The sequence below is a fragment of the Hyperolius riggenbachi genome, chromosome 2 (genome assembly GCF_040937935.1).
Source record: "Hyperolius riggenbachi isolate aHypRig1 chromosome 2, aHypRig1.pri, whole genome shotgun sequence".
Taxonomy (NCBI): Eukaryota; Metazoa; Chordata; class Amphibia; order Anura; family Hyperoliidae; genus Hyperolius; species Hyperolius riggenbachi.
In genome coordinates this window covers 29,017,557-29,089,645 of record NC_090647.1, presented here as the reverse complement: position 1 = coordinate 29,089,645, position 72,089 = coordinate 29,017,557, and the positions used below count along the sequence as shown (strand labels likewise).

The 72,089-nt window shown below is 44.8% G+C and overlaps 3 protein-coding genes across 3 annotated transcripts; all 3 read right to left on the bottom strand.

The window, feature by feature from the left end:
- Window positions 1-14,984: 14,984 nt before the first annotated feature.
- On the bottom strand, window positions 14,985-41,925 carry LOC137544730 (olfactory receptor 4B13-like). The gene is made up of 4 exons (XM_068265822.1): window positions 41,888-41,925; window positions 18,146-18,185; window positions 17,470-17,475; window positions 14,985-15,941 (listed from the first exon to the last, which is right to left on the bottom strand). The coding sequence occupies exons 1-4, from the start codon at window positions 41,923-41,925 to the stop codon at window positions 14,985-14,987; spliced, it is 1,041 nt and encodes a 346-aa protein (XP_068121923.1).
- A 9-nt stretch (window positions 41,926-41,934) lies between these two features.
- Window positions 41,935-57,642, bottom strand: LOC137544729 (olfactory receptor 4B13-like). Its single transcript, XM_068265821.1, has 5 exons — window positions 57,547-57,642; window positions 56,590-56,743; window positions 53,284-53,452; window positions 44,836-45,763; window positions 41,935-41,982 (listed from the first exon to the last, which is right to left on the bottom strand). The coding sequence occupies exons 1-5, from the start codon at window positions 57,640-57,642 to the stop codon at window positions 41,935-41,937; spliced, it is 1,395 nt and encodes a 464-aa protein (XP_068121922.1).
- An 11,393-nt stretch (window positions 57,643-69,035) lies between these two features.
- Window positions 69,036-70,028, bottom strand: LOC137544728 (olfactory receptor 4B13-like). Its single transcript, XM_068265819.1, has one exon. The coding sequence runs from the start codon at window positions 70,026-70,028 to the stop codon at window positions 69,036-69,038; it is 993 nt and encodes a 330-aa protein (XP_068121920.1).
- Between the last annotated feature and the right edge of the window lie 2,061 nt (window positions 70,029-72,089).

Sequence of the window (72,089 nt, the reverse complement as noted above, 5' to 3'; positions counted from 1 at the left end):
ACTCCAACGTCGTCTTCCAGATCTTGTCGGCCGACCTCCTGCAATTGCAATCCCTCCTGCCCAACTTGCTCTGGGATTTGGGTTACCGAGTCCTCCTCGGACTCGCCTTGTATTTCAGTGCGCGGTGCATTTCCCACAGTTAATGGTTGTGAATCCGGGCACAACATTTCTGGCTGTTCCTCCATTGACCTTTCATAGGTGGAAGTTTGTTGGGCTGGGAATAGCTCCTGCGAATACCCCATTGTGTCCTGAGGTAATTCATAGGACTGGTTATCTGGCAGTTGTGTGCGTGGTGTCGCTGCCGGTTGTGTCAGCTTTGTGCCCACTGGCTCCTTGTAACTGGCTGAGGACTCGGACCTCGTGCGTGATGTGCTGGTGCTGCTTAACCCACTGCTGGACGCTTGAGAGGTCATCCAAGTAATTATCTGGTCCTGTTCTTTTGGATTTGTGAGGGTTGTTGTCCTGGACAACATGGGCGGTATTGAGTGGGTTTTCTTGGGTGCTCCCCTGTGGCCTGTACGTGAACCGTCAGGGGAAACACCTCTTCCCTTGCCCCTTCCTCTTTCACCGGATTTCTTCCTCATTTCACTTATCCTTACAGTACACGCTGACTGGCAGCAGTACAGTGGCAGTACAGAAATGCTATACAGTACCACTATTCCCAGCAGCGACACAGAGCACAATGCTATACAGTGGCGGGTGAGCGGTGTACTACTGTTCCCAGGCCCAGCAGACACAGAGTGGAAGTAAACACAATGCTATATAGTCTGGCTGAGCGGTGTACACAGAGTGGCAGTACACACAATGCTATATAGTCTGGCTAAGCCGTGTACACAGAGTGTCAGAAAGCACAATGCTATATATAGCGTGGCTGAGCGAGGTGCACAGTGGCAGTACACACAATGCTATATAGTCAGGCTAAGCCGTGTACACAGAGTGTCAGAAAACACAATGCTATATATAGCGTGGCTGAGCGAGGTGCACAGTGGCAGTACACACAATGCTTTATAGTCAGGCTGAGCCGTGTACACAGAGTGTCAGTAAACAATGGTATATAGTCTGGCTGAGCGGTGTACACAGAGTGTCAGTAAACAACGGTATATAGTCTGGCTGAGCGGTGTACACAGAGTGGCAGTAAACACAATGCTATATATAGCGTGGCTGAGCGAGGTGCACAGTGGCAGTACACACAATGCTATATTAGTCAGGCTAAGCCGTGTACACAGAGTGTCAGAAAACACAATGCTATATATAGCGTGGCTGAGCGAGGTGCACAGTGGCAGTACACACAATGCTATATACAGCGTGGCTGAGCGAGGTGCACAGTGGCAGTACACACAATGCTATATATAGCGTGGCTGAGCGAGGTGCACAGTGGCAGTACACACAATGCTATATTAGTCAGGCTAAGCCGTGTACACAGAGTGTCAGAAAACACAATGCTATATATATAGCGTGGCTGAGCGAGGTGCACAGTGGCAGTACACACAATGCTATATATAGCGTGGCTGAGCGAGGTGCACAGTGGCAGTACACACAATGCTATATATAGCGTGGCTGAGCGAGGTGCACAGTGGCAGTACACACAATGCTATATATAGCGTGGCTGAGCGAGGTGCACAGTGGCAGTACACACAATGCTATATTAGTCAGGCTAAGCCGTGTACACAGAGTGTCAGAAAACACAATGCTATATATATAGCGTGGCTGAGCGAGGTGCACAGTGGCAGTACACACAATGCTATATATAGCGTGGCTGAGCGAGGTGCACAGTGGCAGTACACACAATGCTATATATAGCGTGGCTGAGCGAGGTGCACAGTGGCAGTACACACAATGCTATATATAGCGTGGCTGAGCGAGGTGCACAGTGGCAGTACACACAATGCTATATTAGTCAGGCTAAGCCATGTACACAGAGTGTCAGAAAACACAATGCTATTTATATAGCGTGGCTGAGCGAGGTACACAGTGGCAGTAAACAATGCTATATATAGTGTGGCTGAGCGAGCGGTGTACTACTGTTCCCAGCAGCGACACACAATGACTGGGGGGGACCCTGGCTAGCGTGGCTGGAGAGCGAACTACCCTGCCTGCCTACCCAAAGCTAAACCCACAGACAAATGGCGGAGATATGACGTGGTTCGGGTATTTATTTACCCGAACCACGTGACCGTTCGGCCAATCAGAGCGCGTTCGGGCCCGAACCACGTGACCCGTTCGGCCAATCACAGCGCTAGCCGAACGTTCGGGGAACGTTCGGCCATGCGCTCTTAGTTCGGCCATGTGGCCGAACGGTTTGGCCGAGCACCGTCAGGTGTTCGGCCGAACTCGAACATCACCCGAACAGGGTGATGTTCTGCAGAACCCGAACAGTGGCGAACACTGTTCGCCCAACACTACTTGCACAGTTTAAAACTTCCCCAACACCACCACCTGAGGATGACACATTGGATCCATCACCGGATACCCCAGCGCCAGATATCGACCTCAAACCTCTATTCAACAAATTGGAACAAGCACTCAAGGATGAGTTTTTCAATATTGCGGACATTGCAATGCAACAAACCTATATCAATGAAAAAATATCCCCAGATGGTATCCGTATAAAAACATTAACGGCTTTTCCTAATGATACCATCTTCTCTGAGGACTGGTATATTTATTTAGAATCATGCACGGGTGGAATGATGGAGAGAATAATCAAAAAACGAACCTCCCTAATAGAGGAACTTCAACCAACTATTCAAAATTGTAAAGAACAACTGTTACTACACCTCAAGAATAGACAATACCACCCCCTTATGTCCAATTTAATCGCACGCATAAAAAAATTTGAAGCCGACACCGTAGAAACTAAATTAAAGAAGCTCAATCGGGATCGTCTGGCTTACGCTGAACATAAAGAGAGGGAGCGTAAGGCCAGACCATCCCCTTCAAATAATCCCAGGGCCCCGCTACACACCCCTGCACAGCCACCACCTTCACTCATGAGTCTCACTATACCACCACCACCAACACGTTACCCACCTTATCCTCCACCCCTATTGGTTCCCCCTCCTGGGTACATTCCACCCACCCCATCCAATCAAAGCCATGCTACATACATATATTCTCTATTGCAAAGAGCTATAAGTAATATGGGCTTTTCTGTGTTATATGGGCAGGTCCCACTGGCAATTTAGATATTTATTTATATATAGGATTATACACCAATCATGAGGTGACTAGAAGCAGGTATTTACTATTGCAATTATTTAAACTCATATATAGTAGGATTTGATGAGCTATGCATTTTACATGTATTTTCTATGGGTGCATATATAAAAGTTTTTATGTGCTTTTCTATGTATTTTTATATATGTAGGTATTTATTTATTTTTTCATTCAATTATGGATATATTCAGTCAGGATGTATTCATTCATGTTTTAGGTTGCAAAAACTATGTGTATTATTGGATTATTGAGAGATAATATATTACTTATCATATTGTTCTGTTAAGCGTTTTCTGGCTGATTCCCATCGTATTTTGTTTGCCCTCTTCCTTTTTCTCCCCTAGTTTTCTCCATTTTTGATTGCCTGAAGAAGCGGGAGCAGGGGCGGCGCCAGGGGGGTGCTTGGGGGTGCTCGAGCACCCCCTAGAATTGTCCAAGCACCCCCAAAGCACCCCCTGGAGTGAACTGACCTCAGGCGTCTAAAAGACGCCAAGTCAGTTCACACAGCGGCAGCACGGAGCAGCAGGCAGGGCTACGGTAAGATGGCCGCCCGGAGCCCTGTTCTGCAGACTTCGAGTCTGCAGTGCATGGCTTCGGGCGGCCATTTTCCCGTAGCCCTGCTCTCTGCATGCAGGCAGGAAGTCTCGTCGTGACGTCGGGAAGGAAGAGGATCGTGGGCGCGCGGGCGTTGCGCGCCACAATGAGGTCGGGACTCGGGACAGGAGGTCGGGAAAGAAGGTCTTTTGGCTGTAGGTGAGTAAATGGGTTTTTCTTTTCTTTTTCAGGTGATGCTGATTGTGCATATTGGGGTCATATCTGCTACGAATTGTGCATATTGGGGTCATATCTGCTACGGATTGTGCATATTGGGGTCATATCTGCTACGGATTGTGCATATTGAGGTCATATCTGCTACGGATTGTGCATATTGGGGTCATTTCTGCTACCGATTGTGCATATTGGGGTCATTTCTGCTACCGATTGTGCATATTGGGGTCATTTCTGCTACCGATTGTGCATATTGGGGTCATATCTGCTACCGATTGTGCATATTGGGGTCATATCTGCTACCGATTGTGCACATTGGGGTCATATCTGCTACCGATTGTGCATATTGGGGTCATATCTGCTACCGATTGTGCATATTGGGGTCATTTCTGCTACGGATTGTGCATATTGGGGTCATTTCTGCTACGGATTGTGCATATTGGGGTCATATCTGCTACCGATTGTGCATATTGGGGTCATATCTGCTACCGATTGTGCATATTGGGGTCATATCTGCTACCGATTGTGCATATTGGGGCCATATCTGCTACCGATTGTGCATATTGGGGCCATATCTGCTACCGATTGTGCATATTGGGACCATATCTGCTACCGATTGTGCATATTGGGACCATATCTGCCACCGATTGTGCATATTGGGACCATATCTGCCACCGATTGTGCATATTGGGACCATATCTGCCACCGATTGTGCATATTGGGACCATATCTGCCACCGATTGTGCATATTGGGACCATATCTGCCACCGATTGTGCATATTGGGACCATATCTGCCACCGATTGTGCATATTGGGACCATATCTGCTACCGATTGTGCATATTGGGACCATATCTGCTACCGATTGTGCATATTGGGACCATATCTGATGTGCATATTGGGACCATATCTGATAACGATTGTGCATATTGGGACCATATCTGATAACGATTGTGCATATTGGGGCCATATCTGATAACGATTGTGCATATTGGGGCCATATCTGATAACGATTGTGCATATTGGGGTCATATCTGATAACGATTGTGCATATTGGGGTCATATCTGCTACCGATTGTGCATATTGGGGTCATATCTGCTACCGATTGTGCATATTGGGGTCATATCTGCTACCGATTGTGCATATTGGGGTCATATCTGCTACCGATTGTGCATATTGGGGCCATATCTGCTACCGATTGTGCATATTGGGGCCATATCTGATAACGATTGTGCATATTGGGGCCATATCTGATAACGATTGTGCATATTGGGGCCATATCTGATAACGATTGTGCATATTGGGGCCATATCTGATAACGATTGTGCATATTGGGGCCATATCTGATAACGATTGTGCATATTGGGGTCATATCTGCTACCGATTGTGCATATTGGAGCCATATCTGATAACGATTGTGCATATTGGGGTCATTGGACGTGTTTTTTGTTAAAATCTGCTCACATTACGTGTATTTTCTTGAGAAAACCTGCACAATTATGTGAATTTTCTGGGAAAAGGGTCACCAAAACTTGGGCCCTCTGTCTTTGCGTTGCACTTTTAAAGGGAACCCGAGGTGAGAATAATATTGAGGCTGCCATATTTATCTCCTTTTAAGCAATACCAGTTGCCTGGCTGCCGTGCTGGTCCTCTGCCTCTTATTCTTTCAACCATAGACCCTGAACAAGCATGCAGCAGGTCAGGGGTTTCTGACAATATTGTCAGAACTGACAAGATTAGCTGCATGGCTTGTTTCTGGTGTAATTCAGTTCACTACTACAGCCAAATAGATCAGCAGGGCTGCCAGGCAACTAGTATTGTTTAAAAGGAAATAAATATGGCAGCCACCATATCACTCTCACCCTGGGTTCACTTTAAATTACAGTTAGCCCCGCCCTCATCCGGTCATGACCACGCCCATTTTTCGCCGCGGCACGCTTCGCGCGCCGCAGGTTGTAGCCACACCCATTTTTTGCCGCGACGCGCTTCGCGCGCCGCAGGTCGTCAGCTCCCCCGGAAATTGGTCCAGCACCTGCATAGCACCCCCTAAAAAAATTTCCTGGAGCCGCCACTGAGCGGGAGCTTTGCCCGCGAAACGCGTTGCATGTACTCGGAGAATCGCCAATAAATATCATTATTGTTTATTGACGGCTCATTGGCTGGTTTGTACCTGAGGGAGGTGAGTCCACCTACACCCCTCCTTTTAAACGGTTTTTAAATATTTTATTCTTGCTGGCGCCTCTGTTGTTTCTTGCTGTTTTTTCATTGATTAAGTCCACCCTGGGTGGAGGGGTGTATCCCCAACCTTTTTCCTACCTACAGAGAGCGACAATTTTATACCTGAGTGGGGTCAGGTCAGAATTCTCCCCACCTGTTGTTCCAGTGGTTACCTTGGTGGTAACCCAATTTTGTGAGTATATCCATTGCAAATTTACATTTATCCAGTCATAATCCGACATACTACACCATATTGGGCTCTCGGTCTTGTTTTGTTGTCTTTTAAGTTGCTGATTTCCTCATCGTTCATCGATTGAGAGTGAGACCGATTGCAGACCCATAAACATGGATTTCATCGAATTAAGAGCCACACATAGAGAACGCCTACTTGCACAGTTTAAAACTTCCCCAACACCACCACCTGAGGATGACACATTGGATCCATCACCGGATATCCCAGCGCCAGATATCGACCTCAAACCTCTATTCAACAAATTGGAACAAGCACTCAAGGATGAGTTTTTCAATATTGCGGACATTGCAATGCAACAAACCTATATCAATGAAAAAATATCCCCAGATGGTATCCGTATAAAAACATTAACGGCTTTTCCTAATGATACCATCTTCTCTGAGGACTGGTATATTTATTTAGAATCATGCACGGGTGGAATGATGGAGAGAATAATCAAAAAACGAACCTCCCTAATAGAGGAACTTCAACCAACTATTCAAAATTGTAAAGAACAACTGTTACTACACCTCAAGAATAGACAATACCACCCCCTTATGTCCAATTTAATCGCACACATAAAAAAATTTGAAGCCGACACCGTAGAAACTAAATTAAAGAAGCTCAATCGGGATCGTCTGGCTTACGCTGAACATAAAGAGAGGGAGCGTAAGGCCAGACCATTCCCTTCAAATAATCCCAGGGCCCCGCTACACACCCCTGCACAGCCACCACCTTCACTCATGAGTCTCACTATACCACCACCACCGACACGTTACCCACCTTATCCTCCACCCCTATTGGTTCCCCCTCCTGGGTACATTCCACCCACCCCATCCAATGTTTCCACTGGTAATGGAATCACGGCCTTACCCTGTCCTAAATTTAGTTTTGCTCATTCAGCAACCCTGACTAAAACGCTCTTGGAAAATATCACACATAAGACACCCTCCCGTGGTAAGGTTTCCAAGAAATCAACTGGATTAACCAAGCCTCACACCATTACAAGCAATAGTTCTGACACACACGGTGAGGTTAATTTACAGTCAACCCCATCATCAATTAAGACTAATCCCTTTTTGCCCAACCACAAACCTAGCTGCAATTTCCTGAGCGGTTCTCCCCCAGATACATTAACAATTGAGAACAACCACTCAAACATACCTGAAACACAAGCCTTGGACCCTATCCAGACTAATTTGGATAACCAGTTGGGTACTGTTGACCTTTTAGGTCTATCTCAAATCAGTATTCATGATACACAACCAGTATCGCCTACTCCCCCCACCTCCAGGAAACCTAGTATTTGCACCAAAACTACGTTCCTCAACAGCTACTTCCGACCCATCATCAAACCACAACAAACTACGAACACAACAGATAATACCTCCTCAGACAATTTGACTTCCTCTTTTTTAGATTTACCCCTGTCCATCACACAGAGCACTCTGCTTTTGCCGTTACCCAGCCCTACGGCGGCGCATGTTGTGCTCCAACCCAAACAGACAATAAAGAGACCATTGCCCGAGTCCGAAAAAGGGGACATAGAGGGAAAAGAAAAAAGAAATCGCAAGAATTCCCCCCTTCACTAACTACTGATTCGACATTATCAACCCACTGCATTTTTAACTTGTCTCACTATACTCTGGCTCAGTCCGAGACCCAATTACTAGAGAAGGGTCTCTCCTTTTGTCCGAACAGCTCCTCCCAGATGCCCAAACTCTTTGCAGAACTGAACTCCTTTATTCGAAAATTAACACTTAAGAGAAATTTTACGATTAAGAAACTCCAACCGTCTGTGGTCAACACCATTGACACACTCATAGTTACCAATAACGATGCATTACCAACTTGTACAGCTAACATAGAAGAAATTAGGACAGAGAAATATATCACAACTTAATTGAAGGGTAGATCTAGGTTCTATCCTACTGCCTCTAAAGGAAATTTTATAGATACCTTTTACACCTTGGTTATGAATGATCTACAAAAATTGAATTTAGATCCCCACTCCTTCCCACCTAATTTAACTAGATTGGAACAATCAGCTCTACACTCACTTAGAAATAATCAGGATATTATAATTAAACCTGCAGATAAGGGGGGCGGAATAGTAATCCTTAACAAAACAGACTACATCGAGGAATCCAACCGACTACTCGATAATTCCTTACATTATAACAAATTGGACACTGATCCCACCCCAATCTTCAATTCCACTCTCAAACAATTCATCAATTCAGCTTTCATAAATGGTATCATAACAAAAAATGAACGTAATTTTATCATCAATAATCACCCGACAACGCCGTTTTTTTATTATCTCCCTAAAATTCATAAGAATCTCACCAAACCACCAGGCAGACCCATTATATCAGGTATAGACTCCATTACCAGTAATTTATCTAAGTTTATTGACCAACACCTGCAGTCCCTGGTACAAGCATTACCGTCATATTTAAAAGATTCCCAACATTTAATTGACCTCCTTAGGTCTACCCCGTGGCAGACAAACTATATATGGCTAACCTGTGACGTCTCTTCACTTTACACCAACATCCCACATTCTTTTGGTCTCCAGTCACTTGAATATTTCTTGTCTACTAACCCAGATATGCCTATTTCACAACAACAATTCATCAAACATTGTGCAGAGTTCATACTACACCACAACGTTTTTTCATTTGCAGATAAATATTACCATCAAATCACCGGCACTGCCATAGGAAGTTCGTTCGCACCTTCTTACGCTAATCTGACCATGGGATTCCTGGAGAAACTAAAATTCAATGGATCGCACCCTTTTAGTCACAATATCATCTTATATAAAAGATATATAGATGATCTTATTTTTATCTGGAAGGGAGATCAGAAAGAGATCCCTACATTTCTCAATTTTCTGAATGACAACCCAGCCGGACTCAACTTCACCTCTCAACATCATATTCAAACAATTGAATTCCTGGATCTAGTTCTTTACATCACTGATAATACCATAAAAAACAAAACACACTTCAAACAAGTTGATTCAAACAATTACATACACTTTGATAGCTTCCACCATCGTCCTTGGACTACCAACACACCGTATTGCCAATATAGAAGAATCTTCCGTAACTGTACTGATTTTTCTGACTTTCAGACCCAATCCAACACTCTTACAAAAAAAATGTATTGAACGTGGATATCCAAAAAAGCTGATAAAAGATGCCAAACGTAAAGCCACAATATCTACCGGTACTTCCTCTCACACGACAAAGGCAACAGATCTCACTGTTTTCCCTAGATTCATAACCAATTACAGCAATCAAAACAAGCAGATACGCTCGATTCTGCAAAATAGGTGGGAAATTTTGGCACAGGACCCCTTTCTCAGACCATCACTACCCAAAAACCCATTGCTCACCTTTAGACGTGCTCCCAATCTGCGTAGCATATTGGCACCCAGTAAATTCAGACCTTTTGATCACCACAGCACCCAAACCACTCTACCTCTACATCAAGGCTCCGCCCCCTGTAAACATGTACGTTGCACAGCCTGTCAGTACATCAAGACCACGGGTAAATTTCAATCTAATACTACCAATCTTGAATATATCATCAAACAGAACATTACATGTACATCTAGGAATGTGATATATCTCATGTCCTGTCCTTGTAAGCTCCAATATGTGGGCCGTACCACCCAGCTGGTCCGTGAAAGATTAGGTCAACATAAGAGAAATATATTAAAACAATACCCTATGCACAGTGTTTCGAGACATTTTAGCACTCATCACGGCGGTGACCCACAATCCCTCACAGTAACCTTAATAGAATCCACACAGGCACCTAATATTGTTGAGGTGCTAAGACAGAAAGAAATGTTTTGGATACAGATTTTAAGGACCCTGGCCCCAGAGGGCCTCAATGAAGTGTTGGAAAAATTATTTTAGCCCCCAAAAATTGGGACCATTGATTCGCTCTCTTTTATTCTCTCGTATATTAATTTTATGTCTATATGTTTTTATTCCTTTCTATTTCTAGGGAATACCAAGAACGAATTGTTTTTTAATGTGCCTATTGTTTCAAATCATCTTGCATTTTCATTAATGTGTTGCATGTTAGTGCAATTTTCGACCATAGATATATATTGATGGAATATGGTTGCCCCTATACATCTATGTTAGCCCATATTGTCCAGTAGAACACAAAATATAACAGGCCCACCTAGCATATGTACTCATAGTCCTAACAGACATGTCAAGATTTCTTGTTTTTTTCCAATAAGACGTTATAATCAGGGCTTTGTGATAAATGAACCCTCTGCCATCCAAATAATCATCACTGGGTGGCAGCACTACACTATCATTAAGATTAAGAATGTCTTTTGCAGCCAATCTGGACTCAGCTATGTCAGAATATGTGTATATTCATTTACATCAAACATCTAATTACATTTGTCAACATTTTTCACACATTTTGATCGGTCAAACCATTTGTTATACTGCAGCCACCTACGACATGGCGGCGGCAGCTTTAGTGCAACACCGCGCAAGCGTCTGCCCTTAAGTTATTTTGTCTCGGGGCTGACGCGACGTCATTTCCGCGTCCGCCCACACAGTAGCGGTTTATGACAGACGCATACTTCCGTCTGCATAGTGCTGCCCATTACGGAGCATAACCGGAAGTCGTCACAACATGACGCTCCCGGTTGACATGCCCGCCCATTACCTTCGCTTTTTTGGCGCCAGTGTTACAATTTCTTCGAGCGAGCGCCCACCACAGACTCCTACAGAGGCGCTCTTATCAGAACTCGTCCTTTCAATGGTAAGCATTGACAGTTTTCTTCCTCTTCATACCTTGTACAAAGCCATGCTACATACATATATTCTCTATTGTAAAGAGCTATAAGTAATATGGGCTTTTCTGTGTTATATGGGCAGGTCCCACTGGCAATTTAGATATTTATTTATATATAGGATTATACACCAATCATGAGGTGACTAGAAGCAGGTATTTACTATTGCAATTATTTAAACTCATATATAGTAGGATTTGATGAGCTATGCATTTTACATGTATTTTCTATGGGTGCATATATAAAAGTTTTTATGTGCTTTTCTATGTATTTTTATATATGTAGGTATTTATTTATTTTTTCATTCAATTATGGATATATTCAGTCAGGATGTATTCATTCATGTTTTAGGTTGCAAAAACTATGTGTATTATTGGATTATTGAGAGATAATATATTACTTATTATCATATTGTTCTGTTAAGCATTTTCTGGCTGATTCCCATCGTATTTTGTTTGCCCTCTTCCTTTTTCTCCCCTAGTTTTCTCCATTTTTGATTGCCTGAAGAAGCGGGAGCTTTGCCCGCGAAACGCGTTGCATGTACTCGGAGAATCCCCAATAAATATCATTATTGTTTATTGACGGCTCATTGGCTGGTTTGTACCTGAGGGAGGTGAGTCCACCTACACCCCTCCTTTTAAACGGTTTTTAAATATTTTATTCTTGCTGGCGCCTCTGTTGTTTCTTGCTGTTTTTTCATTGATTAAGTCCACCCTGGGTGGAGGGGTGTATCCCCAACCTTTTTCCTACCTACAGAGAGCGACAATTTTATACCTGAGTGGGGTCAGGTCAGAATTCTCCCCACCTGTTGTTCCAGTGGTTACCTTGGTGGTAACCCAATTTTGTGAGTATATCCATTGCAAATTTACATTTATCCCGTCATAATCCGACATACTACACCATATTGGGCTCTCGGTCTTGTTTTGTTGTCTTTTAAGTTATCTACCTATGCCTACCTAACTACTGGGGCACCTACTTACCTTTACGGGGACACCTACCTATGCCTACCTACCTACCTATACTAGGGTACCTACCTATGCCTACCTACCTATACTGGGTCTCCTACCTATGCCTAGCTAACTACTGGGGCACCTATCTATGCCTACCTACCTATACTGGGACACCTACCTATGCCTAGCTAACTACTGGGGACCTACCTATGCCTACCTACCTATACTGGGACTCCTACCTATGTCTAGCTAACTACTGGGACACCTACCTATGCCTACCTACCTACCTACCTACCTACCTATACTAGGGCACCTACCTATGCCTACCTACATATACTGGGACTCCTACCTATGCCTAGCTAACTACTGGGGCACCTACCTATGCCTACCTACCTATACTGGGACTCCTACCTATGCCTAGCTAACTACTGGGGCACCTACCAATGCCTAGCTAACTACTGGGACACCAACCTATGCCTACCTAACTACTGGGGCACCTACTTACCTTTACTAGGACACCTACCTATGCCTACCTACCTATACTAGGTCACCTACCTATGCCTACCTACCTATACTGGGTCTCCTACCTATGCCTAGCTAACTACTGGGGCACCTACTTATGCCTCTCTACCTATACTGGGACACCTACCTATGCCTATCTACCTATACTGGGGCACCCACCTTTGCCTACCTACATACAAGAAGATAATAAGGTCATTGCTTCATTGTGGACAGACCAAATTCGATCAGCTGGACACTCAGTCACAGTTGTTCCGTCATTCAGCTACCTCAGCCCGACCATATGGGCTTGAAAACCGCCACGGCCTGCACTCTCGCCGTGGTGTGCCAGTCCAGCACTACGCAAACAGATGTTTGTGGTGCATTACACAGTGAGTTTAGTGTGTCAGTGTGAAGCAGAACTCTAATTACAGCGTAAGGTCTCTCCGCCTCTCATGGCGGCGTTACGCCGAGACCCACGCTGAGGCAAAAGCCTCTGAGTCTCAGCGGGGCTCTGAGGTCAGTGGAGCGCATGGCGCTCCACTGACCTCAGAGCACTCATTGGCTAAGTGTCGAACGCGTCCTCAGTACGCGCTCCACCGCTGTGAGCACAGGTGTGATTGTGTGTCAGCCGACCTGCTGGCATGCCGCTTTGTGATTGGGCACTTTGGATTCCTTTTTGTCCTGATAGGTTAGTCCTCATATAAAAGTTACAGTCACAGCTGATTGATCCTTGTTGCCGACTTGCCTGTATCTTATTCCGCTTTAAGTTACATTAGTTATGTTAATTAAAATAGATAGGTAATATAATCTCTCACCCACCCTGTTTTAAAAGAACAGGCAAATGTTTGTGATTTTATGGGAGCAGCCATCTTTGTCATGGGAGCAGCCATATTTTTGGTTGAAAGGAGGTGACAGGGAGCATGAGACACAGTTCCAACTGTCCTGTGTGGTGAGCTTCCCTCCCAGCTGCATGCGCTAGGCTTCAAATCTCAACTTCAAAATTGAAAAAAAAAAAAATTGCACCGAAACAGCAGAATGAGAACAACAACATCAGAAATCCCATCATGCTTTGCACAGCATCATGGGAAAAATGCCTGGGCAGTTTTCTTCTGTGCAGCTAAAAATGAGGCTTGGGTAAGAAAGACAAAATTCTGATGCTGTGAAACTGTTAAAGAAACACCAATCCTTTTCAGTGCTGCTGAGTAGATTTTTAGTCTGGAGGCTCACTTTACAGATTCCAAGGATGGAGATGTCCTAAATGAGTGTGACACTGGCAAGGAGTTTCAAAGTGTAGGGGCAGCATGACAGAAGGCCCTGTCTCAAAAAGTTTTGAGATGGACTCTGGGGGTAACCCAGTTAGGGCCTTGTCACACCATATAGAGTTTTTGAAGGCATTTTTATTTTTTAAAAAAATGCCTCCATTGACGTACATTAAAATCGTGATAAAATCTCTGCAACATTATCTTGATTTTTTCAAAAAAATTGCGATCTCAGCAAGTTTGCCACAATTGTACTGAGGCTTGAGGAAGGGCGGCTTGAGGAAGGGCAGGCTTGAGGAAGGGCAGGAGCCCGAAACAGCTGACTGTTGCTGCTTATAGCATTATGTTTTAATTTTTGATAACAAAGATTTGAAAACGGTTTGAAGATTGTGCGGACCTCAGTTGTTTGCCTGGCTGTATATACACTGGCGGTACCCGGGGGAAGGGATCTGGCCATTGGAGTGCGGTTCCACTACAAATATGTAAGTCAATGGAGACGTTTTTTTTTTTTTTTTTTAATGAAAGTGCCCTAAATAATGCTTTTTGATGGGACAGGGCCCTTATTCTATCCTGCTGATCTACAATTGTGGGAAGTGTGATGCAGTTGTAAGAAATCCTTCAGGTATCCAGGGCTCAGATTGTGAAAGGATTTGAATGTCAATAAGTCAATCTTAAATAGTCCATAATGAAAACCAAGAAGCTCTCCCTAGTGATGGTACCTGATCCAGAACTGCGCAAACGCAAGTTCAATGTGAGCACTGCTCAAAACTTGCGTCTGCATACTTTAGAATAGCTCTGTGCTGCTTGGAGGAATGTGGAGCAGGCTGGGTAAGGAGGGGCCCTAAGGACAATGAGCAGCGTCAGCACACTACCACAATCTAGCCCACCATGGGCTAAATTTCCTAGATTTACCCTGGTTCAGGGGTATTTTAAAAATCATTTGTTTAGACGTTTGTTTCCATTTGTATTAAGTATGAATGAGGTTTGTTTTAAAATGTTACTTATGCTCTTCTAAAATGTAAATTCTGCAAATGTTGGATGACCTTCACTCTCAGAGCCTGAGTCCGAAGTCCGTAGATCAGAGGATTACATATTGGTGGTGGGCACACCACAGCTGTCGCTGACAGCAGAACGTGTGAAGTCAGGGATATATTATCAGTCCCCAGTCTGTACCGACGCACAATAAATAAGACTCCAATCAGAAAGATGGAGAAGTTGAGTAGATGGGTCACAAGGGTGTGGACAGCCTTCTGACGAGACTCTTCTGAAAGTCTCAGGCAGACAAAGATTATCCTCAGATAGGAAAACATGGTGACCCCAATGCTACAGACCAAGTAGGTGATGAATGAGGAGATGGTATACAGTCTGCTAGTGGTAGAATCTACGCAGGAAAGGATAACCATGGACATGTTCTCACAAAAGATATTGTTAATTGTGTCTCCGCACAGAGGAAGCGCCTCTGTTAAAATAATAAGAAAAACAGTAAGTACAAAGAGGATCACCCAACATCCACCAATTAGCTTCACGGCCTTCTCATTGTTCATCAAGGCAAAGTAGTGCAAAGGGTGACATATGGCCAAGTATCGGTCATAGGCCATGACGGTAAAAATACTCACTTCAACGCAAGTAAAAAAGGTAACACAAAAAATTTGGATAAGACAGTCAATACAAGAGATTGTCTTGGAGGACGTGATCAAGTCAACTGTCAGTTTTGGCAAGAAAGAGGAGCTACCCAAAATCTCATTGAGGACCAGGATGGCTATGAGAATATACATGGGTTCATGGAGACTTCTCTCCTTCAATACCACAAATAGAATGATGCAGTTCATTGATAAGATAAACAAGTAGATCATTAAGGAGAAGCAAAAATAGAGGTACTTTTGTGTTTCCATCTCCACCAGTCCCAGAAGCAGGAAGATGGAGTTATTGTTGGACATATTCTTTAATCTTTCTTCTTCCTGCTTAAATCAGAGATTTAGTGATGGCCACACAAACATATCGGTATCAATATTCAACTCTTAAAGTGCTAATGAGGAAAGTAAAATATCAGTAATAGATACCGATATTTTACTATAGCTAAACACAACCCGATTCTCATTGAACCCCCCCCCCCCCCCCGACACCTAAATTTACCCATCCCCCTACGGCTAACCTAAACCACCCCCACCACCTCCAATGCATAGAAAAAAGAATGCTCATTTTTGGGCACCACCGTAGGCACCATATTGGGCACCATATTATGCAGATATTTATGATGGCAATGCATCATTTTAAACCAGTCCGTTCCCACCCAGTCCCCACTTTTGCCACTTTTGACTAATATGGTGTATTGCATAAAGTATCACATAATTTTGCAATTATATACATTTTTATTGATGTTTTCACGTATGCACGATTCACCCTTTTCTATGTGCATGCTATGCCACTTAGAGTGGCGTCTACTGCTCCAGTTAATGCTTTAATGTAAATGCACTATATATATTTTTCCTTCACCAGTCATATTTTATTTGGCCACTAGATGGCACCTATTCCCCTATTGGCATCCAATGCATGCAATAGCATTTTGCAGCCATTTAAAGCGGAATATAACCCTGCATTTCAACTTTGCTCTAATACATTATTTCAGAATATTATATGCAACCAGCATTTTTTTTTTTACTAGACCAGCATTGGAAGGGTTAACACAGAGCTTTAAAGTTCTGTGGAGAGAACTGCTCCCCGCAGCCGAAGTTTAGATACATATATTTAAGTAAACAGAATATAACAAGTGAGGAATGTTACACACTCTTTGGCTGTCCTCCAGCTCCTGCACAGTCAGAGAGAGTGAGTCACATTCCACACTTGTTACATTCTGTTTAATTAAATGTATCTATCTAAACTTCAGCTGCGGGGAGCAGTTCTCTCCACGGAACTTTAAAGCTCTGTGTGTAACCCTTCCAATGCTGGTCTAGTAAAAAAAAAATGCTGGTTGCATATAATATGCTGTAAATAATGTTTTAGAGCAAAGATGAAATGCAGGGTTATATTCCGCTTTAATAAGTTTGGTCTGCAAAGGATGCCATAAGAGGGAGATGAGACCACTGCCAGGAAGTTTCGGTGGAACAAGTTTGCATTCCACTGTGCTATTTGTTGCCCTTAAAGGAAGTGGGCAGATTTTGCAGGCGTGGACACGCCGAATGCCGTCCTTAGAGCCCATTTAAGCTTGGATAGTGGGAGTTTGCCCTCCAGCCCCGTAGAAGCGCAACACAGCATGAAACGGCCGTCAGGCGAGCAGTGCCCAGCACCCACTGTCACCACCACACCTCCGAGCACCGGTAGGTCCATGTATGCTGCACTACTGTTTTGTATTTATGCATTTGGACTGTGCCTTACTTTTTGAAGAATAAATGTACGTTGCAGTGCTAGTCATTCTTTCTTCTTCTTCCATGTGTGTCTTATAGTCCGGAAGGTCTTATAGTCCATAAAAATATGGTAAATGTCACTTACCTGCACCTGAATGGAATAAGAACCGAAAATTAGTTGGTTATTTACTATCAGCTTAACAGATATATTGGAGCTTACCTGTATTACAACTGTAAAGTTGGGTAGTCACCTAGGTACAGAAGAGAAACATTTTGTTATTAATTAAAGGGAATCTGAAGTGAAAATAAACTCATGATATAATGATTTGTATGTGTAGTACAGATAATAAATAAAACATTAGCAGCAGAGATATGAGTATAATATTGTTTCCAGTACAGAAAGCGTTCAGAAACTCCAGTTGTTTTCTATGCAAAAGAGCCACTGATCTCTCCACAACTTTCAAAGTCGCGGAGAGCTTTGTCTTCTGAAGCTTATTATCTCAAGTGTCTGTCACTGTATTTTGTTTTTTTCTGCAGAGGAAAGTTCAAAGGGTCACTAGCCTGCTCTGTGAAATCATTTAGAATGCTGAGTGTAATCTGTGAACTGCAAATATTAGAGAATGATGCAATGTTATAAAAAACACTATATAACTGAAAATAAAAATATGAAACTATTTTCTTTGCTACTAATGCTCTAGTAATTATCCGTACTACACAACCAATTCATTATATCATATAGTTTTTTTTCGCTTCAGTGTCTCTTTAATGTGATGCTTGACTGAAGACTGAGAAGTTATCTACTAAAATAACCAATTTCTTACCTTCAAAGGTTCTGAGGAACTCTTTGACAAGGAACCACATCTGAAGGAAACAATTAAATAAGAGGGTGCTGTTAATATTTCAATGGGACTAAAGAGAAGGACATAAACTGTACAGGGAAGGGAACCTAGACACATAATAGATGCACCCTCTGTTCTTGCTACAACTTGGAATGTTCCTGGCCTAGGTTATCCCTGAGGCCCTAAGCATGTGTGCACATATCTAGGCCTACAGAATTTTTTCATAATACAGGTAGTCCCCGGTTTACGAACGAGATAGGGACTGTAGGCTCATTCTTAACCTGAATCCGTCCTTAAGTCGGGACGCTGTGCTATCTCTGTCCCCTGTGCTTTCAGTGTCCCCCCTCTGTATCATCTCTGCCCCCTCTGTCTCTCGTGGCCCCCTGTGTCTCTCGTGGCCCCCCTGTGTCTCTCATGCCCCCCTGTGTCTCTTGTGCCCCCCTGTGTCTCTCGTAGCCCCCTGTGTCTCTCGTGGCCCCCTGTGACTCTCGTGGCCCCCTGTGTCTCTCGCGCCCCCCTGTGTCTCTCGCGCCCCCCTGTGTCTCTCGTGCCCCCTGTGTCTCTCGTGCCCCCCTGTGTCTCTCTCGCGCCCCCTGTGTCTCTCGTGCCCCCCTGTGTCTCTCTCGCGCCCCCCTGTGTCTCTCATGCCCCCCTGTGTCTCTCGTGCCCCCCTGTGTCACTCGTGCCCCCCTGTGTCTCTCGTGGCCCCTAATGCAGAGTATGCACAGCGGAAGACGCAACAAGTCTTACCTCTTCCATTGTGGCTCCGGGCCAATCAGCGGCAACCTCTCACCCCTCAATATTCCTCCCGGCGGCTTCACTAGCGTTGCGTAATGACGCAATCAGAAGGAAACCCCATGGCTCCTTCTGATTTCGTCATTACGCGACGCTAGGGAAGCCGCCGGGAGGAATATTGAGAGGTGAGAGGATGCCGCTGATTGGCCCGGAGCAGCCATGGTAGCAGGTGAGAATTGTTGCGCCTTCCGCTGTGCATACTCTGCATTAGTAAAGTGGGCACAAGAGGTAGTCCCCGGGCTGCGTGACGTCATCGAGGCGGGTCGGGGTCGTTCGTAAGTCGGGCGTTCGTAACCCGGGGACTACCTGTAGTCAAAATCCGCCGTTCCTCATCCTATATGGAAGTGGTAAAATTGGCCAATCATCTGTCAATCAAAATTGAATGTGTGTATGCACTCTTAAGCCTGATACACATGTCCAATTATGACTGGCCAATCACTGGCCAATTTGACCACTTCCATGTAGTATGAGAGCTTGCCAACACAATCTGTTGCTGCTGGCCTTTATGCTACATGGACGTGGTAAAACTGTTCAGTGACTGGACAATCACAACTGAATGTATGTATGCACCCTTAAAGGGAACCTGTACTGAGTAAAATTATTTAAAATAAACACATGAGGTAACTTCAAATGAACATTACATAGTTACCTTGCCATCAGTGCCTCTCAGAAGCTCACCATTTTCTTCTTACAGTGATCCCTTCCAGTTCTGACAATATTTTGTCAGATCTGAAATATATCAGTTGCTGTCAGTAAAATATCAGTTGCTGTCAGTTACAGCTGAGAGGAGAACTGATGTGTCCATGTTTCCCTAGGACCCAAGTGGGCAATGTTACAGTTTAACTGTGTGCTGACCAGGAAGCTGTTATGGGGTAATGGCAATTTTCAAAATGGAGGACGGAGAATTCCATTGATCACAGAGGACAAATGGGACGCAGGAGAGGAGAAAGAGATTGAGGAGTAGACTACACAGGAGGCAAGTAGGACTTGTGTATGTTTATTTTGACTTTTAACTTTCAGTTCAGGTTTTCTTTAAAGAGACACTGAAGCGAAAAAACATATATGATATAATGAATTGGTTGTGTACTATGAATAATTACTAGAAGATTAGCAGCAAAGAAAATATCCTCATATTTTTATTTTCAGGTATATAGTGTTTTTTCTAACATTGCATCATTCTCTAATATGTGCAGATTACACAACACTCAGCATTCAAAATGAGTCTTTCAGAGCAGTCTGTGAACTAATGACCTCTCCTCTAGCAGAGAAAAAGAAAACTGTTCACTTACAGTTGAGATAATAAAAGTCAGAAGACAGCCCTCTCCTCGACTTTGAAAGTCGTAGAGATTAATGGCTTTTTTGCATAGAGATAACAACTGGAGTTTCTTAACTCTTCCTGTACTGGAAACAATTAGACTGATTTATCTGATCTTAATGTTTTATTTCTTAGCTGTGCTACACATACAAATCATAATATCATCATTTTTTTTCGCTTCAGTGTCTCTTTAAGCCTGGTACACACTTTCAATTATGATTGGCCAATCAATGATCAATGATCAATCAATTGGCCAATCAATGTAGTATGAGGTTTTATCTACACAATCTGCTCATAGTATTCAATATCTGTTGACCTTCATCCTATATGGAGGTGGTAAAATTGGTCAGTTATTGGCTAATCATAATTGAAAGTGTATGCTAGGTTTTCAAATATGTATACCAGGCTTAAAGAGAAGTAAAAAAAATGATGATATAATGAATTGGTTGTGTAGTACGGATAATTACTAGAACATTAGTAGCAAAGAAAATATTCTCATATTTTTATTTTCAGTTAGATCATTCTCTAATATCTGCAGTTTACACACTACTCAGCATTCTGAATGATTTTACAGAGCAGCCTACTGAGCTTATAAACCCTTCTCTGCAGAGAAATAGAAAATACAATAACTGACAGTTGAGATAACAAGCTTCAGAAGACAGAGCTCTCTGTGACTTTGAAAGTCATGGAGCTCAATGGCTCTTTTGCATAGATAACTACAGTTTCTTAACTCTTCCTGTACTGGAAACAATATTAGACTTGTGTCTCTGTTCCAAATGTTTTATTTCTTAGCTGTACTACACATACAAATCATTATATCATATATTTTTTTTTCACTTTAATGTCTGTTTAAATAACCTATTGTTTAAACAGTTATCTTAAGAGTAATATACACATCCTTTTGAAGATTTGGAATGCATGGTTAGAATCTCAATTTGGTTGCCACCTACACAATTAGAATTTCCATGTATTGCTAGGTACATCTCAATACATTCCTCCCCTTAAAACAGATGTCTACTCCAAAGTACCCAACTGGTGTTTTTTGTTTTCTTTTTGTGCCTAGCTGTAGGCTTGGCCCCAGTACTCTCCTTTTTATCTCTGTTTACTTGTTACATTCATTTTCCTTTGATTGGGATAACTTGCATTCATGTACTTAATGGCAGATGAGATTTAATATAGATAAATGTAAGGTCATATTCTCCTTGGATGTGCTAATCATAGAACACCATCTATATATATAATTCAGTAAGTGCCTCAACCTTCAAGCAAGAAGAAGAAGTAGTGCCCTGCCCCCAGGGCCGGTGCAAGCAAGAAGAAGGGGCTGGTCCAAGCAAGAAGAAGAAGTAGTGCCCTGCCCCCAGGGCCGGACCAAGCAAGAAGAAGGGGCTGGTCCAAGCAAGAAGAAGAAGTAGCACCCTGCCCCCAGGGCCGGTCCTACACTTGCTGCCGAGCTGTAGGGGGTAGCGGGTAGAAAGGGGGTATTGGGCAGAGCAGCGGGGAGGGGGGAGGACCCCCCCTCCCTCACCTGGGTCCCCCATCTACGCAGCCCCTCTAGCTTAAGTTCTATAATATATACACTCTAATGAGTTCTGGTTCACCATGAGCTTGCTGGTTAGTCTGTACCTCTCGGTGTTACAAGCCCTACTCGATAGAGCCAAATTAATCCATGCCATGCACTGATGAGGATCAACTAATCCGAAACAGTCTGTATGCATGTTGGATTATTATGGCTCTGTACAAATTAACAAGCTGACACATCATTGTATTCCAGCGGTTCTGGAGGTGTGTTTAGCTTCTAAAGGCAACAATGGGTAATTTGCATATATTCAGCAGTGATGTACTGGGAGACATCTCAAGCTCACTCCAACCTGAATTATCGCAAATTCTTTCTGTTTTAAGAAAACAAACTTTTGTTTTCCTTAGCGTAAGTTCAGCAGCATCAAAATCAAAAAAAGAGACGGCACACCACTGGCTCTGCAAAACTTGCTGTGTATTAAGCGAACAAACACTACATGTTACGGATCAGCGATCCTTCATCAGGTGTATAACGGATCGCTGATCCGTAACATGTAGTGTTTGTTCGCTTAATACACAGCAAGTTTTGCAGAGCCAGTGGTGTGCCGTCTCTTTTTTTGATTTTGATCTTGCACGAGCTGTATGAGCAGTCCAGCTGAGGCTAGGCACCGGCCAGTGTACAGGTAATCATAGACCTGAGATACCGTTTTTTCCATATACCTTTTTTCACAGTAAGTTCAGCAGCAGCTGCTGCTATTAGGAAGAGGCAGTGGGCGGGGATGACTCACCTCTTCCGCGTTCCAGCGTGCATTCCACTGTCGTCACTTCCTGCAATGCCATCCACTTACAATACAGTGGGCGGCATTGCAGGAAGTGACAACAGTGGAACGCACGCTGGAACGCGGAAGAGGTGAGTCATCCCCGCCCGCTGCCTCTTACTAATAGCGGCGACCAGGCATGCTCTCCAAATTCGAATTCGGGTGAAACCCGGATAGTTACTATTCGGATTTCACCCTGTTAATTACATCACCTGTGTGGGCTAGGCGGGAGGGGTCATTCTTACCTAGCTGACGTCTTCTTCGTCCGTCCTTCAGCGCCTCCCACGATGCGGTCCGATCCGGCATCACGTGACTATACACTTCCTCCTTCAACCTCCTTCAGGAAGTGTTTGTAGTCACGTGACGCCGGATTGGACCGCATCGTGGGAGGCGCCGAAGGACGGACGAAGAAGACGTCAGCTAGGTAAGATTGACCCCCCCGCCCAGCCCGCACAGGTGATGTAATTAACAGGATGAAATCCGGATAGCAACTATCCGGGTTTCACCTGAATTCGGAGAGCATGCCTGGCAGCGGCTGCTGCTAAACTTCTTCTAGAGAGGGAACACAGATGGGGGACCCAGGTGAGGGAGGGGGGTCCGACCCCCCTCCCCGCCGCTCTGCCCAATACCCTCTTCCTGCCCGCTACCCCCTCAAGCTCGGCAGCAAGTGTAGGACCGGCATTCATAATTATGCGGCGTATGCTACGCCGCGGGTCGGCTAGTAGAAAATAAATGGCTTACAGCTGGGGAACATAACACTTGGAGAAGGACTTAGAATTTCTCTTTAATAACAAGTGAAGCAACCAAGTTCAATGCCAAGCAGGAGCAGCTAAAGCAAGTAAAATTCTGGGATGCATAAAGCGGGAAACAAAATCACGAGATGCTAGTATACTATTTCCACTGTATAAATGACTTGTGAGGCCATATCTGAAGTATGGGATACAGTTTTGGGCACCACATCATAGGAAGGACATTGAAAACAAGAACATACTAGAAAAGGTACATAGACAGGCAACAATGATTGCCTCCATATTGTTTGTTGTGCAATGACAAACGATATGGATGCAATCATTGTTGCCTGTCTATGTACCTTTTCTAGTATGTTCTAGCTTTCAACTCGGCAAAACATGTTGAGCAATTAGGCATCTCTTTAACTAGCCGGCACTGACAACCAGAGTCTCCACCTGACCCTAAGCCCTGGATTGTACATCTACTCAAGTATGGTGATTACTGACTGCCCGTGGATCCATCATGGATGGGTAACAACATATGTGCACACTGCTGCTTTGCCTTTGCTATTTGCTGCTTCGCATACAAACTTTACCTGGCTGCTGCATGTCTGCTGTTGCTAGTGCTGGCTTGCACAAACCTTCTCCATGAACTTTGGCTCAACTGCTACACACACGATTCTGCGATTGGGAATTGACTGTGGATACGTTTCTTATGTTTTTGGAATACATGCATTAGCCTATATTGGTTTATTGACTGCCTGGCATTGCATTAGCTATCCGCGATTGGGATTGATTTATATATAAGCTGCCTGGTATCTAAATAACAGCAAAGTTTCCTGTGGAACTATTTTGATCTGGAATAATATACTTAAAGAGGAACTTCAGCCTAAACAAACATACTGTCATTAAGTTACATTAGTTATGTTAATTAAAATAGATAGGTAATATAATCTCTTACCCACCCTGTTTTAAAAGAACAGGCAAATGTTTGTGATTTCATGAGGGCAGCCATCTTTTTGTTTGAAAGGAGGTGACAGGGAGCATGAAACACAGTTCCAACTGTCCTGTGTCCTGATCACCCCTCCCAGTTGCTAGGCAATGAAAACAACATCAGAAATCCCATCATGCTTTGCACAACATCAGGGGAAAAAAGCCCAGGCAGTTTTCTTTGAAGGGGCGGAGCTTAGCTAAAAATGCAGCTAAAAATGAGGCTTGGGTGAGAAAAACAAAGTTCTGATGCTGTGAAACTGTTAAAGAAACACCAAGCCTTTTCAGTACTGCGGAGTACATCTTTAGTCTGGAGGTTCACTTTAAGTACCCAGTGGTTGATAAACAATGGTGGGTCAGTGTATGGACTAAAATATTTAGGTATAGGAGACTGCAGTCCCTTAACCCTTCTCTGGAGTCAGCCCGGCTAATGTTTTAGTGTCAATATGATTATGATATGATGTGTGCAATGATTGGGTTTTAGATTGATTGTTGTATGTTTCAGATTATTGATATTAAAATGTTCTACTTTTTTTCATATGCACCCAAGAGTCAATCCTTTTGCATTTAGTAACAAAGGATTGCATCCAATTGCCATTGGTGCAGCCATTATGGGTGTCCACAAATCTTAAGTTAGGTATGGGTTAACACTTCACTAGTTTTCATGAATGATTTCTGCTATGGCAGCAATCATTCACTATTGTATGGGTGCACAAATGCACGCACTAGCATGGGCACATGCATGCAAGTGCATGAGCATCAAGGGCACACACAATCAGGGAGGCAGCTTTTAGTGCAGGACCTGAGTCTCACATCCAGGAATCTTTAGTGAGACTCATGTCAGTGGAGGTAATGTGGTTAACATCTATAAATACTTCGCAGGGCAATACATAAGCTTTAAAACAAAAACAAGGAGCGCTCCATGGTGCATTAACATAAAAACAGTTTATTCCGCAATAAAAGTTTTATACTCACAATGTGCAAGTGTATAAGATCTGACGAAGGCGCAGAGCGCCGAAACGCGTAATGACGCTACAAGCACGCTGAAACTAAGCCACGCCCACCCCTCCAGAGACGAGCTACGGAAACCATCGGGACCACGCTGCTGGCCACAGCGTGAGTGTCTTAGCCGCCGGAGTACTAAGCGGAAAGGCTTACCGCTGACAAGCGAATTATACACTTGCACATTGTGAGTATAAAACTTTTATTGCGGAATAAACTGTTTTTATGTTAATGCACCATGGAGCGCTCCTTGTTTTTGTTTTAAAGTCACACACACCCCAGAGTTCTGGAGCAGAGCCGGGCAGCAGGAACATAAAGGCTTTAGAGAATTGTTGAACGATCTCTTGAAAACCTAGACTGGAGCGCAGGGGTCGTTTGGATTTCTTGCAATACATAAGCTTGTCAGATAAGATTTTTATCCCAATGCTTATACAAAGAACATGATCTGCCTTTGGAGGAAAAAAGTTTTGCCATCTATTTAGGAAGGGGTTCTTTACAGTAAGAGCAATTCAAATGTGGAATATTTTCAAAAATTACCCTGGACACTAACTACCTTTGAAATATTATGAACTATCTTTCTTAGCTCACGATAGAGACATTTTACCCAAACATTAAGTAAACCTGAGACTAGTGATAAGTAGTGTTGGGCGAACAGTGTTCACCACTGTTCGGGTTCTGCAGAACATCACCCTGTTCGGGTGATGTTCGAGTTCGGCCGAACACCTGATGGTGTTCGGCCAAACCGTTCGGCCACATGGCCGAACTAAGAGCGCATGGCCGAACGTTCCCCGAACGTTCGGCTAGCGCTGTGATTGGCCGAACGGGTCACGTGGTTCGGACCCGAACGCGCTCTGATTGGCCGAACTGTCACGTGGTTTGGGTAAATAAATACCCGAACCACGTCATATCTCCGCCATTTGTCTGTGGGTTTAGCTTTGGGTAGGCAGGCAGGGTAGTTCGCGCTCCAGCCACGCTAGCCAGGGTCCCCCCAGTCATTGTGTCACTGCTGGGAATAGTAGTACACCGCTCGCTCAGCCACACTATATAGCATTGTGTTTACTGCCACTCTGTGTACCTCGCTCAGCCACACTATATAGCATTCTGTTTACTGCCACTCTGTGTCTGCTGGGAATAGTAGTACACCGCTCGCTCAGCCACACTATATAGCATTGTGTTTACTGCCACTCTGTGTACCTCGCTCAGCCACACTATATAGCATTCTGTTTACTGCCACTCTGTGTCTGCTGGGAATAGTAGTACACCGCTCGCTCAGCCACACTATATAGCATTGTGTTTACTGTCACTCTGTGTACCTCGCTCAGCCACACTATATAGCATTGTGTTTACTGCCACTCTGTGTCTGCTGGGAACAGTACTACACCGCTCGCTCAGCCACACTATATAGCATTGTGTTTACTGCCACTTTGTGTCTGCTGGGAATAGTAGTACACCGCTCGCTCAGCCACACTATATAGCATTGTGTTTACTGCCACTCTGTGTACCTCGCTCAGCCACACTATATAGCATTGTGTTTACTGCCACTCTGTGTCTGCTGGGAACAGTAGTACACTGCCGCTCACTCAGTCACCCCATTACTATATAGCATTGCTGGGATCTGTAGTACTCTGCTCACCCACCCATACCATTGTACTGCCAGTCACTGTGTATATTGCTGGGATCTGTAGTACTTCACTCACCGTCAACCACTATATAGCATTGCGTACTCTGCCAGTCAGTGTGTATATTGCTGGGATCAGTAATACTCCACTCAACGTCAACCACTATATGAGCTCACCATGAGTTCCTCAGAGACCTCCGCTGTGAGCAGCACTCCCAACAACAGCAACAGCCAACGCCCCACGCAAGCTATAACATCCACCCCAGCAGCCAGTGGTCAGCAGCAGCCCTCCCCGGAGGAGAACGTTGTGTCCATCTGTCCGGCGCCAGAGCGATTATTGAGGGCTGCCATTGAGGAGATGATGGGGCCTGATGTGGAGGAGGAGGTCGGGCTCAGGCCAGCATCCCAAGTTAATGTTGAGGACGATGAGGGGTCTGTGTCTGGGGATGTTGGGGTGGCAGAGGTGGTGGGTCAGACTCAGGAGAAGAGTTGTATGATGAGGATGATGATCGGGACCATCTGTATGTGCCTCAGAGTCCGACCCCGGAAAACATGTTGTATCGTGTGTTTAGGTACTAAAATCTGCGTTCCCACTTCCCAGTACTGCCCGGGTCCACGGATCCATATCATTTTTTGGGCAGCACTATCAAACTGTGGTACTATGAGTGAGTTGCCATGGTCCTTCTGTGCTGTCACACTCACCGTCTGTCTGCAGATGGATTGTTCAACACAGCTACGCCATCTGACATGTAGTCCTTGACCATCTTCTCCAGGCGATTGGTGTTGGAGGACGTGGAACTGCCCGATTGCTGTTCTGTTGGCTGCTGCATGGGTGTCAGAAAATGTTCCCACTCCAAGGACACTGCCAATACCATTCCCTTTTGGGCACTAGCAGCAGCTTGTGTTCTTTGCTGCCCTCCTGGCCCTCCTGGGTTTGCTGAAGTCAGTCTGTCGGCGTACAACTGGCTAGAGAAGGAGGAGGATGTCAATCTCCTCTCTAAAGTCTCCATCCTCAAGGGCCTGCTGGAATTGTTCCATTTTTGACCTGTCTGACACTTTCTTCAATCAGTTTTTTAACATTGTGTTTGTATAAACTGGGTATAAACCCAGTAATTGGTGTTGTCCAGAATAATGAAAAATAATGAATAGTGAATAATGCGCGGGCCGCGTTCAATGCAGTCCAGCATGAATTGAGCCATGTGTGCCAGAGAATCCTGCCAGACTCCTCTGTCTTCATGTTCTTGTGAGCGTTGTGATTGTTGTGATGCACCATATTCGTCACCAGCATCACTTTCTTCCTCTTCTGCTGTCCATTCCCGCTAAATTGTGGAAGTCCAACGTGCACCGCTCTGTCCCTCGGCAGTGGGGGCATCCAATTCCTGCTCCAACTCCAGCTGTTCCTCCTCCTGTTCTTTGTCATAGCTGGGACCAGCGTTTCCTGAGGCAGGTTGCCTGATGTTGGTATCATCACGCTGATCGTTTTCATCTTCAGATTCCCCCACTTGCATCATGCCAGCGGTTTCCATCTTCAACATTGATTTCTTCAGTAAACACAGCAGTGGTATTGTAATGCTGACTGTAGAGTTGTCACTGCTCAGTCACAAGCAACGTGGATTGCTCAAATTTTGGAGGACTTGGCAGAGATCCAACATGGTGGCCCAATCAGATCCACAGAAGCTTGGTAGCTAGCTGCTGGAATGTGCCTCGGCACTGCGCAAAAGCGTGCTAGCATGTGCAGCGTAGAATTCCAGCGCGTAGGGAGGGACATCACCCAGCGAGCGATGGTGCGCTAGATTGAAGCGCTCCTGCATCTCTTGGTGAGTCCTTCAGAAGCGGTACTGGACTATAAAAAATGTTTTTTTTTTTTCCTTCAACAGAAGATCTGCCACGTTGGAGTGAGGAGGACGCCGCCGACCCCGACACCAAGCTGAACCCCGGCGAACTCCAAGCAGAGGATCTTCAGGAACCCTCAAGGCTTTGAGCAAGCTGAGGAGGATCAGCAGTCCCGACGAGACCTCTCCTCATATGTGACTGTGTGCAGTGGAGTAGAGCTCCCCAGAACAACCTCTCACTTGTCACTTTGTCACTTTGTCACTTTGTCACTTGTCACTTTGTCATTATGTCACTTTGTCATTTTGTCACTTTGTCAGTCACTTTGTCACTTTGTCACTTTGTCACTGGTCACTTTGTCACTTTTCACTTTGTCACTTGTCACTTGGTCACTTGTCACTTGGTCACTTGGTCACTTGTCCAGATGATCTCGGTACACCTCCTGCGATTCAAATTCCTGCACACATTGCTCTGGGATTTGGGTGTGATGAATGATGCATCTAACTGGCCACCGGAGGCAATTAAGGCCTTCAAAACATTGAAAGCAGCTTTCTGTTCCGCCCCCATTTTGCGTCATGTTGAGTTGTTGACATCATGTTCATCCTCGGCCTCGCCTTGCATTTCAGTGCGAGGTGCATTTTCCACAGAAAAAGGATGTGAATCCGGGCACAACATTTGTGGCTGTTCCATTGACCTTTCACAGGTAGAAGATTGTGGGGGTGGGAATAGCTCCTCCGAATAGCCCATTGTGTCCTGAAAACTCATTGCATTGCTTTGCGCACACATTTTTTTGTCCTCATGCAAGGCCTGAGTTGTGCCTGAAAGCGTGGCCTTCTCCTCCTGCGCCTCCTCCTGTTCCATCACGTCTGCTGCTGCTGGGTTAGCGTTGCCGCCCGGTCCCTGTTTATTGAACCTCTTATCTTTATTACATTTATGACTGCATGGCGGTACAAAGCATGCTATCCGCACGCTTCTTGTCCTCATGCAAGGCCTGGGTTGTTGTGTCTCAAAGCGTGGCCTTCTCCTCCTGCGCCTCCTCCTGTTCCATCACGTGTGCTGCTGCTGCTGCTGGGTTAGCGTTGCCGGTCCCTGTTTATGGAACCTCTCATCTTTATTACATTTATGACTGCATGGCGGTAAAAAGCATGCTATCCGCATGCTTCTTGTCCTCATGCAAGGCCTGGGTTGTTGTGTCTCAAAAAGCGTGGCCTTCTCCTCCTGCGCCTCCTCCTCCTGTTCCATCACGTGTGCTGCTGCTGGTGTTGGGTTAGCGTTACCGGTCCCTTTTCCTGGAACCTCTTCTCTGTATTACATTTATGACTGCATGGCGACAAAAAGCATGTTACCTGTGCAAAGAAACATGACATTTTCCACATTTAAAAGACAGTTTTTCCTTTGAAACTTTACAATCAATTTTCTCAAAAACTATAAGCTCTTTTTCAAATATTTTTTTTCCTCTTGTACCCACTCCCAAGGTGCACATACCCTGCAAATTTGGGGTATGTTTTGGGGTATGTAGCATGTAAGGAAGCTTTACGCGGCGATGTTCGGCGAACGTTCGCGAACCCGAACATCTAGGTGTTCGCCCAACACTAGTGATAAGCGAAAATGTCAATATTCTTTTTGCATTCATTTTCGTGAAAATAATGTTAAATTCAATTTTTAAACGAAAATTCCATCAAAAATGTTTTGTGATTTTTTGCATTTTTTTGCGTCTAATTTTCACATTAAATATTATAGACTTTGTGCGCTTTCACGGAAAAAATAATCACGGTAAAAATATTGTTTTCCCGCATTTTCACACTTTTCAAATCGCAGGAAAAATATCAGCTATTTTTCGCAAACATTTTCTCGAATCGAAAATAAGATTTTCAATACAAAAATTACTGATGAAAATACGCAAGCAGCACTGCCTGAGACGAATGAAATAGCTGGCTTTTACTTACTAGAGGTTTCTTCTAGCTCCACGTAGTCCTTTAGGTCTACTGAGTTAGTAATATGAATTGATCAATAATATGCAGTGTGTAAAACTGTCAGCTATATCTATATATATATATACTAGCTGATTGCCCGGCGTTGCCCGGGTATGTATTTGGCTGGTGTTGGCTCCGCCCATTTTTTCTAGACCAAGTTTGTGAGCTTTGCGGTCTTTGGTATCAATAATCTGCATTGAAATGAAACAAATCTGATGGCTGTGTGTGGCTCCACCCCCTTTTCTGAATTTGAACCCCAGTCACCCAATAACCAACTGTACCAGGTTTGAGGCCTGTGCCATTAACAGTTCAAGAATGGTAGCAATTAAATATTCCCCTTGAAAAGCAACAGGTGAAGTTTGATTCACTTTTGTAGGCTCCACCCACTTTTCTGAATATTAATCCCAGTCACCCAGTGACCAACTGTGCAAAGTTTAAAAACCCTGCCATTAACAGAATGGCTGCAGGTTACATTTTCGTAGTGACATTTGTATTTGTCTCCACCCACTGATGACCCGGCATTGCCCGGGTATGTATTTGACTTGTGTTGGCTCCGGCCACTTTCTAACCCTAATACACAAACACTCAATGGCCAAGTTTGTGAGCTTTGGGGTCCTTGGCATCAATCATTTGTATATTCCCATAGAAATTAAACAAATCAGCTGTTTGTGGCTCCACCCCTCTCCAGCATTTGAACCCCAGTCACCCAATGACCAAATGTAGCAGGTTTGAGGCATCTGCTATTAACAGTGTAAAAATGGCAGCAATTTAAATATTCCACTTGAAAATCAACAGGTGAATTTTGATTGGCTATTATAGGCTCAACCCACTTCCCTGAATATGAATCTCAATCACTCAGTGACCATCTGGGCAAAGATTGGGAACACTGAAATAAACAGTGTTAGAAGGGCCACAGTTTACACTTTCCCAGTGTTTTTGTAACCTGGACACAAAGTCACTACTCAATGCCCAAGTTTGTGAGTTTTGGGGTCCTTGGCATCAATAATTTGTATTTTCCCATGAAATGAAACAAATCTGATTCATTGTTTGTGGCTCTGTCCCCTTTTCTGAATTTGAACCTCAGTGACCCAATGACCAACTGTACCAGGTTTGAGGCTTGTGCGATTAACAGTGCAAGAATGGCAGCAATTTTAATATTCTCCTTGAAAAGGGACATGTGATTTTTGATTGGCATTTTTAGGCTCCACCCACTTTTCTGAATATTAATCCCAGTCACCCAGTAACCAGCTATGGTAAGTTTGAGAACCCTGCCATTAACAGTGAAGAAGGGCTGCAGTTTACAATTTCCCAGAAAAATCTGTTTTTAACTCCACCCACTTGACCAAGTTTGTGAGCTTTTGGGATCCTGGCATGAAAATTGTGCTAATGGAAGCAGTTTATCCAGAAAAGAAATCTGGCTGTTTTTGGCTCCACCCCTTTACTGAATTTGAACCCCAAACACTTAATGACCGACTGTACCAGGTTTGAGGCCTCTGCTATTAACAGTGACCAAGTTTATAAGCTTTGGGTTTTTTGGCATCAATAAGTTGCATTTTACCATTGAAATTAAACAAATCTGATTGGCTGTTTTTGGCCCGCTCCCTTTAGAATTTAAACCCCAGTCTCCCAGTGACTGACTGTAGCAGATGTTAGGCCTCTGCCTTTAAAGGGAAGGTTCAGGGAGGGTGGGTAAAAAATAAAAATCAATTTCCACTTACCTGGGGCTTCCTCCAGCCCGTGGCAGGCAGGAGGTGCCCTCTCCGCCGCTCCGCAGGCTCCCGGTGGTCTCCGGTGGCCGACCCGACCTGGCCAGGCCGGCTGCCAGGTCGGGCTCTTCTGCGCTCCAAGGCCCGGAACTTCTGCGTCCCACGCCGGCGCGCTGACGTCATCGGACGTCCTCCGGGCTCTACTGCGCATGCGCAGTAGTTCTGCGCCTGCGCAGTAGAGCCCGGAGGACGTCTGATGACGTCAGAGCGCCGGCGTGGGACGCAGAAGTTCCGGGCCTTGGAGCGCAGAAGAGCCCGACCTGGCAGCCGGCCTGGCCAGGTCGGGTCGGCCACCGGAGACCACCGGGAGCCTGCGGAGCGGCGGTGAGGGCACCTCCTGCCTGCCACGGGCTGGAGGAAGCCCCAGGTAAGTGGAAATTGATTTTTATTTTTTACCCACCCTCCCTGAACCTTCCCTTTAAGAGTGCATGAATGGCAGCAATGTAAATATTCTCTTTGAAAATCAAAAGATGAATTTTGATTGGCTGCTGTAGGCTCCACCCACTTTTCTGAATATTAGTCCCAGTCACCCAGTGGCCAACTGTGTCACGTTTGAGAACCCTGCCAATAACAGAATGGCTGAAATCAATCTAACAAATCAGATTGGCTGTTTGTGGCTCCACCCCTTTAGGGATTTTGGACCCCAGTCACCCAATGACTGACTGTATCAGGTTTGAGGCCTCTGCCACTAACAGTGTAAGAATGGTAGCAATGTGAATATTCCCCTTGAAAATCAATAGGTACATTTTGATTGGCTGTTGTAGGCTCCACCCACATTTCTGAATATTCATCCCAGTCACCCAGTGGCCAATTGTGTACCATTTGGGAACCCTGCAATGTAAAAAATGAAGTTGTTGGCACCGCCCACTTTTTTAACCTTGACATACAGTCACTCAATTATCAAGTTTATCAGCTTTGGGGTCCTTGGTATCAATACTTTGTATATTCCCATTGAAAAATAAACAAATCTGTCTGTTTGTGGCTCCGCCCCCTTCCTGAATTTGGACCCTAGTCACCCAGTGACCAACTGTACCAGGTTTGAGGCATCTGCTTTTACCAGTATAAGAGAATGGTAGCAGATGAAATATTCCCTCAATCAAAAGGTGAATTTTTATTGGCTGTTGTAGGCTCCACCCACCTTCCAAAATCTTAATCTGTCACCCAATGACCAACTGTGCAAAGTTTGAGAACCCTGCCATTAACGGTATAAGAATGGCTGCAGTTTATATTTTCCCAGTAAAAGTTGTTTTGGCTCCGCTCACGTTTTGTAACCTTGACACACAGTCACTCAATGACCAAGTTTGTGAGCTGTCAGGTTCCTGGCATCAAAAATGTGTGAATGGAAGCAGTTTATCCACCAAGGAAATCTAATTGGCTGTATGTGGCCCCACCCCTTTAGCGAATTTGGACCCCAGTCACCTAATGACCGACTGTAGCAAGTTTGAAGTCTCTGCCATTAAAAGTGTAAGAATAGCAGCAGTTTAAATATTCCCCTTGAAAATCAATATGTGAATTTTGATTGGCTGTTGTAGGCTCCACCCATTTTCTTGAATCTTAATCACATCCACCCAGTGACCAAGTGTATCAAGTTTGAGAACCCTGCGATTAAGAGTCTAAGAATGGCTGCAGTTTACATTTTCCCATTTAAAATGAACGGCTGAGATATTGATTGGCTGTTTTATGCCCCACCCACTTTTCCTGGATTTGTAACCTCGGTCACCAAGTGACCAACTGTGCGATGTGTGGGGACTCTGGCTTGATTACTGTGAGAATGGCAGACTTTTACATTTTTTCCATTGACTTGAATGGGTGGAATCTGATTTGCTGTTTGTAGCTCCGCCCAGGTGTGCAGGGGGGCCGCGAGACCCCCAGAACATATCATCCCAGGTAGTAAGGGATCTGTGTACCAAGTTTCGTTCAAATCGGTCAAGCCGTTTTTGCGTGATCGCGGCACACACACACACACACACACACACACACACACACACGCACACGCACACGCACACGCACACGCACACACACATACACACACACATACACACACACACACACACACACACATACATCCGATTTTATATATATAGATACTCTCAGGCCAGTTGCTGTTGAAATTTTATTTTTATGGTGACGATACCGCTTTAAAAGATATATTTTTATGACAAGGGCTTTTCGTCTTAGTTTTCTCCAAGGTGATATTTTCACAACTTGTCACTAAAATGTCTTTTTTAACAATCAACAAGCAAGGAAATACTTACAATAATTTTGGCAGTACTTTTTCACATACTTTTTGATACTTTTTCAATTGCAGAGTGCTGAAAAGTCATTTTAACACCCAGGCCCATATGCAATTCACTTTTTCACCTGAGTTTTCTCCTAGGTGATATTTTTGAATGTGTCAATAAAATGCATGCTAAGCCAGCAAGCAAGAAAATACTAAAAATAATTTTGATAGTACTTTTGTACTTACTTCTCAGTACTTTTTTAGTTGAAAAATGCTGGAAAGTTATTTTAAATAGAAGATGAAAAATTATCTCCTAGGAGAAAACTCTGGAGAAAAAAGTGAATTGCATATGAGTCCTTGTCAAAAAAATGCCCTTTTGAAACCCCGGCAAGCAAGAAGATGAACAAAATCAGTTTGATGGTACTTTTTCTTCTACTTTTGTTCCTTTTTTAATTACAAAGTGTTGGTGAAAAGTAATTTTAAAGAGAAAATGAAAATCTATCACCTATGAGGAAAAATAGGAGAAAAAGTGAATTGCATACGGGCCATTGTGTTTAGCGGAAAAAAATTCTAGGGTGGGGAAGGGAGAATATGTGCAGTGGCATAGTATGAGGGCAACTTAGGGAAGATACAAGTCCTTCTTATCACAGCTTGGGGGGGGGGGGGGGGGCATTTCTTATAATTGTTTTGCTTCTCCCCTTCTCTCCCAATGGTACCTAGTGTATAGTGCTGCCTTCTGCATCTGACGCAACCAGCACCTACCTGGATAATGATCCTCTTCAGCCACCTTATGCAGGAGAACAGAGGCGCCAAGAGGATAAAAGGAAGCTAAATGAGCTTAAAAAACAAATTCTTGGTAAATAGAGGAGGCAGTGGTGGACTTACCTCCTCCAAGTAGACACACAACGACTGTAGTAAAGACAGTCAATATATTTTATTTATGAACTCCAAATATGCAACGCGTTTCGCAGGTTTGATCCCGCTTCATCAGGCAATGACAACGGAGCAATAGCATATGTGGTCAGTAGAAGAGCCAGGCACCTCTGTCTGTCTCTACAGCCACCTGCACAGTGGGGTCACGATCATGTGTGTTTCAACTCGTCCTTAAAGGGAACCAGAGACGCCGGACATAGAAAAAGAAAAAAAGCTTTTATACATACCTGGGGCTTCTTCCAGCCCCATAAACCTGTATCGCTCCCACGCCGCCATCCTCTGCTTCCTGGATCTGCCGTTACCGGGTCCCGTCACTTCCGGCGGACGCGGCCAATTGTCCGCATCACAGGGGCTCCCAGCATACCCTTACGCGTGTGGCGGCGCAGTATGCAGCCGCACACGTAATGGTATGCTGGGAGCCCCTGTGATGCGGCCAATTGGCCGCGTGCTGACGCCGACTGGCCGAAACTACGGGACCCGGAACTGGAAGCCGAGGGCGGTGGCGTGGGAGCGATCTGTGCGTATGGGGCTGGAGGAAGCCCCAGGTATGTATAAAATCTTTTTCCTGGCCTCTCTGGTTCCCTTTAAAGTAAAACTATCAACGTTAACTAACATTCTAAATGCCACATATATTTCCAGTAATTACCAGCAAATAGCAATACAAAGGCTTTTTTTTGTCCTCTTTTCATGTTTTATGTAAAGATAATATGACATTTACAGAGGACAGTTTTCCCTGTGGGCATTACTATGGAGGACTGTGTCCAGCACATCCAGCATACAGAAACAATCTTCACTAGGAGTTATCCTGTAAGTAAAAGGTGTTCAGAATGATAGAAAGCAGAATCCAAGACAGGAAAAAGTACAGTTCTTTTTTGTTTTTTTTAAATCATGCTGACTTTGGTGTTTATATTGCGGGATACAATAACTCAGTCACTTTGCAGTCGCTTTGCATGGCTTGTATAGGACTAATGTTCAGGGTATCATTGAATCCAGTAAGTGTGTTTCTTACTTACCGTACCTAATGTGCCTGCAGGTGGAGCGACAAATGACATTAATGCTCGGAATATACATATATACAGTATTTATAGACTCACTGGATGCTTCTCTGCTTCTGAACAGCTATAGACCCCAAGGAGCTGAATACTCAGATGTAGAAAACAGAATTATTATTATTAGACTGTATTCCACCTTCGTGGTCCCTGGAGAAGATGCAAACTTGCAAATTCCATGCGACTTGTCCATAACAAAGGGTAGTCAATAGTAAATGTATATTATTTAGGGATCCCTGGCTCTTCAATACTTGCCTTTAGTATAACGCTTATTTATACATGCCTCAATGTAATTTAATTTTCTCTCTCTTCTTCTTTCCTTGATTGAAAGCATCTCCTCTTCTCTTCTTCTTTCCTTGATCCATGTGTCTTCTGTTATAATTTTTTCTTTCTTCACCCTCATTGCAGCAGCAGCAGGGCCACCTTTAGAAATTTGTGGGCCCCATACTGGGTAAACTTTCTGCCCCCCATCCAAAAAAAGCAGTGTTTTCCCATAAAATTAACATGATGTCCAGTACTATATAAATACATGAAAATAATATGGTAGGACATTAGACTATGACTATGGTAGGATTAGATTGTGAGCTCCTCTGAGGACAGTCAGTGACATGACTATGTACTCTGTAAAGTGCTGCAGGAGATGTCAGTGCTATATAAATACATAATATTTATACAGTAGGGCATTAGACTATGACTATGGTAGGGATTAGATTTTTGAGCTCCTCTGAGGACAGTCAGTGACGTGACTCTGTACTCTGTAAAGTGCTGCAGAAGATGTCAGTGCTATAGAAGTATATAATAATAATAATAATAATAATAATACAGTAGGACATTAGACTATGACTGTGGTAGGATTAGATTGTGAGCTCCTCTAAGGACAGTCAGTGACATGACTATGTACTCTGTAATGTGCTGCAGAAGATGTCACTGCTATATAAATACATAATAATAATATGGTAGGACATTAGACAATGACTATGGTAGAATAGATTGTGAGCTCCTCTGAGGACAGTCAGTGACATGACTATGTACTCTGTAAAGTGCTGCAGAGCATGTCAGTGCTATATAAATACATAATAATAAGAATATGGTAGGACATTAGACTATGACTATGGTAGGATTAGATTGTGAGCTCCTCTGAGGTCAGTCAGTGACATGACTATGTACTCTGTAAAGTGCTGCAGAGCATGTCAGTGCTATATAAATACATAATAATAAGAATATGGTAGGACATTAGATTATGACTATGGTAGGATTAGATTGTGAGCCCCTCTGAGGACAGTCAGTGACATGACTATGTACTCTGTAATGTGCTGCAGAAGACGTCAGTGCTATATAAATACATCATAATAAGATTTCTATGGTAGGACATGAAATAGACTATATATATATATATACCGTATATACTCGCATACAAGCCGAATTTTTGACCCCCAAAAAGGGGGTCAAAAGTTGGGGGGTCGGCTTGTATGCGAGTCTTCCCTGGTGGTATAGTGGTTAGTGGTGGGTGGTGGGTGGTGGGTGGTCCGCACCCCGCTCCCCCCCCCTCCCCGCTCCCCCCGCGGCCGCCGCTGCTATTACCTGCTTAGGCAGCGGCCGCTTCCTAATCCGCGTTCCCCTTCAGAAAGTTTCTCAGAGTGTATCCCAGCAGCGCGCCCGGCGCTGCTGTGAGGATGCAGGGGGCAGGAAAGAGCGGTTCCCTTGGTAACGGCGATACAGATCGCCGCTATAGGGAGCCGCGCTCATTCCTGCCCCCTGCATCCTCACAGCAGCGCCGGGCGCGCTGCTGGGATACACTCTGAGAAACTTTCTGAAGGGGAACGCGGATTAGGAAGCGGCCGCTGCCTAAGCAGGTAATAGCAGCGGCGGCCGCGGGGGAGCGGGGAGCTGGGGGGGAGCACTACCTACCTATGCTGGGCACTATACTGGCTAAACTGGGCACTATACTAGCTAAACTGGGCACTATACTAGCTAAACTGGGCACTATACTGGCTAAACTGGGCACTATACTAGCTAAACTGGGCACTATACTGGCTAAACTGGGCACTTTACTAGCCATACTGGGGCACTATACTAGCTAAACTGGGCACTATACTAGCTAAACTGGGCACTATACTGGCTAAACTGGGCACTATACTGGCTAAACTGGGCACTTTACTAGCCATACTGGGGCACTATACTAGCTAAACTGGGCACTATACTAGCTAAACTGGGCACTATACTGGCTAATCTGGGCACTATACTGGCTAATCTGGGCACTATACTGGCTAATCTGGGCACTATACTGGCTAAACTGGGCACTATACTGGCTAAACTGGGCACTTTACTCGCCATACTGGGGCACTATACTAGCTAAACTGGGCACTATACTAGCTAAACTGGGCACTATACTAGCTAAACTGGGCACTATACTGGCTAAACTGGGCACTATACTGGCTAATCTGGGAACTATACTGGCTAAACTGGGCACTATACTGGCTAAACTGGACACTTTACTAGCCATACTGGGGCACTATACTAGCTAAACTGGGCACTATACTAGCTAAACTGGGCACTATACTAGCTAAACTGGGCACTATACTGGCTAAACTGGGCACTATACTGGCTAATCTGGGCACTATACTGGCTAAACTGGGCACTTTACTAGCCATACTGGGGCACTATACTAGCTAAACTGGGCACTATACTAGCTAAACTGGGCACTATACTGGCTAAAATGGGCACTATACTGGCTAAACTGGGCACTATACTGGCTAAACTGGGCACTATACTAACTAAACTGGGCACTATACTGGCTAAACTGGGCACTTTACTAGCCATACTGGGGCACTATACTAGCTAAACCGAGGCACCACCTACCCATACTGGGCGCTCTACTGGGCACTATACTGGCTATACTGGGCACTATACTGGCTATACTGGGCACTTTACTAGCTATACTGGGCACTATACTAGCTATACTGGACACTACCTACCTATACTGGGCACTATACTAGCTATACTGGGACACACTGGGGGGCTGCACCAATCCAGCATTTCCTACCCCCGGCTTATATGGGGGTCAATCATTTTTCCCTGTTTTTTCAGGGAAAAGTTGGGGGGTCGGCTTATATGCGGGTCGGCTTATATGCGAGTATATACGGTATATCCAGTATATATATATATATATATATGTTACATAAATACTTATAATAACTAGAGTGACACACTAATGGAATTCTTGTAGAGAGGGTGATATCAAAAGGAAAGGAGGAGAGGATAGGGTGAGAGAGGCAGAGAGGGGCAGAAAGTTTAGAGACTCGGGCCCACATGCAATAACCTTCTCTATTGCGTTATCTGTTCAAGATAATTATCATCAAAATCCATCAAAATTATTCTGAGTATTTTCTTGCCTGCTAGTGGTTTAAAAGGCATTTTATGACAAGCTATGAAAACTCTGGAGAAAAAAAGTGAATTGTACAATTTAAATCTGTCTATTATCCCCTGCTTAATTAACCTGCAGCTACAGGCTTTCATTGGGCAAACGTAATACCTGCAATCTTAGTCAATCAATATTTATTCTCATCACTGATCAGTGGTGTACCTAGATCATTTGACACCCGGTTCTGGGTATTAAAAGACACCCCCCTCCCCCCCCCCCCCCCCAAAAAGGAAACAAGTAAGTGTGGCATGCTAAGCGTGCCACGGTGGGTAATGCCTGGTATAGGTGCTCCCAGTATAGGTAATATAGTTGCCCCCCATAAAGTTGGCCTAGTATAGGTTGTAAAGTTGCCCCCAGTATAGGTAGCTAGTACAGTTGACCCAGTATAGGTAGTATATTTGCCCCAGTATAGATAGTTTAGTTGCCCCCGTGTAGTTAGTATCGTTGCCCCAGGCCATTGTAGCTAGTATAGTTGCACCCAGAAAAAGTAGTATAGTTGCCCCAGTATAGCTAATATAGTTGCCCCAGTATAGCTAATATAGTTGCCCCAGTATAGGTAGTATAGTTTCCCCCAGGGTAGGTAGTATAGTTGCCCCCAGTGTAAGTAGTATAGTTGCCCCCACTATAGCTAGTATAGTTGCCCCCAGTGAAGGTAGTATAGTTGCCCCAGTATAGCTAGTATAGTTGCCCCAGTATAGCTAGTATAGTTGCCCCAGTATAGGTAGTATAGTTTCCCCCAGGGTAGGTAGTATAGTTGCCCCCAGTGTAAGTAGTATAGTTGCCCCCACTATAGCTAGTATAGTTGCCCCCAGTGAAGGTAGTATAGTTGCCCCAGTATAGGTAGTATATTTGCCCCAGTATAGATAGTTTAGTTGCCCCCGTGTAGGTAGTATAGTTGCCCCAGGCCAGTGTAGCTAGTATAGTTGCCCCAGTGGAAGTAGTATAGTTGCCCCAGTATAGCTGATATAGTTGTTTCCCCCAATGTAGGTAGTATAGTTGCCCCCAGTGTAGGTAGTATAGTTGCCCCCAGTATAGCTAGTATAGTTGCCCCCAGTGAAGGTAGTATAGTTGCCCCAGTATAGCTAGTATAGTTGCCCCAGTATAGCTAGTATAGTTGCCCCAGTATAGGTAGTATAGTTGCCCCCAGTGTAGGTAGTATAGTTGCCCCTTGTGAAGGTAGTATAGTTGCCCCAGTATAGCTAGTATAGTTGCCCCCAGTATAGTTGCCCTATTATAGCTAGTATAGTTTCCTTGCCCTCAGTGTAGGTCATATAGTTGCCCCCAGTGTAGGTAGTATAGTTGCCCCTTGTGAAGGTAGTATAGTTGCCCCAGTATAGCTAGTATAGTTGCCCCCAGTATAGTTGCCCTATTATAGCTAGTATAGTTTCCTTGCCCTCGGTGTAGGTCATATAGTTGCCCCCAGTGTAGGTAGTATAGTTGCCCCTTGTGAAGGTAGTATAGTTGCCCCAGTATAGCTAGTATAGTTGCCCCCAGTATAGTTGCCCTATTATAGCTAGTATAGTTGCCTTGCCCTCAGTGTAGGTCATATAGTTGCCCCCAGTGTAGGTTGTATAGTTGCCCCCAGTGTATGTAAGATAATTGCCCCAGTATAGCTAGTATAGTTGCCCCCAGTATAAGTAACATAGTTGCCCTAGACCCTCCACCTCTCTCACCTGGATCCTCTCCTTCTGGCGCTTCCCCCTCCAGATATGCAGAGGCAGACAGGAGCGGCGGGCGAGGAATCACTCACCTGCTTCCTGGGTTCCAGGCGCTGTTACGCAGTATCATTGTCACATGCTACTGGTCTCCACCTTCTCCACCAACGATGACGATGCCTGCCAGCGTCTGGAACACAGGAAGCAGGTGAGTAATTACTTGCACGCCGCTCCTGTCTGCCACTGCATATCTGGAGGGGAAAAGCGCCAGAAGGAGGGGACCCAGGTGAGGGAGGGTGAGGAGGGGTCTGACCCCCGTCCCCGCTGCTGTCCCCATTGTCCCTTCTACAGCATTGCTTCCTCCTCCTGCTCATGGCCTCTGTGGGAGACCTTGGCGACAAACCCCCCTGTCTGTCACCCGGTACGCTATGCCCCCTAGCACCCAATAGCAGGAACACCCCCTGTCACCGATGACTGCGTATGGCCAGCAAGGTTACTCAGGGATCCTGAGCACATATTTCAAATAAGCCATTGCCAAGATTTCTAACAGTTATTGGCAAAGACAGCCAATAAAAAATAAAAAAAAAACACAAGCCCATAGCTATTTTTGTGCAAGAAGCCTTCAATTAAAAATAAAAGAAAGAATATTAAGACTGCAGATACATTTTAGGATAAAGAAAGAAGATTATATAACTGAAATTATAATGCTCTTAAAGTGTAACTGTCGGGCATAAAATCAAAATCAAAAATCAATTCTTTATTTTTATCTAGTAAACAAGTAATAAGGATGCTAATCAGGCAATCCAAGCATTAAAATCACTATTACTTTTCTTGTTGATAAATGATCATTCCCCAGTTTACCTGACTCTTATTTGGTACACACAAAATTTGGTACACAAAAAGGAAGTTGCAGGGCATGCTGGGTTGTCCTATTTTGCTTCTATACTTTCCCCTCAGACTTAAATAATGCAGCCTGATTGGCTGAAGCCTCTTTCCCTCCTGATTTCCCCTCCCACACCTCTGTTCCTCTCTGATTGGCCAATATTTCTCATGCTCAGACAATGCACTTTCTACAGTGAAAGGTGGGCAATGCATACACAATCAGGCAGAGGAGAGAATGGAGTAAATAATATCAGGATTGGCTTCAAAATTGCCACAGTTAAAATGTGAAATGCTAGGAAGGATTTTCTCTTTCTTTACTGTAAAAAAATCACTAAAATCAAAACGTGCACAGTGCAAGACATCTGTTATGCAAGTATTTATCTACTTATTTACGTGTCTTTTTTTCTAAGATAATATGGCTGACAGCTCCTCTTTAAATAGACTCTATAACAAACCCCCTCCCTTCCCCCGTGGGATGCTTACCCCAGGAGGGGGAAGTCTCTGGATCCTGGTCCTCCACAGCCTCCGGGATCCAGCACTGACTCCCCCAAACATACAACCAACAAGGATGTTGGCTGTAGTGCAGGCACAGTAGTACCTGCAATATTGATTTTCAAGGGGAATATTTAATTGCTGCCATTCTTGCACTGGTAATGGCACAAGCCTCAAACCTGGTACAGTTGGTCATTGGGTGACTGGGATTCATATTTATAAAAGTGGGTGGAGCCTAAAAATGCCAATCAAAAATCACATGTCACTTTTCAAGGAGAAAATTAAAATTGCTGCCATTCTTGTACTGTTAATGGCACAAGCCTCAAACCTGGCACAGTTGGTCATTGGGTCACTGGGGTTCAAATTCAGAAAAGGGGGCAGAGCCACAGCCAATCACATTTGTTTCATTTAGATGCAAATTATTGATGCCAAAGACCGCAAAGTTCACAAATTAGGTCATTGAGAAATTGAGTAATTGTGTGTTAGGGTTAGAAAAAGAGGGTGGAGCCAACACTAGCCAAATACATACCCGGGCAACGCCGGGCGACCAGCTAGTATTTATATAAATTAAATAAAATGGTAAGTAAATGACTCTTTACAGAACTGGTTTGCTAAAGGCACCCACGGTAATGAGGCAGCGGAGAATCCCATCTCCACACGGATCTGTGAATGAAAAATGTTTAAATTCTAGATGCGTAAAATTTGCCAATAAAACAATATTACCTCAACTGAGGACCTTAGGTATAAAAGACGATTAACAGGACGATGTGACTCATGGGTCTTACCCACTTCTTGAGGTAAAGAAAAAACAGGCGTTAACTGTCTGGAGGAAAGGAGCACCTCAACTGAGTGCCTCAACCAAGCCAACCGAGCCTCTTACATCAACCAAGGGCTTAGGATATTTTTATTGGACACTCAACAGGACAACGCATTTCACGGGTCTTACCTACAACTTCAGGTAAAGAAAAAACTGTGTCTTGGCGTTATCTGTCTGGAGCAAAGGAGCGCCTCGTGAGGCACAAGCTTGACAAATTTTGCACACATAGGCCCATAGGCCACTTTTTCTCCTGGGTTTTCTCCAAGGTGATATTTTTGTACCTTGTCAATAAAATGCCTTTTAAGCCACCAGAAAGCAATAAAATACTCAAAATTATTTTGATAGTACATTGTCAACGACTTTTTTGGTACTTTTTCAACTTAAAAGTGCAAAAAATTATTTATTAAGAGAAGATGAAAAATGATCTCCTAAAAGAAAACTCAAGAGAAAAGGTGTAGTGCATATGGGCCTTGGGCCATAGATTTTTTTTTCTACCATCCTATTGATGTGATCTTTAAAATTTTCTATTAGACAATGGAATCCTGAGAAAATGTGGCACACTTTTAAACTATAATTTTATTTAAGTTGGTAAGATATTAAAAACCTTTCAAACGAATAAAAAAAAGTTAAGAAATAAACAGTTACGTTAAGAAATTAAAAGTTAAAGCCCTCTTTGTTACTCAGATAAGCAATTTACCAAATTATGGAACACATGGGAGAACATACTACTAGTTTCTGTGTATGTTACTGGTTACAGTTCATTTGTCCAAATCGTTTTTTTTGTTTGCCACTTTTATTAAACATATTTGATGCCTGCAAACAACATTTCATCCATGTTTGGCCAGAATGTGCCTTCCACAAATATTGGACGACTTTTATTTTCAGGGCTTGGGTCCGTATTCCATAGATAAGAGGGTTGCATAGTGGTGGGAACACCAGAGGTGTTGCAGAGAGGAGAACATGGGCAGTCAGGGAAATTTCAACATTTCCCAGTCTATATCTGAGAACAACGAAAAGAAGTCCAATCAAAAAGACAGAAAAGTTAAGTAGATGGGTCACAAGAGTATGGACAGCTTTCTGTTGAGACTCTTTGGAGAGTCTCTGACAGACAACAAATATCCTTAAATAGGAAAAAATGGTGACCAAAACTGTGAAGACCAGGTAGATGAGGAATATCGTGATTGAAAAGACACGGCTAGTGGTAGAGTCTGTACAGGAGAGGACCACAAGGGACATGTTCTCACAAAAAATATTATTTATTTTATCTCCACACAGAGGAAGGGCCTCTGTCAAAAGAAGGGCAACAAGAAGAATTACCAAGGTCATCACCCAAGATCCAGTGATTAGCTTCACAACCTTCTCAGTTGTCATCAATCTGACGTAGTGCAGAGGGTGGCATATAGCCAAATAACGGTCACAGGCCATGAGGGAAAATGTGCTCATTTCAAAGAGTGCAAAAAGGGAAACACAAAGAGTTTGAATGAGACAATTAATACGAGAGATAGTCTTTGAAGAAATGATCAAGTCAAGTATTAGTTTTGGGAAAAATGAGGAGCTACCAAAAATCTCATTGAGGATTAGGCTGGCAATCAGAATGTACATGGGTTCATGGAGGCTCCTCTCCTTCACGATCACCAATGTGATTACGCCATTGATTGCCAAAATAAATAAATAGACTATTGTACAAATGGAGAAATAGAGTACATTTTGCTTATCCATCTCCATCAAACCAAGAAGAAGAAAGGTGGTGTTAATGTTGGACATATCCTGCAATTTCTTTCTTCCAGTCCAGACCAGAGATTAAGTCATGACTGACTAATCACATCATCCTACATAACTAAAAAAAAATATTTTAAACCTTTTTTTTTTTGCCTAACTATTTAAAAGTTTTAGAGTGTTAACGCAAATCTGAAGTGAAAATAAACTTATTGTATGTGTAGTACGGATAAGAAAAAGATCAGTGGTCGCAAAGAAAATAGTCTGAATGGGTGTGCTAGAAGTAAGTTAAAAAAACTTAAGTTGTTATCTATGCAAAAGAGCTCCTCTGAGCTAGTCGGTCAACTTGATCAAACTCAGTCCTGTTTTCTGAAGCGCATAAACAGCCAGGAAACTGTAACGGTAACCATACATCTAGCGATGATGGGAAGATTTGACCAAGAGACAAATCTCTCTCTAATCAGCGGGAGATTGAAACAGAGGAGCCTGTGGAGGAATGCGAACACTGGGAGAGGAGAATGGGAAGGCACTATAGGACCCGCGGCCTTCCTCTCCATAGGTGAGTAAGTATCTGTTTATTTTTATTCTCACTTCAAACTTGCTTTAAAGGGAAGATCCGCGGTGGGGGGAAAAAAAATAAAAATGCACATCCACTTACCTAGGGCTTCCTCCAGCCCGTGGGAGGCAGGACGTGCCCTCGCCGCCGCTCCACAAGCTCCGGGTCGCCTCTGGTGGCACTCCCGACCTGGCCAGGCCGGCTGCCAGGTCGGGCTCTTCTGCGCTCCAAAATGCGCCTAACGCGGGCGCGCTGACGTCATCGGACGTCTTCCGGGCTGTACTGCGCAGGCGCAGAACTACTGCTCCTGCGCAGTACAGCCCGGAAGCACATTTTGGAGCGCAGAAGATCCTGACCTGGCAGCTGGCCTGGCCAGGTCGGGTGTGCCACCAGAGGCGACCGGGAGCTTGTGGAGCGGCGGCGAGGGCACGTCCTGCCTCCCATGGGCTGGAGGAAGCCCCAGGTAAGTGGATGTGCATTTTTATTTTTTTTTCTCCCCACCGTGAACCTTCCCTTTAAAATGCATGTGGATTCTAAACTGGAAATATGACAGTATAATGCAATGTTATAAATAAAGCTATGCAACTGAAATTTAGTAGCAAAGAAAATATACTTTTCTTTGCTACTAATGTTCTGTTTATTATCAGGAATACTATCAATAGTACACCTACAATTCATTATCATATACGTTTATTTTCACTTCAGATTTGCTTTGAGATAATATAGGAAAAAAGTGACATCAACGATTATTCATTATTTGATGATTCTTCAATAGTATTTGAATGATGAAGGTGCTCTTGGGACAGTGTAAGGTTACTAGATTGCCAATATAAATGCACTTACCTAATTACTTTTGTGAGGGAAGCTTGTAAGTTGTAAAGGCCTCCTAACCCCCTAACTCTGTATAATTGAATGAATAATAAAGTTTGTTGAATAACAATATGCGTATGGTTAGCCAAGAGGGGCATTCTTATTTCTCACTGACCATGGATAATGATGAACATGATACTTGTCACCCATTAGTGTTGAGCTCAAATTTCACAGAGTCGTAATTTTGCATTGAAATTTGCAATTATAATGCAAAATTTCTGGCAAACTCATAATTATTTTGCGTATAAATGTAATTATATTCCGTAATTGCAAGATTATGCGTAATTATGCAAAAATGCTGAATTTGATTCTGTGGTTTTTGAGAAAATTGATTTTAAAAAAATTTAAAGGATGATTGTTTTTTAAAATCTGCCAAACGACATTGTGTTGCGGTACACTTTACTAGAGTTGTTGCAAACATAGAATTTTCTGTTTGCGAAATGGTGAATTTGAACTTCCGCAAATGTTAGCGAACAGGCGAATCTGGCGAACCACCATAGACTTCAATAGGCAGGCAAATTTTAAAACCTACAAAGACTGTTTCTGGACACAAAAGTGATGGAAAAGTTGGGACCCTCTGCAAGTTTTTGACTGCTCTCCCATCCATGAATGAGCTTCATGCCTGCGCTGTACCACGAGGTCTCTCCAGCTTGGCTTTTTCATTTGGCCAGAGTGTCTGTGCCTGAGCAGTGCAGGTGCGCTTGTTCATGGAGGGTTCAGCAGTTGCAAACTTCCAGAGGGTTCCAACGCTGGATCGAGGGTTCTTGAGGAGGATGCAGGAAGTAGGGATGCTCATTCGGATTCCGCGGAAATGCAATTTCCGAAATTCCGATCGGAAATTGCATTTCCGCATCGGAATGCGGAAATCGGTAATGCAAGTGCGGTAGGCGGATTTCCGCCGGAAATCGCGGAAATTCCACCCGACTTTAACATCAATTTTCTCAAAAACTATAAGGTCTTTTTTGAAAACTTTTGCATCTTGTTCACAAGATTCTGTTTAATAAACCCTGAAAATTTGGTGTTTCTAGGACCTAAGGGGGCTTTGCTATTAACCGCTAAATTCGGCTGATTTTTACTGTAATGTAAAATGCAGAAAATCCGCATCTCCCTATTTTCTGCATTTTGCATTACAGTAAAAATCCGCCGAATTTAGCGGTTAATAGCAAAGCCCCCGTAAGTCCTAGAAACACCACATTTTCAGGGTTTATTAAACAGAATCTTATGAACAAGATGCAAAAAAAAAGTTTTCAAAAAGAAGTTATAGTTTTTGAGAAAATCGATGTTAAAGTCGGGTAGAATTTCCGCGATTTCCGGCGGAAATTCCGCATTGGAATGCGGAAATCTGTAGCGGAAAGTAGAATCGGTAATTGGCAATGGCGGAATGCGGATTTACCGCGGAATCGGAAAATGGCATTTCCGACCAACCCTAGCAGGAAGGCACTGGAGACACGGACACTTCAGCACCCCAGCAAGCGGACAGGGAAAGGTACACTTCAGCACCCCAGCAAGCGAACAGGGACACGTACACTTCAGCACCCCAGCAAGTGGACAGGGACATGTACACTTCAGCACCCCAGCAAGCGGACAGAGACACGTACACTTAAAGAGAATCTGTATTGTTAAAATCGCACAAAAGTAAACATACCAGTGCGTTAGGGGACATCTCCTATTACCCTCTGTCACAATTTCGCCACTCCCCACCGCATTAAAAGTGGTTAAAAACAGTTTTAAAAAGTGTGTTTATAAACAAACAAAATGGCCACCAAAACAGGAAGTAGGTTGATGTACAGTATGTCCACACATAGAAAATACATTCATACACAAGCAGGCTGTATACAGCATTCCTTTTGTATCTCAAGAGATCATTATACACAGGCAGTGTGCATAGAGGGGCCAGGAGGGGGGAGATGCATCACAGAACCACAACCTTGAAGAACTTGGCAGCCTTCCAGACACAGGCTGACAAGTCTGACAAGAGAGAGATAAGTTGATTTATTACAGAGATGGTGATAGTAGAACGTGCTGCAGTAAGCCAGAACACATTAGAATAGCTTTTGGAACTTGTAGGATGATAAAAAACAGGATGTAATTTTTGTTACGGAGTCTCTTTAAGCATCCCAGCAAGCGAACAGAGACACGTACACTTCAGCACCCCAGCAAGCAGACAGAGACATGTACACTTCAGCACCCCAGCAAGCGGACAGAGACATGTACACTTCAGCACCCCAGCAAGCAGACAGAGACATGTACACTTCAGCACCCCAGCAAGTGGACAGGGACACGTACACTTCAGCACCCCAGCTAGTGGACAGGGACATGTACACTTCAGCACCCCAGCAGGCGGACAGAGACACGCACACTTAAGCATCCCAGCAAGCGAACAGAGACACGTACACTTCAGCACCCCAGCAAGCGGACAGAGACATGTACACTTCAGCACCCCAGCAAGCGGACAGAGACATGTACACTTCAGCACCCCAGCAAGTGGACAGGGACACGTACACTTCAGCACCCCAGCAAGCGGACAGGGACATGTACACTTCAGCACCCCAGCAAGTGGACAGAGACACGTACACTTCAGCACCCCAGCAAGTGGACAGAGACACGTACACTTCAGCACCCCAGCAAGCGGACAGGGACACGTACACTTCAGCACCCCAGCAAGCAGACAGAGACACGTACACTTCAGCACTTCAGGAAGTGGACAGAGACACGTACACTTCAGCACCCCAGCAAGTTGACAGAGACATGTACACTTCAGCACCACAGCAAGCGGACAGTGACATGTACACTTCAGCACCCCATCAAGCGCACAGGGACACACACACTTATTACCCTGCAAGAGAACAGGGACAGGTACACTTCAGCACCCCAGCAAGCGGAAAGGGACATGCACACTTCAGCACCCCAGCAAGCGGACAGGGACACATACACTTCAGCACCCCAGCAAGTGGACAGGGACACGTACATCTCAGCACCCCAGCAAGCGGACAGAGACATGTACACTTCAGCACCCCAGCAAGCGGACAGAGACACGTACACTTCAGCACCCCAGCAAGTGGACAGAGACATGTACACTTCAGCACCCCATCAAGAGAACAGGGACATGTACACTTCAGCACCCCAGCATGCAGAAAGAGACACGTACACTTCAGCACCCCAGCATGCAGACAGGGACACGTACACTTCAGCACCCCAGCAAGCGGACAGAGACACGTACACTTCAGCACCCCAGCAAGCGGACAGAGACACGTACACTTCAGCACCCCAGCAAGCGGACAGAGACATGTACACTTCAGCACCCCATCAAGAGAACAGGGACACGTACACTTCAGCACCCCAGCAAGAGAACAGGGACATGTACACTTCAGCACCCCAGCAAGCAGACAGGGACACGTACACTTCAGCACCCCAGCAAGCGCACAGAGACGTACACTTCAGCACCCCAGCAAGCAGACAGGGTCACGGGGAGTTCACTAACTTGCGCTGCACGACGCGTTTCACTGGACTCCACTGCTTCCTCCCTTTGGCTTGCAACATGCCTTCCAAAAGACCTTGTTTCTAGGTGAAGTCAGGAAAAATGCACCTGCTTTTCAGCATATGTACTCTTTACACAGTATATATAGAGTAATGGTGATGAATCTCGGCCCCTATATGAGGAGTTGATGAAAACCCCAAGGAGATCGATTCTCCAAGCAAACAGCGATGGTGAGGAGACATCATTAGACTGTACTCCACCTTGGTCCTCCCCGGAGAGATTTGACTCACAAAAGCAATCCAGCATGTTTGCATTACAGCATAGCCAGTAATTCATTTTTAATGTGAATTAAGTTAGGCATGTAATAAAAGAGCAACCTTACCAAAGCTTTGATGTGGCATGCAGGGACAGGCAATAATGTGTAAAGACAGAATTTATATATGATGATGATGGGTTATAGAACAGTGCACTGAAGCACATTTTTAAAATTATGATTTTACTTTGGGCCTATTTCCACTTGGACGTCGTGTCCGTTTCCGAATGCGATGCAGCAACCGTGTTCCTGCGATCGCTATAGATGTGCCATGCACAGTAATGTGCCATACGGTAAACTGCAGCATAGTGCAGGGATAATGTCCTTTAAAGTGATTGGACCCGCAGGGGCTCAGGGCAGGACGAGTGGAGCCAATTAGCAGGCAAAAGTTTGTAGCGCTCACGATGCTACTCTGATAAGGCACGTTAACTCTCATAAGGCACACTATTTGTTTTAGTGAATTAACCCCTACATGCTTTTGGATGGTGATGTTAGCGCAGCTCCAGGATAACGAGGGCTGGTACATTGGGTGGATGAAGTGGGGGAGGGGTGATGGCCAGGTCAACCAAGGAATGGGGAGTAGCTCAGGTGGGAGAATTTGCATGGGGATTTGTGGGTTTGGCAGAGGGTTGGCGTTTATGGCACCAAAACCTCTGTGCTTATAGGTTCCCAAGATGCACATCTTGCCCTGTTCTCACCTTATTCCTGGCAAACTGCCACAGCAGTGTTCTTTTTTTTTATTTCACTGGAGGAGTATCTTGCCCAGTAGGTGTGTTTAGAGATGTGCCTCTGAGCCTCCACACAGTGAGAGAGTTATCTTATCTCTTCATTCCTTAAGTTACCTCCTCTGTAGTTAAGTTACCTCCTCTGTAGTTATTTTCACACACAGTTAATTAACAGCCTGTCTTTAACTCTGGAGTTATTTTAAGTATTGAAGATTTAACCTAAAGACGGAAGAGCTAACTTTAGGTTTGCCTGAGGTAAAATGTTTCCTGAATGCTAATAAGGCAAGAGAAAACTTACCTCCACACAGTGAGAGAGTTATCTTATCTCTTCATTCCTTACGTTACCTCCTCTGTAGTTAATTTACCTCCTCTTTAGTTATTTTCACATGTAGTTAATTAACAGCCTATCTTTAACTCTGGAGTTATTTTAAAGGACTTCCGAGGCCAAAATCCGGGCCCAAAACATAAAAAAAGTTAGCTACCTTCATGACTTTGTAGGGCACGGAGGACACCGTCCGCGCCCTCCGTGCCGTTCCGCCTAGTCCCCTCTGCTGAATAGCCCCCCGAAAGGCTGCGACCCCACGGTCCGGGTCGGCATCTTCTGCCTCCATAAAGATGGCCGCCGGAGCTGGCCACGGCTGTGCAGTCCGCATAGCCGCTACTGCGGCTGCGCAGCTCTAGGGCCAACCCCCCGATCACGTAACAGGCAGCGGGGATCGGAGGGTTGGCCCTAGAGCTGCGCAGCCGCAGTAGCGGCTATGCGGACTGCGCAGCCGTGGCCAGCTCCGGCGGCCATCTTTATGGAGGCAGAAGATGCCGACCCGGACCGTGGGGTCATAGTCTTTCGGGGGGCTATTCAGCAGAGGGGACCAGGCGGAATGGCACGGAGGGCGTGGATGGCGTCCTCCGTGCCTTACAAAGTCATGAAGGTAGCTAACTTTTTTTATGTTTTGGGCCCGGATTTTGTCCTTGGAAGTCTTTTAAGGATTGGAGAGTTAACTTAAAGACAGAAGAGTTAACTTTAGGTTTGCCTGAGGTAAAATGTTTCCTGAATGCTACATTCCTCATCACCATGGTGATAACTCTAGAAACGTTATTAAAGACAGGAGATAAGCTTAGTGAATTGAGGCCATTGACTGTATGCTTCCCCGTACCCGACGCAACGCGAGCATATTGAGCAGCAGCAATTTCCTGATCTGTTAGGTTGCATTCCTTTCACAGGGAACATTACGCAATGCTCATTGTGAACGAGGTCTAAGACAAAATGGGGCCCTATACAAAATACTGTATTTGCATCTCACTGACCATGCCTAAAAGCCCATCTCCACTACATGCAAATTAGTGTGCATTTTCTGCACACAGATTCTCATCACAATGTATTTTAATGGGCCTGCTTCCGTTGTATCCAGAATTCACATGCAGAAAACATCTGGACAGCAGTGCTATGAAATTTCAGATGCGGTTTTGCATTTTTACGTGTTTTTGTGTACGTCAATAGAGACAAAAACAAGGATAACATTTTTTTAAAAAATTGGTGATTATGCATGCAAAAAAGGAGCATACACATGTGATTTCAAATATGCTTGCGATTGCGCGTCCAGAAAATAGCATGCACATTTTCATGCTTGTAGTGGAAACGTACCCTCTCATACACACGAGATAAAAATCTTTGTCAATAATCCTTATAAAAAGTTTGCAATCGACCTCCAAAGATACCGAGCAAAGACATTTGTCTCGCAGTCTTTCAAGTTCCTCCCAGCGGATCTGGTCTGCTGAGTCGACTTTGGTTTGTTCATTAAAGGATACCACAACTGAAATGTGACATAATGAGATAGACATGTGTATGTACAGTGCCTAGCACACAGATAACTATGCTGTGTTCCTTTTTTTCTTTCTCTGCCTGAAAGAGTTAAATATCAGGTATGTAAGTGGCTGACTCAGTCCTGACTCAGACAGGAAGTGACTACAGTGTGACCCTCACTGATAAGAAATTCCAACTATAAAACACTTTCCTAGCAGAAAATGGCTTCTGAGAGCAAGAAAGAGGTAAAAAAGGGGAATTTCTTATTAGTGAGGGTCACACTGTAGTCACTTCCTGTGTGAGTCAGGACTGAGTCAGCCACTTACATACCTGATATTTCACTCTTTCAGGCAGAGAAAGAAAAAAAAGGGAACACAGCATAGTTATCTGTGTACTAGGCACGGTACATACACATGTCTATCTCATTATGTCACATGTCACTTCGGGTATCCTTTAAGCAAGGTGTGTACTGCATCTTTTAGATCTTACAGATCATCTTGGGGGAAGAGTGCATGTATGAAGGAATTTGAACTTTCTCAACTGGATACACATGCACATTCAAAGGGATTATATGTGGTCTTTGGCTTAAAACAAAACATGTACTGTATATATACTCGAGAATAAGTCTAGAAATTTAGGTGTGACTCCGTTAATAAAAGTATAGGGGTCAACTTGTACATGAGTCACGAACAACACTGAGTAATGTGTGTACTATTAGGGCCCATCCACACTAGAGCATTTTTCCGGCGATTTCGGCAAAACGCTCAAGCGCTGGTGCTTTTTAAAGCGCTAGTGCTATGATACCCTATGGGCCTGTTCTCACTTGGGCAGTTTGCGTTAATCGCCGGCGATTAATGCAAATAGCCAAATGCAAACGTGTAGCCTGCACCATTTTCAGGCGATTTCCCAGCGATCGCGGTGCTATAGAAGCGCTACACGCGATCGCGGAAAAATTGCTGCAGTGTCCCGCAAGCATTTTGCGCTATTAAATGTGAATGGGGCTTAAGTGACATTTGCAGCAATTTATCCAGTGGTAAGGCCTTGTTCACATGTAAAATCGCAATCGCTGACGCCAGCGTTTTGCGATTTTATGTGCGATTATTTTCTAGCTCCTCCTGGCGCTTACCTGCGCATTGAGATTTTTTGTAAATCGCTTTGCTAAGCACTTTTGCAGAGTGATTTGTTTTCTCACTTCCTGACGCAAGTCAGGAAGTGAAGTCTTTGACCCAGAAAAGAAGAAATACAATGTATTTATTCTTAAAAGCACTGGGGAAACCGCTATATAAAGCGCTTTTTCAAGCATTTTGCGGTTTCTCTATACCTTCCATTGAGCCAAATCACTCCAAATATGGTACAGGCAGCTCTTTGCTGAGTGGAAAGCAGACAAAACGCACTGATACTAACACTCCCATAAGGAATCATTGCACAAACGTTTTTAGGGCGATTTTAATAATCGCCAGCTCTTAAAAAAAGGTGAAAACACCCTTATTGTGACACTTTCTTGATAAAGAAAATGCCAAGAAAGCACAGGTCTGATAGTCCTGGCCACAACAATTAACAAGGAAAGGAGGAGTTATGGGCTGCACTTAAAGAGAAACTCCGACCAAGAATTTAACTTTATCCCAATCAGTAGCTGATACCCCCTTTTACATGAGAAATATAATGATTTTCACAAACAGACCATCAGGGGGCGCTGTATGACTGATTTTGTGCTGAAACCCCTCCCACAAGAGGCTCTGGTACCGTACGGTACTCTGGGCAAACTGCCACAATGTAACAATGTTCACAGACAGGAAATGGCTGTTTAGAGCTGTCTGTAACAGCCAAAACAGCTAGGAGCAGCTACATAACTTGCCCACAGTAACAATGTCACCATGTAATACATGTCAGAATGTGAATCTGGGAGAGGAAAGATTTTACAATGAGCAAACACTGACTAAATCATTTATACATAATTATGGTAAAAATGAAGCACTTTTTTTATTACATTATTTTCACTGGAGTTCCTCTTTAAGGGACAGGTGGGGTTAACGGCTGCAATACTGATACAGTGCAGTCATTAACCCCTCCTGAGCCCCAAGTGCAGCCATAAACTTTGCTGGGTAGACTTATACTTGAGTCAATAAAAAATTCCAGCTTAAGAGAGTCGAATATTGGAGTCAACTTATACACGCGGTCAACTTGTATTTGTGTATATACGGCATATGTTTATGTGTATACTCTGCCTTTTGAATGATCAGTCATTTAAACCTTTAGGACAAACCTATGCAGCAGACAGGTTTGCTGCATAGGTCCTCGGTTTGCAAAGATTTTTATTTGAGGTGTGTGTCCAACTTAATGCTGAGATGACTAAAGCCAGTAATAAGTGGAGTGGTTTTGCGAGATAAATCTCATGTTAGCATATTGAATCCAATGCCTAAAGCTGCGCACACATGTGAGATAAAAGTCTTCGAAAAGCAAAAGATCAACAACAACCAATTGGCAGATAATCTTTGTAAAAAAGTTTAGAAAAGACCTCCAAAGATTTTGACAAAAGATATTTGTCTCTCAATCTTTCGAATTGCTCTTGGCAGATCAGGTCTGCAGACGACTGTTTATTAAACAAGGTGTGTATGAGACCGGCAGATATTTCTTAACTGTTGTGTGCACAGCACAGGTGCGACCAGGAAATAAATGGACTACAGAAGCATTTATCTGGTCTTTTGCATGAACTGATCATTTGCATGTGTGCAGCATCGTTAGTAAGATCCGTCATTCAATCCTTTCTGGCAAACCTATGCGGCAGATTGATTTCTCGGTTTGCAAAGAATTTTTCTCACGTGTGCATCCAGCTAAAAAAGTGTTACGTTTAGTGAACTGTAGTGCATCAACCCAAATGTTGGTTTAATATACCTGAATATTTCTTATGGATCTAAGAGCTGGGACTCATTAGGGCGTTTTTCTCTGCGTTTCGTTATCTGGCGACAATCGCCAGCAATTCCCAAAAACACTTTGCCAATGAAAGTGGGTGGCGGGAAGCCCACTAGTGCGATTGCAATTATGGTTAATTGCAATCACAGTAAACGCAGCATTTTTGAGTGCATAGCAGTTTTGAAAAACGGTTTGGGGAAAGCGATTACAAATTTAAATAAAGTTATTTATACTTACCGTCTGTCTGGATGTCTGGCTTCTGTCCCTGGTCCCGCCCCCTAGCAGAGGAGGCCACAGGCGCTTCTCTGATTGGTCCTGGAGGAGCACCTATGACCTCTTCCTTTAGGGGCAGGGTTACGAATGGAAGCCGGAGATCCAGACATCCAGACCCCTGGTAAGTATAATAAAGTTTATTTAATAAAAAAACAAAAACGAAACAAAACCCACACACACATAAAGACACACGCACGAAAACCCCCCCTACCCACCAGCAAACCACAAATCGCTAATCGTAAGCGCTGTACAGTTTACTGTACAGTGGTCCTAAGCGCCGGGAATGCGAGCGATATCTCCCTGGGAATGGCTGCAGCGCTGTGTGCAGATTTTAAAGCACTGCATGGATTCCTAGTGGGTTCTAGGCTTATGGCTGGTTTACAATTTACATTTCCACATGGGTTGGTGGCAGGAGTACTGTAGAGAAATGACAGGTCTATTACAAAGCAAACTCAGTGTATAGAAGAAGATGAAGATGAATAAAATAAAATGAAGAGAATAATACATTATTTATAAGCATTAATAGTACAATAGAGCTTTCCAAATAAGGTACAGCATATTTTTACTAACTGTGATCCAAATGAGTCTTTACAAAACATAACTCAGATATATTGCTATATATGGATATAAATGTAATGTTTGCAGTGGAATATATTATCAACAACAGGAGGGAAGAGAAAGGAGAACACAAAGAAATAGGAACTGTAATAAGATATAAAGATTAAACTTTAAACTTAGCTGCGACCGCGGCTAGCAGACTGTTTTCCGCTGAAAGGGGAAAGAAATCCCTTTTGTTTACCTTTTGTACAGCACTGCTATCTCTTCATTGTGTCATTAACATCTAAAATCATATGCTAATATTTAAATATTTTTATAAATGGTATACCTTTTTTTATGGACTGAATGTAGCCCCTCGCCTACAGAGAGCCAATAACTCCTCATCTGGACATATGGGATGATGGAAACAGCGTGTAGCTTCCCCATCAAGCCAATACCAAACACCATGACTTTCTGCATTCTGGTGAGAAGGTTAGAGATGCCCGAACGCTTTGCCGGCGAGCAGTGTTCAGTGAAGATCAGGTATTTGTGCTCGCCGCGAGCACTTGGTGCTATTCAACCCGCCCCCATACATCATCATTGGGCTAAACTTTGACCCCTCACATTACAGTCAGCAGGCACATGGCAGCCAATCAGCCTGCACTCCCTCACAGACCCCCGTCCCCATACATCATCATTGGGCTAAACTTTGACCCCTTACATCACAGACTGCACTCCCTCACAGACCCCGCCCCCTATAAAAACGCTGCAGCGCCCGCCATGTTCCAGTCTGTCTTTGGCTGGATTAGAGAGAGGAAGGGACAGAGCTTGCTGGAGATAGGGAAAGCGTTAGCTAGGCATGTTTATTTTGATCTTCACTGGCTGTTTGTTGTTTAACCAATTATGGACCGACGCAGTACAAATCTACGTCGGGCGGGTGGCGCTGCGGTTCTGACCAGACGTAAGCTCTACGTCCCATTCACCGCACGCTCCCGCACGTTCCCGCCGCTCTCTACCCACTGCAATGTGCTGCCTTGCCGCCTCTATGATGGCAGAGCACTGTGAGCCGGGCAGGAGCCGTTTTCATTGGCTCCTGGCCCTGTCATTACCATAAGCCAATCCCATTGGCTTACATTGAGTGACAGGGTCAGGAGCCAATGAAAGCGGCTCCTGACCGGCACACAGCGCTCTGCAGTCATAGAGACGGCAGAGAGAGCAGCATGCAGCGGGGACAGAGTGGCATGACCGGCGGTAGTGACGGATTATTGCGTAGATTTGCCGTTATGCGGCGTTTTAGTGTACCGGCAGCCTCTGGTCCTTAAGGGGGCAGAGGCTGCTGGTACCGAAGTGGTTAATCACCCCAAACAGCGCTTCTGAGGGCTACTTTATCCTTCTGCTGTATTTATTTGTGTGTGTGTAACACTCCACTCACCATTGTGCCCGGTGCCCACTACAAGCACAATAGTGCTCCAGGGCCTCTGTTATTATCACTAAATTGTGTTTGAACTGCTGCTGCATATTGTCAGTGTCTGTCTGATGCACACTGACGCTAAGCCACACCTGTGCCCACTTACATTGATATTGAATTGTGTGCCACATAAAAGCACAAGCACGTTTTTTCCACTAGTGCTCCAGGGCCTCTGTGACAAAATGACAGGCAGAGGCAGGCTACCCGAGTGTCCTTGAGGTCGTGCTGCTTTGATTTCCTGTGGTCCTGGAAGAATGCGCAGTGTTCAGAGGGCACGTACCCTCAACGCCCAAAATTCAGAGGGCGTAGTTGACTGGCTTACCCCATCTTCTACAGCTTCCGCACATAACCTCCTTGATGCACTGTCCTCCTCCTGCTCTGCTTCAGGCACCCCAAAACAACTTACCACCACCACTAGCACCACAGCTGCTCCACTTGATATGTCAGAGGAATTATTCACACATGATGCATTTAGTGATGCACAACCTTTATTGGCAGAAGATGAAGGAGATAAGGAGGATGTCCCACCACGTGATATGTCTCAGTCAGGCATCAGTACACATGTACCGGATGTAAGGTGTGAGGAGGATGAGGATGATGTACTACCCGTTGTTGGTGCCTATTTGGAGGTGTCTGAGACAAGTGAAGCAGTTGATGATGATGATGATGACGATGTGTCCACGGATGTCACGTGGGTGCCCGCAAGAGGACATGAAGAACAGGGGGGCAGTTCAGATGGGGAGACAAATGGGAGAAGGAGACAAGTTCTGTAAACTAGCAGGGGGAGCTCGTGGCAAGGAGCTAGTGACACTGTCAGACAGCATGTATCGGCACCTGGGGTCAGCCAGCCAACATGCCCTTCAAAACCTGCTGTTGCCACCACCAGAATGCCAACATTCCAAAACTCACCAGTGTAGCATTTTTCCTGTTTGTGTGCCTCTGAAACCAGCAATGCCATCGGCAACCTCTGCCAAAAGAAACTCAGTAGTGGGAAGTCCAACACCCACCTAGGGACAACTGTTTTGCAATCAAGTGCCTGATCGTAAAACACAAACAACAATGGGATGCACACATGAATAAAAGCAGCACACAAACGCAAAGCCACCCTCCTCCTCCTAGCCCAGCAGCATCTTCAGCCATGTCAACCTCTGCTGTCCTTGACCCTCTCTAGCACCCTGCACTCCACCGCCTCTCAGCTTGAGAAGTTCCTGCTCATCTACCCACAGCAGTCAACTTTCTGTGAAGGAAGTTTTGGAGTGGAAGAAGACAATGTCTGCCAGTCACCCCTTTGCCCAGCGTCTGACAGCTGGCTTGTTTGGAACTGCTAGCTTTTACCGTACAAGGTAGTGGAGTCTGATGCCTTCAAGAAATTTGTTGTGATTGGGACACCTCTGTGGAAGGTACTGGGCAGACACTTCTTTTCCAAAAAGGCAATCCCCAACCTGTACCATCAAGTGGAAAGACAAGTCGTGGCATCTCTGGCGCACAGTGTTGGGGCAAGGGTCCATATGACCACTGATACCTGGTCTGCAAAACACGGTCAGGGCAGGTATATCATGTACATTGGGCATTGGGTCAACCTGGTCATGTCAAGCAAGATTATTAGGCCACGCTAAAACAATTTAACAACAATATATTCAATACAGACTGTATTGATTGGTGGGGCGCCACAGTAAAACAACCTCCTCTGGTCATGAATCAGTATATTCCACAATACTGGCAATCAATGTCCGATGGCTACAAACATCCTCAGATACTTGGGTCTTCAGACATGTATACACCTTTAAATAGAAAGAGAAAAATGTATCATAGTGCAGGATGTCTATATTCTGATATTTCACCTATATTTCATCTATGTGCTCCCACAACCGCACACAAAAGCACACAGGTAGTGCAAGCAGTAACTTCCACCATGGAGTAGGGGTCACACACCCCCTTTAGTTCCCCGGTCACCAGATAGTTTCGTTAGATTCATATATCTCTCAACGTCGTTGCCGCCAACAGTTTACATTTACCTCATAAGATAAAAGAGATAATCACGTGTAAAACCATTTATTAAAAGTATGTGAGTACATTAGGTATATCTTGATAAAACAGTCAAAAGGTGTAAGCGCTACTACAGTATCCTGGGGTGATGTTTCACACGACTCTTTCTCCTTCCAAGGGATTTCCAGAAAGTGCGACCAGCCCTCAGGTTGATTTACATGGAAAGGAGAAACAACACTACATGCACCTACATGCACCTCCAAACTACCCGCCCGCCCACCTGGTCGATGGCAGCGAGACCTACGCAAGCTCAACCCTAGCGTCCTTGCTGACCCCCTCCATGCCCTATCCTCCACTATCCCCACCCTAACCTTTCCTAATCTTGCCTAATCAGTATCGCCAAACTCTCTCATCAGCCCTAGAGAAAGCTGCTCCACCAATATTTCGCCACAACCGACAACCTAACCCCCAGCCCCGGCGCACTACCCATACTCGCAACCTCCAGAGGGAAACACGCGCCACTGAACGGAAATGGAGGAAATCTAGACTTAACCAGGATTTCCTACAGTACAAGACCAACCTGCTGCAGTTCCACACTGCCCTTGCTCATGCGAAGCAGGAATACTTTACCAAGCTCATCGGAGCACAAGCTTCAAACCCCCAGCGTCTCTTTGCCACTTTCAACTCCCTGCTTAAACCCACCCCCCCCCCCCCCCACCCTCCGTTTCCTCCCTCTCTGCCACAGATTTAGCCACCCACTTCCCCAACAAAATTGTCTCCATCCGCCAGGAAATATCCAATCTCAAATCTTCACCTCCCACCCCCTCCCAACCAGCTCCTCCTCCACCCTATCCTCCCATCACATCCTTCACTCCTACTACCACCGAGGAAGTCATCCACCTACTGCAGACTTCCCATACCACTACTTCCCCCCTTGACCCCATCCCTTCTGATTTACTACAGCCTCACTTCAGGGAATTGGCCCCAGTCCTCACTACCCTGTTCAACCTCTCCCTATCCACAGGCACCTTCCCCTCAGACTTCAAGCAGGCCACTGTACTACCCCTGCTCAAGAAACCCTCTCTCAACCCCTCGCTACCCTCATACTACCGTCCTATCTCCCTCCCCCCCTTTGCCTCAAAACTCCTTGAGCGTCTGGTTCACAATTGCCTGACCCAGTTCCTCAATGCCAACTCACTGCTAGACCCACTGCAATCTGAATTTCGGCCTGCCCACTCAACCGAAACTGCTCTCACCAAAGTGGTCAATGACCTTGCCTTAGCTAAAGCTGAAGGTAAATACTCCATTCTCCTCCTTCTTGACCTTTCAGCAGCTTTTGACACAGTAGATCATCCCCTACTCCTCCAGTCCCTCCAGTCCATGGGCATTCACGATCTTGCCCTGTCCTGGCTTTATCCTACCTCTCCAACCACTCCTTCACGACCGCTTTCAATCAGTCCTCATCCACCCCTAACCACCTCTCGGTGGGAATCCCCCAAGGTTCGGTCCTTGGCCCCCTAGTGTTCACCCTATACACATCCTCCATTGGCAAGGTTATCTCCTCCATGGGTTTTAACTATCATCTGTATGCGGATGACACCCAGATGTACCTCCACACCCCTGACATATCCACCACTACCATGGACAAGGTCTCCTCCTGTCTATCAGCCATCTCCTCCTGGATGTCCGCTAGGTTCCTGAAACTAAACCTAGACAAAACGGAATTTATGATCTTCCCACCCCGGACATCCATAAACCTCCCAGATGTGCATGTCACTGTTAACCACACTACCATTCACCCTACCTCTCAAGCCCGCTGTCACCCTGGACTCTGCACTCTCCTTCACTCCCCACATCCAAAACCTCACAAAGTCCTGCAACTTCCACCTTCGTAACATCTGTAAAATTCACCCTTTCCTGACCTCTGCCACCACCAAACTCCTCATCCATGCCCTCATAATTTCCCGCCTTGATTACTGCAATGCCCTGCTGTCTGGTCTCCCTATGACCCGAACAGCCCCACTGCAGTCCATCATGAATGCGGCAGCCAGAATTATCCACTGCTCCCATCGCTGCACCATGGCGGATCTACTCCTTGAATCACTCCACTGGCTTCCTATCCAGTCCAGAATCAGATTCCAGATACTGTGTCTGACCTACAAATCTGTCCACAAAACCTGTCCAACCTACATTTCCGATCTTACTCAGAGATACACACCTAGCCGCTCACTCCGCTCTTCCAATGAACTTCGCCTAACCGCCCCCCGCATCACCCAGTCCCATGCACGCCTCCAGGACTTCTCAAGAGCTTCTCCAACACTATGGAACTCCCTACCTCCATCCATTAGGGTAGCCCCCTCCTTCAACATCTTCAAGAAAGCCCTCAAAACTCACCTTTTCACTCTGGCCTACTACCCCTCACAAGTGCTCTAAACCCACAGCTGAACTCTGATCCCCTACCATTCGTGTCCCTACCTCTCCCTTTAGATTGTAAGCCTTTGGGCAGGGTCCTCCTCCTTTTGTGTCCTACCTGATCATGCACCTCCATTACTGTGAACCCATGCTATGCATCTGAGTGAACCTAACTTGCCTAATCTCCATGCTCCCCTCCAGTGACTGACTTAGCATTACCTTGTACTCATACTGTGCTGCATGATCTGATCTTTCTTGTATTCCTGTATTGTCATTTTGCTGTATGTCACCCCTAAATATTGTATGTATCCCTATTTATTGTCCAGCGCTGCGTAATATGTTGGTGCTTTATAAATACAATAAATAAATAAATAGGGTAATAACGTCAGGTCAAAAGGATTTTTTGCACCCTTCACCTGCCCCACATCACACCGGTGTAGCACACTCCAAAATTAAGTGTAGATTGCGCTCGCCAGAAAATGTGGCTGCTCGGTCACAAACAGCATTAATCGCGTGTCACAAGTGGCCAATCGATCATAACACTTCTTTTCCCAGCTGTAATCGTCTCCAATCCTCCAAGTTTATATGTCATAAGAGAGAACACAAAATAGTGCAATATCTCAACACATTTCTGGCACCTCCACCTCACCCATGTGCAACTCCCTATGCAATAAATGCAATTCGCTCACCAGATGGGGTGGCTGCTCAGTAACAAACAGCAATAAAGGCCTGATGCATATAGCCCCTGGCTCAGTGATTCTTTTCCTCAGCCACAAAGTCTTCTGTCAGTGTAGATGTCTTCAATTCTATGCTCAAAAAAAGAGGTAGGCACAGCACATAGTGTAGCATCTAAACATAAATGCACATCCACCTTCTCCTTTTGTGAACACAGCAATCGTGCACCCCACCATAGGTGTGAGTATCAGGTAAACCTATACGCTCACCAGATCCTCCTGCTAGCTATCCACAAACAGCTATGAGCTCCTGATGAGTCTTCGGACGAAACGCGTTGGGCGGGGCTAGAGGTCGGCACACTAAGGAGAGCATGCTGTTTGGATCCAGGACGCTGGAGTTTTAACTTGAATATGCTTTTACATTTCTGGAAAATGTGAGTGCAAATTTCTGGATTTTCTTTTACCATATATTAAAGTAGTACTGCGCAATGGAAGTGTGTGTTTAGTTTTTAAGGGAGCTATACAGAAAGGATTGGAATTCAAGCCTGAGTACAAAACACCTTTATAGCTATTTGTGGATAGACAGCAGGAGGATCTGGTGAGCGTATAGGTTTACCTGATACTCACAGGGACTGATACAGACCAAGTTGCCCCAAGTTGCGCCTGGGGCAAGGTCAGGTTTTGGCGCCTAAACTGCCACATACTCACACCTATGGTGGGGTGCACGATTGCTGTGTTCACACAAGGAGAAGGTGGATGTGCATTTATGTTTAGATGCTACACTATGTGCTGTGCCTACCTCTTTTTTTGAGCATAGAATTGAAGACATCTACACTGACAGAAGACTTTGTGGCTGAGGAAAAGAATCACTGAGCCAGGGGCTATATGCATCAGGCCTTTATTGCTGTTTGTTACTGAGCAGCCACATTTTTTGGTGAGCGCATTGCATTTATTGCATAGGGAGTTGCACATGGGTGAGGTGGAGGTGCCAGAAATGTGTTGAGATATTGCACTATTTTGTGTTCTCTCTTATGACATATAAACTTGGAGGATTGGAGACGATTACGGCTGGGAAAAGAAGTGTTATGATTGATTGGCCACTTGTGACACGTGATTAATGCTGTTTGTGACCGAGCAGCCACATTTTCTGGTGAGCGCAATCTACAATTAATTTTGGGGTGTGCTACACCGGTGTGATGTGGGGCAGGTGAAGGGTGCAAAAAATCCTTTTGACCTGACGTTATTACCCTATGTAGTGTTGTTTCTCCTTTCCATGTAAATCAACCTGAGGGCTGGTCGCACTTTTTGGAAATCCCTTGGAAGGAGAAAGAGTCGTGTGAAACATCACCCCAGGATACCGTAGTAGCGCTTACACCTTTTGACTGATTAATCTGTGACTATTGTGGTGTGGCGATCCGGTATTTAGTAGAGACGTAGAAACAATAATCTGTGGGTGGAGCGCAACATCTTTGAGAACTTTTATATCTTGATAAAAAACCCATCACATAGTCACCGTTGCCTCAAGAAAAGTTCCGGTCTTGGCTGCATGTAACCTGCTTCCTCTCTCAGTGCGTCTCTCCAGGCTCCGCCCTGTTGATGGCTGCCAAGCATTGGATACGTGGCTGAGCGGCGAAGTCGGTGACACCACCACGACTTGCAGGGAAACCTGCTGCCACTTCCTCTTGTCCTCCTACTCCTTCTCCATCCTCTTTGCTATCCTCCTTGGCTGAGTCCTCCTCTTCTGCTGCTGTGGCTTTCTCTATAACTACTACTGCACCACACCCCCAGGTCCCCACAGCTTATTCCACCTCTCAGGTATGATGGTGTCACGCCGTCCTGGCCATGACTTGCTTGCAAGCCGAGAATCACATTGGACCAGCACTCCTGGCTGCATGAACAAACAGTTGGATCTTTGGCTGACCCCGCAACCAACTGGAGATCGGCAAAGTTGACAACGGAAGAAATCTGTTGGTGGCGCTGAGGTTGGGCAAATTAACTCATGTGCCCTGCATGGTACATGTGTTGAGTCTCATTATACAATGATTTATGTACAGTATAAGTACCCAGGCTTACAGGAGGTCCTCAACACAGTCCAGGAAGGTATGTAGTCATTTCAGGCATTCCTACACGGCCATGGCGCAATTTTAAGACATTCAGCAGGAAAAGAAGCTGCCAGTGAGGCGCTTGATTTGCAACAGCGCGACTCGTTGGAATTCGATGCTGTTAATGTTTGACCACCTGCTCCAACAAGAAAAAGCTGTCAACAAGTATCTGTATGAGTACGGTGGCAGGACAGGCCATGTGGATCTGGCAATTTTTTGCCATATTACTGGAGGTTCATGCACAATGCATGCAGACTCATGCATTCGTTTGAGTCACCATCAGCGACCTGATCCCATATGTGTTCTTTCTGGAGCGTGCCCTGCGAAGAGTGCTAGATCAGGCCATAGAAATGCATGACCAGGAAGAGGAAGAGCTGTGGGCACCATCACCACCACCAAAACCAGGCTTGTTGTCGACACCTGCTGTAACTGGGGAAACACAGAGGGATGATGTAGAGGAGGAAGAGGAGTCAGAGGAGGAAGGTGGCTTTGAGGAGAAGGTGGAAGACCAACCGCAGCAGGCATCCCAGGGTGCTTGCGGTCATCCTTCGGGTACCCATGGTGTTATACCTGGCTGGAAGGATGAGGAGGAGAACTTGTATGACCTCAGTGATGAAGAGGAAGAGGGGCTGGCAGTGGCTAAATCGGCATCCAATCTTGTAAAAATGGTAGGGTCTTTCATGCTGTCCTGCCTATTGAAGGATCCCTGTACAAAAAACCAGAAGGACAAGGACTTGTACTGGGTGGCAATGCTACTGGACCCTCGGTATAAGCACAAAGTGATGGAACTTTTACCAAATATCACTCAGTTGGATAGGATGCACAATTTCCATAACAGGCTGTGAAGTATGCTGTACACTGTGCTCAAGGGTGATGTCACAGCACAACAGCAAAGAAGAACCCGGAATCCTCCTCCTCCCATGGCCACGCCGGCGAGGACAGCACACTCTTCAGATGTTATGGCGATGTCGGACATGCGCACATTTTTTTGTCCGACGCATCACCACGGCCCTTCAGGATCCACCCTCCAAGAATTCCTCGGCTGCCAGGTACCGGATTACTTGGCCTTAACTGCTGATATTGACACTCTGAGGAGCAATAAACCCTGGACTATTGGGCGCGTATGCTTGACCTGTGTCCTGAGCTCTAACAATTTGCCATCAAACTTCTCTCTTGCCCTGCCCTTTCAGAGAGGACCTTCAGTGCAGCAGGAGGGATTGTCACTGAGAAGCGCAGTTGATTAGGTCAGAAAAGTGTGGATTACCTCACCTTTATAAAAATCAATGAGGCATGGATCCTGGAGAGCTACTGCCTGCCCGAAGACTTTTAAGTCAGTCCCCACCCAGCATCTCTGCACTCTGCACGTCTGACTGACTTCTCCGCCACCAACAACAGTGTCCAAAACGGGACTTGAGGACTCCAATCCACTCCTGTTTTTTTAAGGCCGCTGCTATAGCACTAAAAAAACAATTTTCCTGGCATGTGTACATGCCAAATTTTTCTGGCCTTTGGTGCTGAACTGTGCCTGCAACAACAAAAAAAAAAGGCATGTACATAATGTCAATTCTCCTTCGTGATCATTACCTTGTCGTGGTGAGGGGGCTTGCGTATCACAATTAAGCAATGACCTATATGAGTGTGTTGGGGGCACACCCAAGAGGAGAAGGTCATTGCTTCATTGTGGACAGACCAAATTTGATCAATCGGCTGGATAAGTTTTGGCAAAACCTTTGGTCATCTCAGGTGATCATCCAATAAAGCCTACTAGGCCAACACTGGGCTCACACTGCAGAACCACTGTTTTCTGGGTCACTTTACTGTCATTGAGCTATCTCTGCCTGACCATATGGGCTGGAAAACCGCCATGGCGTGCACTCTTGCCAACGTGTGCACATTAGCACGGCGACCACTACACAAAGATTGCGGTCAAGAGGACAAACGTTTAAGTCCTGAGAGTTTCAACTATTAACAACTCTTGCCGGTGTGTTAAACGCCGAGTTTGGTCTGTCAGAGTTTGGTCTGTGTGAAGCGGGCATAACCATTACATTACCACTCTGAAAATTTTAAAGCAACCCTTTTCCTCAAATGTGGAAATGTATTGAGATTTCTGCCCTTTAGGGATTAAAACCTGACTTTACGTCAACCGTCAACTCTGTAATTTTTGGTGGGATTTTTGGCATGGATCCCCCTCCTTCATGCCCCTGTTCAGGTGTTAGAGCCTATGAAACTAGTTTTCCATCACTTTCATGGTCAGAAACAGTCTTTGTAGTTTGTGAAATTCGCCTACCCATTGAAGTCTATCGAGGTTCACCCGGTTCGCGCAAATCTGAACTTTTCCCGGTTGTTCAGATTCAATGTTCGTGAACCCAAAATCTGATGTTCGCGACATCTCTAGAGAAGGTATTTTGCAAATGCAAGGCCTGGTTGGAAATTAAAATTTTAATTTACAACCATGTTTTCTTGGGGGGAATTTGTCATGGAGGATTGTCTTTGTTCTATCAGTCTGGACCAATGGGAAGCTCAGTGGGAAAGTGAAATATCTCATGTCAAGGTTCCTAGTCAGTTGTGGTGGGAACGGTGGCATGTACAGGTGAAGCTAAAAAAAATAGATTATTGTACTAAAGTTCATTTATTTCAATAATTCAACTTAAAAGTTGAAAGCAATATATGAAATAGAATCATTGCATGCAAATTGAGATATTTCAAGCCTTTGTTATAATTTCTTATGAGAACCCCAAAATCAAAATCTCAGACCATTAGAATATTGTGAAAATGTTCAATAGTCTAGGCTCAAAGTGTCAGACTCTAATCAGCTAATTCATCCAAAACACCTGCAAAGGCTTTCGATGTCATATATTAGCGTCACCTTCTAACTCAAATTACTGAAATAAATATACTTTTGCGCAATATTCTAATTTTTCAAGTTTCATCTGTACATATCGTCAGCCGGGCACTCAAACATTTAACATTTGGAAAGAAGAACTAGTCCGTTTGATTGAACTAAGCTTAGCTTTTTCTCCTCGGTGACATTGCTTTTCAAGCCATTATTAGCAAGGAATAAAATACTTTTGACAGGACTTTCTTACCTACTTTTTGCTACTTTTTCCATTGTACAGTACTGAAAAGTTATTTTAAACAGAAGATGAAAATTGATCTCCTAGAAATAAACTTAGAGAAAAAAGCCCTTACTTCTTGTTGAGCTAAGTCTTTTGGGATAATCTAGTTCCTCATTTAGTTCTTCGTGTCTTTTAAACTTAAGAAATTCGAATGAGGAATGATTTGGTGATTTGGCCTCTCTACAACTGCTTTCCTGAAAAGTTTCAAGACTTTTATTTTCAGTGCGCGAGTCCTTATACCGTATATCAGTGGGTTCAAGAGTGTGGGGACTATCCCCGGTATTATAGACATAGTAATATGAACGCTAAGGGAAAGTTGAATATCACCCAATCGGTACCTGATAACAATGAAGAAAACCCCAATTAAAAAGACGGTGAAGTTGATTAGGTGTGTCACTAGTGTATGGAAAGCTTTCTGACGGGACTCTCTTGAGAGTTTTAAACAAGTGAGACAAATCTTTAAGTAGGAAAATACAGTGACTACGATGGTGACAGTAAAATACGTGGTCATTAATGTGCCTGTGAAGAATCTACTGGGAGAAGAGTCAACACAAGACAGGGTAACAATGGACATATTTTCACAAAATATATTGTTTATTTTGTCCCCACAAAGTGGAATATTCCATATCAGAAAGAAGGCAATGAGGGTAAGCATAAAGTTGAAGATCCAGCAGCCAGCCAGGACCTTTCGAACCTTCTCGTTGGTCATCAAGGTCTTATAGTGCAGAGGATGACACACAGCCAAGTACCGGTCACAGGCCATGACGGTAAAAGTGCACATTTCGTACATGCCAAACACACCTATGGCCAATGCTTGAACAATACAGATAGCATAAGAGATGGTCTTTGTTAAGGAGATCAGGTCAATGATTAACTTTGGAAGAATGGAAGAAGATCCAAAAAGTCCGTTGAGGACCAGGTTTCCGATGAGAATGTACATGGGTTCATGGAGGCTTGGTTCAGTGATCACCGCATACACAATAACAGTGCTTAAAGTTACAACAGAGAAATAAACAATAGCTGAGAAGGCACAGCACACATATCTTAGTCCTTCTATCTCTGCAAGTCCTAAGAGCACAAGAGTGCTGATGTTTGGTGGGCTCACCATGTTATGAATCTTTGGGATGAAATGGCAATTCAAATTCTAAATAATGAAGGCAGAAATCTTGATGCTTAGATTCCAGTAACTCACAAGCAACCAATCACTGCTCTCCAGGATCTCAGCTTCCATGATGGTAACCACTTGGCATGATGGTCCAGTAGGTATGAACATTAGTTGTAGCACTCTCACGTTGATGCCTTAGGGTCTCAGGTTTAAATCTTGAGTGCTGAGGAAGATACCATTGCTATATAAATACATATTAAAAACATGGTAGAAATATCAAAGCATTAATGTGGTAGATATTTGATTGTGTGCTCCTTTATCGACAGTCAGTGACATGGCTGCATAGTCTGTAAAGTGTGGAAGATATCAGTGCTATATAAATGCATAATAATAATATGGTAAGACATTAAACTATGACTGTGGTAGGATTAGAGTGTGAGCGCCTCTGAGGACAGTCAGCGACAGGACTATGTACTCTGTATTATGCTGCAGAAGATGTCAGTGCTATATAAATACATAATAATTGTAATGGTTAGTGACCTGACAGCTGTGGTGGATAGCAGTACCACGGCAGCTACTTATGATTCTCTGCCTGCCAGTCTCCCCGCTCCTCGGGCGTCTAGCACGCCAAGGACGGGTATGAGGAATACTCGTTTGTCAGCTGCGGTGGACGGGGGGTCCACCACGGCCATCACAGGATCCCTGCCTGCTCTGTTCTCCGCGTCCCGGGCGTCTAGTACGCCAGGGACGCATGTCTCTGCTGTGCTCAGGGGGACATTAGCACGTGCGCGCGCTCGACCGTCAGGATCTTTATGCAGGGAGAAGGCGCGTCAGCTGACCTGCCGGTAGGCTGACGTCAGAGGAGTCCTTCGGCTGCTCGGATTGGCTGAATGGTGTGGGCGTGGCCAAGGGGGTCTCCTCCACTTCTTAAGCCTCTGGGAATCATTTGCAAGCTGTCTGCTGTTGCAAATACTTCGTGTGAGCACTCAGACCTAGAGAGGTTCCTGTGGATGATAGATGTATATGCACTGCTTGCAATATACATCTATCTATAGTTAGCTAATATTATTATTGTATTTTTTGTGTATGACTCTGGCTAGTTCTGATCTATCTAACTCTTAGTGATTCTGTACCTTTGCCTATCTGATCCTGTTGAAAGACAGTAATACCTCAGCGCACCAACGGACAATAAAGGTGGCTTTTCTTACAAGTATGCCGCCGCTCCAACGAGCCAGGCCAGCCAATGGAATATGTGAAAGGAGCAATACAGTACCTCTTCCGGCCGTGCGGGTGGTTGTTAGTACCTCTCTATATGCAAACAAAATCTTGCTGTAATCCCGATATCCAGGAGCGCGATGCCGCTCAGCTCTGCGTGGATGGAGTCTGACCATGTGATCCCCTGGTCAGCTGATACCCGGGTTTCCACTTACTGGATAAAATTTTTATCCAGTAAGTGGAAACCCCCTGCGTGGCTCCTTTAAGCGCACAGTGTACACTATTGTCTGCTCATTTTGTCCCCCAGCCAGGAAGCGCCGCTGCTGCCTTCACTGCTATTGGGACGTAGCCACTGTTGGAACGGAAGGAAGCCAGCTACAGGAAGTTCGGGTATCAGCTGACCAGGGGATCACATGGTCAGACTCCATCCACGCAGAGCTGAGCGGCATCGCGCTCCTGGATATCGGGATTACAGCAAGATTTTGTTTGCATAGAGAGAGGTACTAACAACCACCCGCACGGCCGGAAGAGGTACTGTATTGCTCCTTTCACATATTCCATTGGCTGGCCTGGCTCGTTGGAGCGGCGGCATACTTGTAAGAAAAGCCACCTTTATTGTCCGTTGGTGCGCTGAGGTATTACTGTCTTTCATCCTTCCACTTGGGGCTTGGGACTCGCCCCCACCTCTTAGCGGCACATCAGTCTCATAATTTTGCGCTGTGTCCTACTGCTACAATATCTGATCCTGTTGCCGACTCTGCCTGAAATACGTGCTGTCTATGTCTTACGATTCTGTACCTGCTCTGTATGTCTGTTGCTGAACCGATCTGTCTGACCTCTCTATACTCA

What these genes read in the sequence shown, in the direction of transcription:
- LOC137544730 (XM_068265822.1), bottom strand. Translation starts at nt 41,925, where the DNA reads ATGATACTGCGTAACAGCGCCTGGAACCCAGGAAGCAG. An exon ending in GCCTGGAACCCAGGAAGCAG is followed by an intron (nt 18,186 to 41,887) that starts GTGAGTGATTCC and finishes TGTTTCCTTCAG; the next exon opens with ATGTGGTTCCTTGTCAAAGA.
- LOC137544729 (XM_068265821.1), bottom strand. Translation starts at nt 57,642, where the DNA reads ATGCAGAAAGTCATGGTGTTTGGTATTGGCTTGATGGGGAAGCTACAC. An exon ending in TGAGGAGTTATTGGCTCTCT is followed by an intron (nt 56,744 to 57,546) that starts GTAGGCGAGGGG and finishes TATACTTACCAG; the next exon opens with GGGTCTGGATGTCTGGATCT. An exon ending in TCGTCCAATATTTGTGGAAG is followed by an intron (nt 41,983 to 44,835) that starts GCACATTCTGGC and finishes CCTGTGTTCCAG; the next exon opens with ACGCTGGCAGGCATCGTCAT.
- LOC137544728 (XM_068265819.1), bottom strand. Translation starts at nt 70,028, where the DNA reads ATGGTGAGCCCACCAAACATCAGCACTCTTGTGCTCTTAGGACTTGCA.